We start from the raw sequence: 72089 nt of genomic DNA on the forward strand, positions 1-72089 counted from the left end.
CAGTCCTTGATGATTTTTGGGGGGCACACATCACCCTTACATTGTGAAGGTTTGAGGTGTCTGAGGATGTCAATGACATCGGCTTCGGAGATTTCGGTGAATGAGAATTTGGGCATGCTGCTTGTTTTCACATTTGGTTGTGTCTGTACATGAGGGCTTTGCTTAGGTAAGGTTTTGTAGTGGTGAGCTATCTTGTTTTGGAGGAGGTTTATTTTTTCAAACATGGCTGATTGTATGCCTGTGCACCATGCTTCGTATTTGACGATCTCGTCAGGGCATGTGGGTGGTACAGTTCTTTAGAGTGGGAGTTGGCAGCGGAGATACGGTGGTTGTAGGCTTCAGATTTAGCAATGAAAATGGCGTCTTTGTATTTTTTGGCTATGGATTTGAAGTTATCTTTTGTGGTGTAACAAGGATTGCACTGCCAGTTTTTGAGTGCCTGGCGTTTGTCTTTGCGCAGAGTCTGGAGTTCCTCTGTGAACCAGGAATTGGAGTGGAAGGATTTTTTCTCTTTTATGGTTTCCAGTGGGGCAACGGTGTTAACAGCTATAGTAATGGTGTCTTTGAATATTTCTGCAAGGATGTTAAGGTCCGTGGAGAATGGGGGCACTAGTCATGGCAGATTGAAGTGTGTGCGCTGACATTGTCCGCAGAGAGTTTTTTGGCACTTCTGGCTAAGGTCGCCTGTGCTGTGGTAGGCAATTTTGTGCATATAGAGACTGGGATGTTGAATTGGAGATAGTTGTGGTCTGTCCAAGGGAGGCTAATATTGGAAGTGATGGCTGTGTTACAATTATGGTCTATGATCCAATCTAGGATACGTCCTTTTGTGTGGGTAGGCAATGTGATTTTTTGTGAGAAGTCGTGGAGGTCTTTGGCTAGAGAGATAGCAGTTTTGTCCTTGGGGTCGTTGAATCCTAGGTTTAGGTCTCCTATAAATAGTGATTTAGTGGATTTCTTAATATTGTTTCCTAGGAGGTGATTGACATGACCTATGAAATTGGCGGTGGGGCCAGGTGGTCGGTATTTGATATGAATATTCATTGTACTGTTTGGCGAGAGTGCTAGTTTGACTGATAGAATGCCTACATTTCCGTCCTCTTGGTGGGGTATGGTTCTGATAGATAGTGTTTCTTTGTAAATAAGAGCTACCCCCCTCCTGATTTGGTGACCCTATCTTGTCTAAGGATGGCATACCCTTGCGGTAAGGCTAGCGTGATGCTTCGTTAAGCCAGGTCTCAGTGATAGCAAGTATGTCTAAGTCTTGGGCGGTTATTAAGTCATTAACTTCTAGAGCGTGGGCGTTGAGAGAGCATACATTGATTAAGGCGCACTTGTATAGCGTGGTGCACAGGTTCTTTATAGGTGTGGTAGGAGGGTCTGACTTGGGTGTGGCGGTACGTTGAGTGTAGGAGTTGCCGCTAGGAGTGACATGCATTAGCATTATGTTATGGCATTTAGGGGTGTTGGCGCTTTCTGTGTGGTGTGAGTGTAGGGGTGGCATGGTAGTGGATGGGGAGGGTGCGGGATCTGAGTCTGACCAATCTCAGGCTCAGCTTAGGCACCAGTGTGTCTGATATGTTGTGTGGAGTGTGTGCGGGCTTATGCAGGATGTTCATAGTGAGGGGACGACTGGAGGTGTTGTGGTCTTGGAGGTTGAGCTCTAGGCTAGGGAGGGTAGGTGTGGTCATTTCAATGAGTATCGCGCTTAACAGAAATGCTTAGAGGGGCAGGGAGTACATGCTGTAGGTGAGTTTGCCGTGCTGTTAGGTATATGGGCGCTTGAGGTAAGTAGGTTATTCACAGGCAGGGAGCATGTATCACAGAATGGACTGGATGCAGTTATCACAGGAATGGTAAGAATGGGCTAAATGCAATTATCAAAGGAAAGGCAGAATGGGCAAAATGCAATTAATACAGGAATGGCAAGAATGGGCTAAATGCAATTAACACAGGGAAGGCAAGAATGGGCTAAATGCAATTAACACAGAAATGGCAAGAATGGGCTAAATGCAATTAACACAGGAAAGGCAAGAATGGGCTAAATTCAATTATCTTAGGAAAGGGAGCATTTAGCACAGAGTGGACTGGATGCAGTTGTCCGATGACGCGGTGAGTGGGTTTTATGGTCAGCTTAGAGGGCAAGCGGGGGTGACTTATGGTTGTAGTCGACTAGTGCTGGACGTGGCAGTGTATATTCACGTTGCTCCGTTAGCATCGGGTACCTTTTGCATGTGAATCAGCTTGCATGCGTTGGTGCCCAGTGCAGCGTGTTCGTATGGGCAAGTATTAAGAGGATGAGTTGGGCATAGTGGGATGCGTACGCCGTCTGGCCATCCATGGACAGGCCCAGAACAGGTGCCTTGTGTGTGGTGCCTTAGGTGGTGTGCCGGCTTCCGCCTACCGGTCCACCCGATTGCGCAATAAAGGGGAGCAGCCTACTGGTGTGACGCAGAGGCTGCAATGGTCACGATCAGCCTCAGACAAAGGCGGCGGCCATCTTGGATGCGTCTCATGTGCTGTGGCGGCGAATAGCCTGATGAAATGCCAGCGATTTTGGGATGGGATGGATCCGGTGTTGTTGAGCGAGGGACATGCACCTTATTCCTTGCAAATAGTGGGGCACTTTATTCAAGCCCAGCGAAATTCTTGATGTAAGGCAACAGCTACTAGGGGCCCGCCTGGGCTTACCTAATTGATGGGCGATGCTGTGGATGTGCGTGGTACGCTACTCCTCTAGCGCACCAGAGATGCTGCGCCGTTGGTTATAGGTCATAGGATCGACTGCAAAGGGTCGAATGACGAAAGGTTTGAGTCAATAGTCTGGAAAACAAAACCACCAACCCCTGTTTTTGTGGTAAAACCACTTTTTCTACCTACATGGAAACCCAAAAATAAATATATAAATAAAAAAAATGTTAAACCTTTGGTTTTCGACCCTATTGACTCTCACCTTTTGCATTTGAGCCTTTTGTAATCGATCCTTTGACTGGACACCTGCGCCGTCCATGGCTGCTTGCTACTGATAGTGGGCCAGGACAGGTGCCTTGTGTGTGGTGCCTTAGGTGGGGTGCCGGCTTCCACCTACCGGTCCACCCGATTGGGCAATAAATTACTGGGCGTGTGGATCCAAGGCATGCATAAGGTTGCCGGAAAACTGGGGAGGCATATGCACACTAGTGAACGTCCACATTCCCGCACTAGAGATCCCTCAGAATGACCTAAAGTTGGACAGTTTCCTGAAAGCAGATGCTCATCTAAGAAGAAGAAGATCTGTGGAACTGGTATCCAGGATGAAGAGGGAAATTACTTTTCTCCCAAATCAGAAGAGGCATTCCATGCAATCCCGTACGAACATAGGCTGTTCAGCCTCACCTCAACAGTATTCACAACACTAGTCCTGCCCCACATCCATGTTGGAGTGAATGCTAAATGGTTGCAGATAACCAGATGGGAGTTATTGCAGACCATCAATACCACTATAAAAGGATTCAACGCAATCAAAGAAGACCTGAGAACAATCAGACTGATGACCCTCCAAAACAGATATGTGCTTGACATGATCACTGCGATGGATGGAGGTGTTTGTGAAAAAATCAGAGAATCATGTTGCACATTTGTACCATCACATGATGAAGAAAACGGAACCCTAAGAGAGGCCATAAGCATGCTGACAAGCCTGAAAAACCAGATGATCGATGAAAGTGACGAAGTAGACAATGACAGCTTGTTTGGAGACCTATTCTCGTGGGTCCCACAATGGATGGCAGATATATTCAAGTTTCTGGGAGCTCTACAAGCAATGGTATTGCTAGGATTCTGTGTAATCAAGATAATCATTACACAGCACCAGAAAACTGCAAAGAAAGCCATAGGGATGAAAATAATGATTGATGTCGAACTAGGATGGAAGCCCAGAGACCTGACTGATGAAGAAATAAGAGACTTTGTGAAAGCCAGTAAATTTGCTCCAGAGGGAACAAAGTTCACATATCCTAGGAAACAAAGAAGGTATGAAGGAAAATGGATCTACTGCAGCACAAATGGACAATGTCAGCTAATGACATGGAACAAAGACAAACATGTGAAAACAGCAGGGAGTTTGAAGGGAGTGATAAAAATATGGACGCCGAAGGCTCACACATTCACACCATCATGTACCAATGCAGAGGATGATGAGCAGGACACCGAAGAATCAAAAGAAATGAATGCAAAGGAGATTGCAGAAATGGTTGATGAACCGACCAGAGGGGGGAGTGTAGAGGAGGTCCCAGACATGGCCTGCACGCCTTCCCCTCATTTCGAGGTACCAGGAGCGTACTCGCCAAGGTATGTGACTTAGAGCAATGAACCTACAAAGAGCTGCAGTGGGACTCTGCCCAGTATACATCAGAAGATCCTTACCAGTTGAAGCACCCATAACCAGACAACCCTGAGTAGCAGGTTACCCTATCAGACAGCCATACCAGCCACTGATACGAAATTAGGAGTACCTACACACGGTCCACGAAGAGACCCCAAAAGCCTTAATGGAAGGCCAATGGAAATGACACAAGGGCCTGTACAGATCCAAGAATGAACAAGAGCAGCTATCGGAGATGACACGCCAGTGCGAGTAACCACGAAATTTAATGGAATAGGCACAGAGAGGAGACAATATTACAACCAAAGGCAAGAAAAGGAGCGGAATTGAAACTCAACAAAGAGCGGCTCATGCCTAGGAAATCGAGGTCAACCAGAGAAGGGGAGGAGAGCATCAGCTCACAAGACTCCAACTTCAGAGCATACCAGCCTGCCTCATGAAGGTCAAGATAAGGGGGTCTCTTGCAGGTGGCTAGGCCGACACAGAATTAAATGCACTAAAAGCTGGAAACTGAAGCAGATTCATGGGGAACAAACACGTGATCAGCCAGGCGCGAAGAAGTACCATCGCCTGATGTCATCCAGGACCCGAGGATGCCATAACTTTTCCCGATAAGAGACTACAGTTTTGAGGCCATGCTTAGCCAACTAATTGACACGTCGCCCTAAAACACTGATTGATGGAAGGTGGCCAGGGTGAAACTTGGGACACCATGCACAGGGGTGTCCATTATGCATGCTGCTAATTAAAAGTGGAAATTTATGTCTAGGGGTGTAACCTGCCCAATCAGAATGGACCAAGTTAACTGGAGTCCTATAGATATTGTAACCAATAGGATGTTGTAGTTGTAGTGACGTCTATCACGCGTGATGTAGAGGGATGGGCGTAGATGCCCACCCGATAAGAGTTATCCAATCTGCATGCCCTACTATCATATACATATATAACACCTATACTTAAGTTACCTTTAATAACCAAGTATATTGCATTGTGATTTTGTAAAGTTATACGTCAGTAATGACGATTTTTGCCTATAAGAAGTGCTGTCTGACTGAAGTTCGAGGAAGTCGGAACAAGACAGGTGATCGCACTACAGCTGATTCCCGTTTGTTTCCTTGTTTGATGTACTTGTCATTAAACAGACTTCCTTTTGCCAACCTATTGAGTCCTCGTTATTGAGTTGTGTCACAGTAAGTGAATGCTGCACCCCCTGTCCTCACATGGTGCAGCTATCTTGTCATACAAGTTCTAGTGGGTGAGTGCTGACCAATGGGCCCGTCAGCGAATTCCTCTCCTCCAGAACACACGGATCACCTGTTTAAATTGATCAGGGATCAGTGGGGCAGGGACACTCAGTACCATCTTAGAAGCACCCCCCCACCACCCCCAATACATTGTGGTTAGTTTGAACCATACTGTCGGCTACCTTAATAATGAGAGGAGGTTCAGAACATGGGCTAACATGTTCAGGGACCAGGGACAATCTAGTCAGGAACAGTGTTCGATGACCTGTTCGGAGTGATTGGACTACTTTTTTTCTTGGCCCCAATTTGCATTTAGACAATTTCCCTTTCGGTACATTGATTACTTTAGGTGGTATAATTGAGCAGCCCGGAGTAGCCAACAATATCCCATCACTTCCCACGCCTCCAGTTAAACCCCCACACTCAGAATGATCATTAGTGAGGTCAATCACTGCAGGAGCAATACCCCTGGTTCTTGAGGCAGGGGGAATGTTCTGAGAAGTACTACTGCCAAGCTCATTGTCTAGTTCAGGAGTTAATATGATCAGGCACACATTCATTATCAGAGATTACCAAAACATCAATGGCATCCTTGGCAGAGTTGGTACTTTGATGCTGTCCCTTCAATACATTCTCCACCTCCCTCCCATAATGACCAAATTGACCAAACCGAACCTCTGACCCAATGTTGTCTAATTTGATCATAAAATCCGCCAGTACTGCATTGTTGGATTTTAGCTCTGCCCAAATGTTATCATAAAGTGAGTCGAATGAACTCAACACCATGTTGAGAGCAGATACAGTAGGATGAGTCAAGGGTATACGCTTGTTGATCTCCCATAGAGTATGGTGGAGAGCTTATTAATTCTCCTGGCCCCCGGAACTGACCCCAGGGAGACTGGCAAAGGGCACCCTTGGTCGTCATCAGGTATCCTGCCAGTAAGCATATCCACAAGCAGGGTGGGTGAGTTAATATTAAGTGCCTGGCAAGGGTTTTCCATCTCACTTTCAGTAAGATTGGGGTGGTCGGCCTCTAATACTTCTTCCACTTGGTCAGCCAGTTCAATAATGCTTACGTCTGTTAAATATTTGGATCCACCAAAGTTAGGTTGTGAGGCCATAACTGAGTGGTCCAACATTGCTTTACCCTTCATGGCAGGGAAGGTTTTAATTTCAATACTAGTAGTTGCGGGTTTGACAAAATAGTGATCCTTAAACCGTTGGCCAGAAATCGGTCTAGAGCCTAGAATGGATTTAGGAGTCTGATGCGGGGCAGTAGAATTGTTTAGCACTGAGCTTGCCCACTTCCCTGTGGCCACATGCAGACCGGCCTCTTGAGAAGAGGGGGCTAAGGTCCTGGAGTTACCCCCCGCCCGAAGAAGGCTCACCACCGGATTAAGGAGAAATGGAAAAGACCCTGGTGTTTCCATGTGGCCAATTTCAAAAAGCCCTCATCAACTCTTCCTTAGCCGAGTCTTTGGCTGCCATCTGGTCTTTAATTGATAGTTCCAAGCCGGCACCACTCCGCAGCCCAGACCTCATGGATTATTTCCTTATAGACACCAAACAGATCAAGCATTCGTACGTGCTCAGTATCAGTAGGAAAGATGATATATGATATATGACAAGCTCCCAGACCCAGTTGGATAAGTCAAGCCAATTCCTAGATCAAAGAGAAAGGTCTAGATCAGACCCCACAGTCCCTAGGAGTGGCGCTAATAATAGCATCCTACCTGGTTGGGAGCCGATTATAGAAGTTTTTAGTGAACAGCAGTGAACAGCTGTAAACAGCAGGAAATGCAGATGCCCTTATCTCCGCAGGGACACCCAGGACACCCCTTGTTAATTTGCATACTTATGTAACGTTGGGTCTCACCTTAAGTTACTAGGGCAATCCAGACGTGGACCCCTTGCTCACTATTCTTAGAGAGACACAGCTCCAGCCTATTGATGAGGTCCAACCAGACCGAAACACATGTCTGAGGTTGCTGTTGGTACTCTTGTTCAGAGGAGAATTGCCTAGCATTTTGGTGCTGGACTGCCCCAGGGCAGGACAAAGACTGATATGTTTGGGATATTTCTTCTCTGTGAAAGGAAGTGAGCTAAAGACTCTGGGTAAGTCTCTCATAACCAGGACTAATGTCTGGCAGAGGGTCTCCCAGGACCCCCCGTGTTAATTTGCTTATCTCCGCAGTGAGCTTATTATTATTATTATTACTCTTAACCTACCTCTCCTCTGCGTGCTAGCTAATATGTTTCCCTCGCCTCTAACCTGTTTGATATTCCGGTATAGGTACATTGCAGCATTTCGATTTTTATAAAATTACATTTTTCACACCAGTAGACAATATGTGACATTCTCTAGAGTGTTCTTGAAAGGCATTCTGGATGGCAGCCTGAACATGATACTGTTTGTACTGTAATGCAATGTAATGTGTAATGTGAAGTGGCCTTGTATACTGCCTTTCTGCCATTTTGATGGCTTTGCTACATGCAGACATCCAAGAAAGATGAGTTGCAAAAGGTTGCTTGCTAGTGGTTAAGTGGGAGAGATAGTCAAAAAATCTAGGTGTTGATAGGTAAAAACTGGAAGCACCCCAATCTTGAGTGATGCTGAGTAGGGTGATGACACCTGGGTATGCATTTATTAATAGCAGTGGTAGTAATCGATTTATTTTGGTATCCAAGACCATAGAATCCACATTTTAAAGCACAGTTCATCACATTAAAAACAGTACAAAATCAATATCATACCTACTAACGTTACCGCAATTGAGAATAAATACAAATTCATACAACATTGTATAACCAATATTTGAAAAAGCCATCTTCGTCTCAGGGTATTGTATAGAGAACAACATATTACACCATGCAGGAAATCGTCTTGCTCAGTTTGGCATATTGTGCATCTATCGTTGTCACCCCCGAAACCATTCTCTATGACAGTCACCAATGGAAGAACACCAAATCTGGCTTTCAGGTTGAGGGCTTTTGCTTACCTGTTTTATGGATACTGTAGGTATCTTTCCAGGCCAACCTGGGATTTAAGTGGCAAATACGTTACCGTTATGCCAGTAGTTTCTATCTTCAACAACTTTCTTTGACAGTACCAATCTTTGTATTACTGTATGTTATAAGCATTGGGGACTGCATTCCCTAAATTTAAGATCACAGCTGGTAGGCCTAATCCCAATTTTGCATTTAGCTCATTAAAATACTTTGCGCCCCCCACCCAAATCTGGTAAAATTCAGTATTAACTTCTTAATCTGTTTCCGCATCATCCTTTTTCATCCATTCGGACTCCCAAGTAATCATCCGTTGATATCTTCTTGACTAGAATTAGGGGTCGATGGGGAAGCGTATGAGGATAAGACCCATATGAAGTTAAAAAGTGTTGGTGGTACAACTATACATGAACATCAATTTCATCTGTCTGATACAGTCCTACACATCCATGCTATGTGTAAATATTTGGCAAACCCCAAGGTAATTACTGTGATGGAAGTAGACATACACAAAGCCAAAGCTTTGCAAGTCTTGATACATAATCCTGATAATGCCAAACTAAAGCTCCTTCAGTCATCTTGGCTTTTGAATCACCAGAAATGTCTTACATATAAACATGCTTCTAGCCATCGTTTTCCTCCTCACAAAAGAGGCTTTCCTCAAACGTATCTCTCAAGAGCGCCCTCATCTAAATACAGGAACTCAATATTGCGTTTTCGCTTGCATGTTTGGGAAACCAGAGATCTCCAATGCACGCGTAAACTAATTCATCCCACTCAAAATATTTGTTGGTTCTGTCAATCCAGCGAGTCTCCTGAAACTTTGGCTCATTTGGTCACACAATGTACTAATTTAAACTGGCTAAGACAATTACATTTCCATAAGTACTGGTCAGGTTTTGCCATGCTCGAACCAAATGTTTGTTGGCATCATATCTTTGGCTCAACCATTTTGGGAATTCAAATAGCTACCATAAACTTTTTAACTGCACTGAAATTGGATCAGGAAGAAATATCTGACTCACAGTTTTTCAAGTATTCAGGCCAGTGATTCACGTGAGAGCACTAACAATGGACTGATTCCGTGATTAATGTTTTGAAACTCCACAGCTATTGAATATGTATGTCTTTACGTATATGTTTTTTTATGATGTTAATTATGGCTGTTTTTATGTGTTAAGTTATGAATTGTCTTGTGGTATATTGAAAAGTTGTAAAAAATCAACTGAATCAATAAAAAAAAAAAAAAGAAAAAAGCCAAAGCTCCTGCAGCAGTTTATTCATTTTATTTATTTGCATTTATCAAGCGCACTTGCAGCCCATGAGGCATCGAGGCGCTGTTACAGAGGATAAGCAGACTTAAGGTTACAGTCGGGTGCCCAATGGGTTCATGATTACACAGTAGCGAACAAATATGCAGGAATTTGCTAATACCGATTCGTAATAGATATTCTGTTTAGACAAAGAGTCTAGTTTTGATAGCCCTACGGAAGGCTAGGTTTGATTCAATCAGTCTTAGGTGAGGTGGCAGTGCGTTCCAGTGCGTGACTGCTTGGGTGGGGAAGCTGGAGCCTCCAGCGCGCACCTTTTGTGTAATAGGCATGACAATCGTGTTGACATAGCATGATTTTAGGGGTCTGGTGGCCGTGTGCCTGGTGATTCTGTTGGTCAGGTAGGGAGGGGCGAGATTGTGGAGGCATATGTGGGTGAGGGCAAGAGTTTTAAAGATATATATTCCATGATTTATGAAGAAGGGCTTCAGGTCCCTATAGGCTGTGCAATAAGAACATGAACTGTTGCATTGACTATTTTACTTTTATATATGACCAACAAAGATCCAAATCTGCAGCATTCCAACTCTTTTTAAAATATGCTAAGGGTAAAGTTCAAAGGCCAAAGCTAATACAAAGAGATCGGCAAAAATGAGGGTGAATATGATCAAGATATTTATCAAAGCCAATATTAATTTTGCATAACCAATATTCACGGGGGAGTGAAGTCTTTACACATTTATCACTTAACAGGACCACACCAAAATATTGTTTGCACTTTTGATTTATGCCTTGGAATTGTAGTTTATGCAAGTTGCATTGTGCCAACATACTCAAAGGTGCAAGTCACTGAGTATTAACGCGCCTGCACCAAGCAAGGTTGATGCTACCATCTCTTGCCAGAACGTCTAGAATTGACTGAGAGAACTTGGGTTAGAGGGGGGAACCCAAATTATTATCCAAAGTAACATTGGGGGTCATTCCGAGGTTGGAGGTAAGGAATTACCGGCACTGGTAAGGGTGCCGATGCCGGTAATCCCTTACCTCCGTATTCCGAGGTCCCTTTGCGAGTCCTTCCTTACCTCCTGCTTTTAGCAGGAGTAAAGTACGGGACCCGCAAAGGTACTTCGGAGGTAATTACGGTACCGTAATTTACGATGCCGTAATTACCTTCCTCCCCATTCCCATTGAGCCCTATGGGGCAGAAATGGGGAAGGGCAAAAGGTGAATGGGGAATTACCGGTCCCTCCAACCCTGGAATGGACCGGTAATTACTCCATTCGCCATGCCGGATTTGGGATGGTTTCGGAGGGAACCATGGAGCTAATTACTCCATGGTTAGCTCCAAACCCGGAATGAGGATTGACTTTAAGAAAAGCTAATTTTCTATCTCTTTTATGTCGAGTTCTTCTCTGAATAATGTGTTTAGCATATTCTAAGGGAGAGCACATTTATTTTCAATGATAATTTAATTGGATTGGAGTGTCCTCATAATTCAGCACCAAGGTTTGCCGGTAGCCATGCGTGTAGATTCAAAATCTTAAAGGAAGGGCTAAATGCACCATTCCCTTGAATATATGCTCATTGAATGAGCACATTACAGGGCCTTTCTAATGTCAGATTCAGCTGATCCTTCCACGTGCATCTACTTTCAAATCTAATACCGTAGTAGCAATATTTAAAAGCGTGCACAATGGACGTGCCCTCAAAGTTGACTAGCACATTGGGTCCTTACTTCCTCTGTGTATGAAATACCATTTATTTGGTTTTATTCTGGTTTATTTCCAGGCCATTACAAAGGCAAAAGTCATTGAATAGCCTACATTGTTCTCTCAATCCTTTCTGTGGTTTTGAAATCAAAACCTCATTGCCTGTGAATGGGAGCCACATTGTAGGTGTATAGATTTTGCATTAATTACAGCATTGATAAATAACCTGAAGAGCAGTGGTACCTGTACCTGAACCTGTGGCATAATCCATTTTGAACAGGGAACATACCTGTAATCTCACCAGAAGGAGGACTCTGCAGACAACCTCCTCATTATTACTATTATAGAGGATTACAATTGTTTCAAAAGTGATTCCGGAATAGCTACATTGTTAAGCCAATCCCATAACAAAATGTGGGTAACACAGATCAACGAATAATACAAATAAAATCATCTTTCTTGCCACTGCATATTTTGAGATAAATTAGGATAATCCGAAAAAAACACTGGACAACCGTGCTGAGCCAACGCTGGAACCCAGGCTGTATGTGATGTATGGTGTGTGTAACCTCTACTTAGTCATTCAAGCTGCCCAGTAAAACTCTGTCGTATTATTCACCAGATGCATCCAACAGCAATATCAGTCTGTAATAACATTTCTGTCCCCAGTGTGCCCGCTCCCCATGGCTGCCATGGAAAGGGAAAACGGACTCTGTTTTCTTTTCCCCGGCAGCCATTTTTTAAAACATTTTTTTTTTTCTGTTCGGAAACGGTGCAGCGTTTCAGAACAGAAAAAGATTGTTATTAGTACCCTAGTCTTGCAGGCTGGGGTACTAATAGCAATAAACACCTCGCCACTGGGCCATTACCGAGTGATGTAATGCGCCGGGCCTTCGTTAAGGCCCTCGCTTCGCTCAGGCCTGTAACTAAGGGCCCCGTGGCATTACCAGGCTCAGTAATGGCCTGCGGCTTGAGGCTTATTGCTTAAATATGTATCGGGAGCTGTACTTCATTAAGATGCATGTGTTTCCACTTAACATCTTCTATTCCCTTCATTTCTAAGAGCTGTTCTTCGTGCACCTCTTTACACCCTTGTGGTGTTTGCAAGGTCATTAAGGGAGTATTCTAAAGCAACAGGCTGATGATCCCTCTCTACTCAATCTAGTACAACAAGGTTATCCACATTAGACCAGTCATTTGCATTTATCAGAATGTAATCAATGTGAAAGTGCTTAACACCAGGCAAATATATTACAGCTGCTTGTCATTCCCACATTGCCATCCCATTGCATCCACGTAGTTCTAGATAAAAAAGCCCTCTTGTCATATAAAGAGCACACTTTGTATTTGTTTTAGGGGGGTTTAGCTACTAGGTCATGGACATCCCACGCTGGGTCCTCCTCTGCCATAATTTCAGTCAATTGGATAAGAGGTTTTAAAATGAAAATTAAAGTCACCCAGGAGAATAATGCAAACCTCCTGTTTGTGCATTCCCCTTCATAGCTCAATTTGTTCTTTCACCAAATTCATTGGTCCAGGGCCATTTTTGTTACTAGTCAGCAGCAGTAATTACTTTGAACTGATGGATTGGTGTGGTATTTGGGGGTGGAGTCTTGCATCATGTGCATGCTTTTTTCTTTTGTGGGGGGGAATTTCTGTCTATTTGCACAGAGAAAGGGTTTGACACTGGGCCTCATTATGACCCAGGCGCTAAGTGTTTAACGGCGCCGTAAAAGGCTGCAGCGCCGTTAAACACTTAGCGCCTAATTACGAGGTCCCTTTACGGGACCAGACCTTAACGGCTGGTTTTACCAGCTGTTAAAGTAGGGACCCGCAAAGGGACCTTGGTGCTAATTACGGTGCCGCAATTTGCGGTACCGTAATTAGCGCCTTCCCCATTCCCATTGAACCCTATGGGGCAAAAATGGGAATGGGGAAGGGCCATGGCGGCATGGGGAATTACCGCCCCACCAACCTCGGAATGGGGTGGTAATTCCCCATTCCGCCATGGCGGACTCCGGCATGGACCATGGTGCTAAAAGCACCATGGTTTAGCGCCGGAGTCCTAATGAGGCCCACTGTGTGAGTCCAGTTTAGAACTCAATCAAAATCCAAGTTTCTAGTACCTTTTATTTTGCTAACTGAGCATAGGATGAAGACCTTGTAGATGCATAAGCTTTCAAATTCCCAGATACTCCTTTATCAGTTAGTTCTCACGTGATAAAAAAGAGCGAGGAAAACAATACTAGCTGAGAAAAGGACAGTGTAATCCGTTTACGAAAGGCAGAGAGTCCGTAGGTAGTAGAGTGGCAGGATACCCAAGCAAAAGGCAGAGAGAGGGTGATGTGCTAGCGTGCGGAAGTCAGTAAAGACGGAAGGGGGAGAAAGGATAGAAGAAAGTAGCAGTGATAGTCCACCAAGGAAACAGAGTTGAATAAAGAAAATACCGAGAGACCTTTGAATAGAAGGAGAGGCACTGAGGAAAGGTGGACTGACTGAAGACAAAGTCGATACCGAAATGGAAAACTAAGAGGAAATCAGGTAGATAAACACAGAGCAACCAAGCAATGGGAGAAGGAGAAACTGTGCGAGACACAGCGTTGGCAAGTGAAAGGACGGATACACGCGCTGCAGAAGGGGCGTGGCACTGAGATATACCTACGGCAGTCATATTGGTGGTAGGCTAGAATGCACCACCGGTTCCTCCCTAGGTATACCTCATGTTTCCAGGCTTGCCATAATTTCCAGGGGCGAAGCCTGACACCATTGTTCTGCATCAGTGCTTTTTGCTAAGCTCTGAAACCGCAAAGTGCTGCTGACCCAAAGAAAACTAGCTGCCGACGATGATCCCGAGTACTGCTGCAGGAGCCCTCCAGACATCCTCTCTTTTTTCCCCACGACTGTGGTGCAGGAACCAGGGCCTGCTTGGCTGCAGCACGACAAAATCCAGCTGGACTCCTTTCTTCAAACCAAAGGTACTTTTTAAGGCTTGGGGGTACTTACCTTCCCGCCTTTAGTCATTTGGTCTCACTTGAGACTCTCACCTACTTAACCTTTTGAGTTGATTTCAACTCCCCTTGCACAGGCTTAACAGCTTGTGTGCCTACCAGTGATTTTCCTGAATTCTCTAACTTTGTGCAAGACTTTTATCCAAGAAGTGCATCAGAATCATAGACTTTGGGCCTCATTACACGGAAGGCGGTGAACCATGGCGCTATTAGCTATTAGCGCCATGGTTCATGCCGGTAAAATACCGGCACCGCCTTGGTGGAAAGGCGAATTACCGCCCCATTCCAAGGTTGGCCGGGCGGTAATTCCCCCTTCCACCATTGCCCTTCCCCATTCCCATTTTTGCCCCATAGGGCTCTATGGGAATGGGGAAGTCGCTAATTATGGTACAGCAAATTGCGGTACCGTAATTAGCTCCACTGGTCCCTTTGCGGGTTGGTTTTTAACGCCTGCAAAAAGCAGGCGATAAATTCCCCAACCCGCAAAGGGACTTCGTAGTAAGGCTGTAAGGATTTACCGGTACCGGTAAAATACCGGTACCGGTAAACCCTTACCGCCTACCGTGTAATGAGGCCCTTTGTCTGAATGACTTTGGCTGTCCTGGCTCCCTAAAGGTACTCTTCTAAATCCATTGACTTTGAAATTGCTTGTCCCTCATAGGTTATAGCTTGTTGTATAGTGTTACTCGCTGGGATAGGCTTACATAAAATTCTTTGGAGGGTTCAGTTGTCCTCACATATTCAGAGGAACGGTTCTCACATTTTTGCTTCCCTTAACCCTTCCTTTCTACAACTCAAAATGTACAAAAAGTATTGGTGTGATATATAAATGCAAATACTATACTTGTGATTGAAGTCACCTCAGGGTTAAGGAAAGGTGAATGAAGCATAGCCAACGATTATCCACTAGCTTGACTAATTCTGAAAAGTAATATCAAAATGTTCCTGAATTGTTATAATCGATTGCCTTTTTAAAGAATGCTTATTTAAAATTGTTGTTAAATAAATAAATAACTATTTATAATTGAAACCTTGAGTGTAAGTTTTACTTGGCTAATTGTATTTACAGATTTCAATTGTACAGCTCTACAGCTCACATTTACCCCTCTTGAGATAGGCCTGGCTGCTCAGTCACAATACTAACTTGTGTAGTACAGACCTATACCAAAAGGTGGGTTACCTAATACCAAGCAGATAAGTTGTGTGTAGTCTCACCCAGTGTGACTGCGCCAATACCCGTCAGTTAACTGTGTCACTCTCATGCTCATTGCCTTACTCTGCACCCACCTTGCCACCCTCTTGCCGTTATGCAGGACCTCGGATTTTGCGCTCTGATGCAAATGAACTCACTATGAGAGTTCAGCACATGTGTGCCCTATTGGGTATTCGCACTCTAATGCTTTGATGTACTCCAGCCAACATGCGACCCCAATGCATGTGAGTTGTGTTGTGCCCCATGGTCGCCTACTGACCACATTTGAACTGTGTTGTGCCTTATGGTCGCCTACTGACCACATTTGAACTGTGTTGTGCCTTATGGTCACCTACTGACCACATTTGAACTGTGTTGTGCCTTATGGTCGCCTACTGACCACATTTGAACTGTGTTGTGCCTTATGGTCGCCTACTGACCACATTTGAACTGTGTTGTGCCTTATGGTCACCTACTGACCACATTTGAACTGTGTTGTGCCTTATGGTCGCCTACTGACCACATTTGAACTGTGTTGTGCCTTATGGTCGCCTCCAGACCGCATCTGATTTGCTGTGTGCCTACCTTATGTCACCAATGCCACATACTCGCCAATCTCCTGCAAGCCGCCCCTGCTATAGCATGCTATCCTGCCTCATCGCAATCATGTTCCCCTTTTGTGTCATGCAAAGTAACATACCCTGCAATGGCAATAGCTACACATCCCATAAAAATGGTCTAACCAGGCCGGCCTGCCCAAGACATTACCCTATCATATGCCCCACACCATTCTTGCCTACCACTCCTGCCTTCCTCCCAGTCTCACAATCCGCCTCTCCGAACCATTACCACACATACTTTTCTGATGTCCCGGCTACCAAGCACCTAGATACCTCCAAGCGGAACCCTACCAATATAAGTACTTCAAGTCCCACCTTTGGCCCCAGTATCTCCACAACTGCTGACCTTACTGTCTCTCGAACCACCACCCTCACCCCTATTGATCGGAACAAGAGACTTGGTGCCAGAACCCACCATAAGACTAGCATACCCCTAGCTAAGCGACCCAATAAGACTATCAATCACACTGCAATACCTAGCAATTCCACCCTTTCCATTCCTAAAGGAGCTCTTCTAAATGTTAGATCACTAGTCGCCCATTCCATAGAAGTAGCCGACATTATTCTAACTAACAACTTGGACTTCCTTGCTGTTACCGAAACCTGGTTGCATGATGCTGCAGGTCCATCTCTCACCCTAGCTATACCGGACAACTATACCATCCTCAGAGCAGATAGACCCAACGCACAAGGAGGCGGTGTAGCTATCATTTTCAAGTCCTCGCTTAATATTAGACTAGCCTCGTCTCCTCCACTTAAATCATGTGAACATCTCACATTCAAATTACAAACGTCCCCTAAGAGCACTATTACGATGCATTTAATTTACAGACCCCCGGGCCCACCAGGCTCATTTGAGGAAGACATCACCTCACTAGTTGCCGAAAGCTCCAAACTTTCAGCACAAATGATTATACTTGGAGACTTCAATCTTGGGTTTAATGACCCCCTCGACACCCCAGCCACTGCCCTGGCCACAGCATTAGAGGAGCATGGCCTCCAACAATTCTGCTCCAAACCTACCCACTCGAAGGGTAGAATCCTCGATTGGGTAACCGCCCTTAACTGCAACATTACCATGAAGGATCCCATACAGCTCGTATGGACTAATCATCATTTCCTCCCATTTGACATTAACACTAGTAACCTAGTGCATAACAAACCTGTTACTGCACCAGCCTGTCTAACTAGGAAAAAGAGTAACATCACAGCGGAAGCCTTAATACCCTTGGTGACCCCTATTCTGAACGCACTACCAGCCACAACTGACCTGAACCAACTGGTCAACGTCTATAATGATTCCATGGCCAAAGCAGTTGACACTATTGCCCCACTAAAAATGCGCAAAGGGAAACCAAAAGCGCACCTGAATACATGGTACACCCCAGAACTTAAACTCCTCCGGCAACAAAAAAGTAAACTTGAAGCACTATGGAAATCAGCGCCCTCAGCAATTAACAAAACGAATCTCACTAATATCTCCACTCTCTACAAAAATGAGATTATACGCGCAAAGAAAGAATCGCTCAACTCCAAGATCGCGCAGGCAAGTTCCAGCTCAAAGGAGCTCTTTAACATCCTAAAGGAATTAGAAAACCCCATTCCTCCCACGGATAGCTGCACTAAAGATAAACCATGGTGCACAGGGATCCAGAATGCCCTTGTTAACAAAATGTCAGGGCTCCAGTCTAAAATTGACAATAAACAACAACAACTCACTTATGATTCGACTTCCAGCCCCACCCCTCCCCCCCCTACAGCCACCAGCCCAGGGTTTACCTTCAAAAAGGTATCCATACCCGAAGTACAAAAAATTATAGCATCATTGAAACCCTCGAACTGCAAGGGGGACAGCTGTCCCGCACAGATCATAAAAGATGCTGCAAGGGATCTCTCCCCGTTCATTACAAAATGAATAAACCTGTCATTCTCTGATAACTCGGTACCCAGCAATCTGAAACAATCCTGGGTCCTACCACTACTAAAAAAAACTACCCTCGACCCAGATATACCCACGAATTACAGACCCATCACCACTGTCCCATTCTTACTAAAAATTCTTGATAGAGTGGCCTATCTACAAATCCAGGATTACCTCGAGACTAACCATTTACTAGGAATTCGCCAGTCCGGCTTTCGTCCACTACACGGGACAGAAACGGCCCTGGTTGATCTCAAGTGCCAGATAGACGACCTCAAAGATAAAGGTAAAGCTGGCATCCTTCTTCTTCTTGACCTATCCGCTGCCTTTGATCTGGTTGATCACAAAATCCTGTGCAACCATCTGTCATCGGCAGTACACTTCTCCCACTCCGCAATTTCATGGATCCAATCCTTCCTGGACAATAGGACCATGCGGGTCTTCTCACCCCTAGCAGCTGCCGACCCTATCCCTATTACTTGTGGTGTCCCACAAGGATCTTGTGTATCACCTACTTTGTATAACATTTTTACAAAGCCCCTATTCGACAAGTTGGACCATCTGGGTGTCACCTACACCAACTACGCAGATGACACCCAGATACTCCTCACCTTATCCGGCAACTATAATTCGGACGCCATTTGGATCAATGAAGTCTTCTCCATCATTCAGGCATGGATGGCCACACATGGCCTCTGCCTGAATGATGACAAGACTGAACTGCTCCTTGTCGGCTCACCCAACACCATTCGGAAACTTAGTCCCAGCTACACTAGCTTTACCATTGACGGCAACACCATCCCTATCGCCAAGAGTGTAAAAACCCTTGGTTTTTACCTCGACACGAATACTAATCTAGCCAAACAAATTAATATGACTGCCTCAGCCATGGCCTACACGGGCAAACTAATCAGGGCCTGTAGACCGCTGATTTCCCCTAACAACTGCCTCACCTTAGCCAGAGCACTTATACAATCTAAACTAGATTACTGCAATAGTCTCTATGTAGGTGCCAACAAAACGGTAATTAATAAATTGCAAGTTCTACAAAATAATGCACTCCGTGCCGCCCTGAATATTCCCAGAAGAGAACATATTTCGGCTACCAGAATTGCATGCAAATGGCTCTCCATCCAACAAAAAATAGATCTAAAAACCATCTGCCTCACCTATAAAGCACTCAACGGCCTTGCCCCTCCCTATCTCACTAACAAATTTACACTAAGACAGAACACTAGAATCACTAGATCCTCTAATACACTACAACTGACTGTGCCCAAATTCTCCCTCAAAAGAGCTGGTGGTTCCAGCTTCCCAGCTCTGGCTTCACAACTTTGGAATACCATTCCACTGGATATCAAATCTACACCCACCTTCCAGCCTTTCAGAACTAAGGTCATCACCTGGTTACTCAACAATTAACCTACCATGATTGAATGCATACCCTCTGCAAGAATGTATTTTGCACTATGTCAGAATATTATTGTCTATGCACTAATTGCTATCTTGTCAAGTATACCTTTGCTTCATCACTGTACAATTGTGCCCTACCTTGCCTGTAACTCGAAGCTTAAGCGCCCATATACCCTTGGGTCAGGTGCACTATACAAATTAATAAACAAACAAACAAACAAACAAACAATAATTCTTACCTAACAATGACCATTTCAAATCCTCTTTTCTGGCTTAAGTTCAAACAGTGCTTATTAATGCTTATAACAGCTTATCGCCTGGCAACTTAATTTGCCAATCTAAAGATTTTGAATATACCACCATCTTTCATATTCATCCACACCCATGCAAATGTTACTCAAGTATTTAGCACTCCACAAGAGAGGGTGGGAATCCTGCTGTACACTGTTCTACTCCCTAGGGACCAAATATAGTATAGAATATGATTACTCAATATGTGGCCAGCCAGATGCATTGGATTGCATCTCCCATTATCTTTATCTCCGCAATTTGAATGATGAAGACTCATGGGATTTATAGTCCAAAACATCTGGAGTGTCAAATATTGAATAGCTATGGCATTGCATATTTCCTGTACTGACAATGAGGGAATGACACCAGTGATTGTTCTTTACTGAAAATATGCACATACAAGCAGTTGAGCAAGAAAGAACCATGTGCATTTGAACATTATCAGGAGGTGCTACAGAAATTAATTCTCAGAGTCCTCCTGAGATCAGGACAATTGTGACTCCATGGCCTGGTGATCCAGAGTAGGAGAGCTTGGTGGTGGCAACACAGACACTACTTGGAACAAAGAGTGCAAAGGGGATTGGAATACTATTCCATTGTATTTCTAGTGCAGACGGCCTAAGGACTTTAAACGCTTTCCCTGAGCAGAAAGGGTGTGAACCAATTTGTGAGGAAAATCCCTTTCAAATGATGTCTTAATGGAAGTTTTTTCGCCTGTTTTTCTAGAAGAGACTGGATCTCAACCCTCGATTTACTTTACGCATATCATCATGTACTTTTGAATTAAGGGGAAAAGAGAAAGAGAAAGAGAGATTGACAGCTAGAGGAAGAAAGAAAGAGGGAAAGAGCAAGTGAGTGATACAGAGAGTGATGAAAACACTCAAACAGAATGGGAGCCTCAAAATTAGGCTGACAGAGATAACAGTTTGTTTCCACTTCTCTGCAGAATATATCCAAATGGAGAGCCCATATGACACATCAAACAAACACATTCACATACTCCAGCCAAAGTATGGGAAGCAGTCAAAGAAGGTCACTAGACTGATAGCCATATATACAGGCAGAAATGATACACACATCTTTTGGGGGCTATATTTAGGCTGGTGCTGTTACCGTACTTGATGGCAAAATTCACACAAGACAGACATGCATGTCTGGCTGTGGTGGACACACATCTGAAGCATTCATTAACACCAGCCTTCGTGGAAATCATGACCACATCAAACAATCCTGCAGTATAACCAATATGAACAACTGGTGCCACTCCGTCACTGACAATCTGCAAGCTCTCAGCCTGTCAAAATTGATCTCACTCCTGACCCACATTGCAGGACGCATCTTAGATGAACTCTTCAGCACATCTGGCCAAATCTCCATCCTCCAGCCTCACCCTCTCATCTTGACTGACCATGCTATCCTTTTCTCACTTCAATATTATCCCCACTCGCCACCACTTCCACCATCCAATCCATGAACTACTCCAGCCTCCATCCCTCTTTGGAATAATATCACTGTCAATCCAGACCTTTCCAATTCCGTACTACATACACTTCCAGATCTCTCTCACAAGGAACGACCCCTCCATCGATCTGTTTGACCTATGGCTCTGCAAAGCGATGACCCCTCTCAAATCATCCTGACGTCCCTCCCGCAATCGACCCCCCAGCAAAAGTGGTACCCCCCTCCCTCCAATCACTCAAAACACTCACTAATAAAAATGAGAATTGTTTTTTTATAACACGTTTAATACTGAAGAGGTTTCTAAGCGCGTACCAGGTTCGAACCAATGTTTCTCTGCGTCGATTTGCTTCCAAGATGAGCACATTGCTGCTGACCTACACTACCTGTATACCGTCTACTATACTTGATATGAAATCAAGAAAGCAACACAAAAAAAAACATTCTGGAAAGAGAATCTCCAACTCCAAAAATCCCTGCAATCAACTCCACAAAATCCTAGGGGAAGTCAATTCCCCCAGCTGCCTAACCCCCCATCAGAAAACTCAGAGGCCCTCTGTGATGAACGCTCCATACACCTCTACTATGTTGCACTTGAAAGACACCAAACCATTACCACAAAATTAGCTCATATCCTGCTTTTAACATCTGGACCCTCCACAACCCTTACTCACCCTCCCGAGTTACTTTCACTTCTTTATCCCCACTTTCCCAGGCTGATTTCAGCAACCTACTAGCACTTAGCTGTCCATCGAGCATGCCTGAAGAGCCTTGCCCACCGCCCCTTCTAAAAAGATTCTTACATCCACTTGTGCTAGCAGCGTAGCATGCTCCATTGAAAATAACTCGCTCACATCATGCATATTCCCAGAGGTCTTCAACACCTCTCACATAAAACTGATTCTCAAAAAACCCAGCCTCAACCCACTCTCCCCTTCAAGCTACCGCTCAATCTCCAATGCTAGCTTTACTGCCACACTAATTGACTGTGTGGCATACAGGCATCTCAGCCTTTTCACAGAAGCCAATTGTCTCCTCAACCCAGCCCAATCAGGGTATTCAGCTTTCTGTGGAACCGAATCTTCGATGGTCTCTTTCTTGGACAACCTAAAAAAAACTTCTGACTCAGAAGGATGTGCTGCACTCTTCCTCCTGGATCTATCCATGACATTTGAAACAATCAACCACACAATACTGAGGAACAGGCTCCTCACTCTAGGCATCAAGGATTCTGCCATTAATTGGATCACCTCCTTTACCTCTCATAAATCATTCTCCGTCCCCCTTTCTCCTCCACCCCAACCCACTCACAAAAGGGGTGCTGCAAGGAGTCTCCCTCTCACCTCTGCTTTTCAACCTCTACCTAAGCCCACTGCCAGCTCTTATCTGCTCGCACAACCTTACCTGCTAAAACTACATCGACCATACACAGAACATTTTCAAAATCCCCAAGATTGAAGCCCACTTGCCGCCTCCACCTCCGTCAAAAATCTCCATGGAGACCTATCCCTCTGCAAGCACATCAACTGTGTATCCATAACCTGCCACTTCCACCTATTCATCCTAAAACTATTTTTTCCTTACCTCTCTTACCCTCAAAGAGTCTCAGTATTACTGGCCAATTATCATCTCCCGCCTGGACTACGCCAACTCCCTCTATCGTGGCGTCCCGGCAAGCCAGCTCATGAAACTTCAACGTATCCAAAATGCAGCAGCTAGACTGCTTCTGGCCATCTTGTTGAGAGAACACATCACCCTTGCTCTCAGAATTCTACACTTGCCCTCCCTTAGCATAAGAGCAACCTTTACAGCCATGTGCATCACACATCAAGCCTTCCATAATATGGGACCCTAGTTCCTTCAGTCCTAAATTATCCACCACCAGCCCCCAGAAACCTCTGATCGGGCTCAGCTCTCTCCTGGCTACTCTACCTCACCATTCCACTAAAGTTGGTGGCTCAGCTTTCACTATTCTAGCACCCACCATCTGGAACACTCTTCATCTGCACATCCGCTGCACCGAAAACCATCTCTCCCTTCAAAAAGCTGGCTGAATTATCCTGTAAACCCCCCAAAAATCTTAAAATGTGCAGTATATGATTATTCTCGCCAGGCGGTGCAATTTGCATTTGTTGCATCACCGACCTCCAAAATCTTGATTGTGCAGCTGTTTCATGGCTGCGCAGACCACACACACCATCATACACGTATCAGGACCCTGCCTCCCCTCAAGCACCGCTAGTATTATCACAGGATTGATGAATGACTGTACCAGGTCTTTATGGAAAACAGTAAAACCGCAACAATAGCAGTCAAGTGGTGTTATAGAACCTCGACCACTGCAACCGTACAGATTGGGATGCACTGTGCGGAATGCACGGGATGTCAGGCCTCCATGGATATAACCCGAAGCAGCAGGCCAGGTGGTTGTCCCCTATTCAACACCACAGGGGTTATATAGAACCATTTCAGCATCGCTCCTGAAGGAATGGGGTAGATGGGCAGGTATTTTGCCATATATACCATAGAATGGCCAGCATTGGTAAACGCACCTCCTTAAAATGATCAGTAAGCATTTGACATCAGGGTAGACTCGCCACCCGACCCACCTAGAAGAATCTGGAGTCACAACCCATGCACCTACTCTGGCGAATAGTTGGAGCATAGATTGTCGCTGCTGCTAACCGTTTTTATCACAGCCACAACAACCGTCAGAAGAAGCCAAACAACTAATGTGGTTGTGCTGTTCACTTAAACTCTCCACTGACCTACACCATACTCTGCCTCAATACCTCTGACAGTAGTGCTGCAGAGACCTGTGATAAACATGCTGTACACATTGCGATTCTCTAGCACTGATGCCTCCCTGACTCCTCTCAGGACCCATCCACATGCCTTTCAGCATCGGTTGCTTCTCTACCGCAGCTTGTCCATCCCTGCTCAGTCCTTTTCGGCCAAACGCGCACACGCATCATAATTATGCTCCATGACCTGCAACATTCTGGACTTCAGTCCTGTGAGGGCATTCCCTCTAACAGCACATTGAAACTATTATAATGGTAACATTGGCCCTATACCAATAACAAGTACAATACAATGCAATATTGAACATACCACAACCATAAACACCAGCCAAAAAATGGGAAGGCAGTTCTCATAAAGCAGCAGACCGATAGCTATGCAGGCAGGCGTAATTTATAGATCCATTTTTGGGGGTCTATATTTAGGGTGGTCCTGGTACCAAACTAAATGGCAGGGTACCAGGAAAACACAAGTGCTAGGTTGTGCTGGGCGCCTTAAATCTGAAGCATTCCTTGAAAGTCTTCATTTGTATTTGTATTTGTTATGTTTATATAGCGTTTCATCCAAAGCGCTTTACATTATAACAACAGAAGGTTGTAGGCCAAAGGATCGAATCAAAAGGATCTAAATACAATAGAGTCGAATCAACCGAAAACAAAAGGCTCCATTTTTTTTTGGGGGGGAGGGGGTTCCGCCTTAACCCCTGTTTTAGGTGTCATAATCCCTTTTTTTTCCTATACGGAAACCCAAACAAAAATATACCTTTAAAAAAATAAATTCGACCATTTTCTTTTAGGTCCTATTGACTCGACCCTATTGCATTCAACCCTTTTGCATTGGATCCTTTGACCGGACACCACAACAGAATACATAGAACATTGGAACATTATAACATTATAACAGAAGAAGCAATTTACAATGAATCAAACCAATAAAAACAGTAAGTAGAGCAATTTATCTGTGAGAGGGAAGGGGAGGGGAGTGGAAGGGAAGGAGGAGGGGAGAAACAGAAGGGATATAAGGTTGAAGTGAGGGAGGATAAGGGGAGGGGGGAGAGAGGAGAGGATCATAGGGAAGATTTGAGGGAAGGGGAGAGGATGAGAGGTGGGGAAGGTTTCAAGGCAGGGAATGGAGAAGGAGAGATTTCAGGGAAGTGCGAAAGGAGGAAAAGGTAGGTATAGAGCGGATTGAGAGAGGTAAGGAGTTCCAGTGGAGTGGGGCTAGGAGCTGAAAGAAGCAGAAACAAGAGGAGGCACATGGGGGAGGGGGAACGGTCACAAGGAAGTGTTCAGCTGAGCGAGGGAACGGGAGGGATTATAGAAAGAGAGCAGAGAGGAGAGATAAGGGGGAGCCAGGTCATGGAGAGATTTAAAGACTAGACAGAGAAAATGAAATTTAAGTTGGGAGAGAAAGGGAAGCCAGCCAAGGGAGGAGAGCGAAGAAGAAATGGAGTCATGCGGGGCAAGGAGACAGAGGGTACGGATAGCTGAGTGGTAGATATATTTAAAGGGAACAATATGAGAGGCAGGTAGTCCAAAGAGTAGGCAGGAGCAGTAGAAGAGGCGAGAGAAGATAAGGAAGGAGATTAATAGTTTTGTTGCATGGAAGGTAAGAGAGGAGCGGACCTTGCGAATATTGAAGAGGTGGTAGCGACAGGCACGAGAGGTAAGAGAAATATGGTGGGTAAAGGAGAGGGAAGAGTCAAAGTGAATGCCTAGATTGAGAGTGTGGGCAGATATAGGAAGATTGGAGGGGGGAAAGTGAATGAAAGGTGGAGGAGAGGTAGGGGGAAGAGTATTGGAGGGAAATAACAAGACTTCAGTCTTATCAGTATTGAGAGACAGAAAGCGGGATGAAATCCAGTTTTTAATGGCAGCAAGACAGGAAGAGTTTAAGGTGGAGGTCAGAGGAGAAGGAAGAGAAAGAGAGGAAGAGTTGGGTGTCATCAGCATAGAAACGGTGAGAGATACCGAATGAAGAGATAACTGGGGCAAGGAGAGAGGTGAAGAAAGAGAATAGGAAAGGGCTAAGAACCGAATCTTGGGGTACACCGTATTCCAAGGGGAGGGGAGGCGAGGAACAGCCACCACAGGAGACAGCAAATGAGCAGGAGGAGAGATAAGAGGAGAGCCAGTTAAGAGCAGAGCCTTTGAAACTGAAGGAAGAAAGAGTGTTGAGAAGTAGGGGGTGATCAACAGTATCAAAATCAGCAGATAGGTCAAGGAGAATAAGGACAGAGGATTGCTTAGAGTATCGAGCGGAAAGGAGGGAGTTAAGGATGTAAGTGAGGGCAGTTTAGGGAGAGTGTTTAGGTCTGAAACCAGTTTGAGAGGGGGGTAGGAGAGAAAGATTAGTGGCAAAGGCTGAGAGCTGGGAGTAAGCAAGGCGTTCAAATAGTTTAGAGAGGAATGGGAGAAGAGAGATTGGACGGAAGTTAGAGGTAAGAAGGGGATCAGCAGAAGGTTTCTTTAAAATAGGGATGATGGTGGCATGCCTAAATATAGAGGGTAAAGTGGCTGAGGAAATGCAGGAGTTGAAGAAAGAAGTTAATTTTGGAATACGAAGAGGGTAGATCTTGGGGATAAGAAGGGAGGGGAGAGGATCAGTAGGGGAAGACGAAGGATGGGCTTTGGACAGGAGGAGGGAGATATCAGAATGGGAGACAGGCGAGAAGTCAGACATGCATGTTGAAGGGGAATAGGGATGGGGGAAGGGGGGAGCAGGAGGAGCAGTTAACATTTTGACAAAGAGAAAGTCAGAAGAAGAAAGGGTAGAAGAGGCTGAAGGGTCAGGAGTAGGTGGGGAGAGAAGACAAGAGAGGGTTTGGAAAATATGGCGAGGGTGAGGGGCTTGAGAGTGTAGAAGGTTAGAGTAGTATGAACGTTTAGCAGAGGCAAGGCATGAGTCATAAAGAGAATGGTAGGAGAAATATGCTGTTTGGTTGGATGGTGAGGGGAATTTGAGCCAGATTCGCTCAAGACGTCGAAGGAGACGACGCATGGAGAGAAGTTGAGGAGAGAGCCAAGGTTGAGAGGGTTTACGGGTAGGACGGAAAGAGGAGAGGGGGTAGAGTAAATCAAGAGTGGAGGAGATAGAGGAGGAGAGAGTAGATAGTGCTTCACTGGGTGGAAGGGAAGAGAAATCAGAGAGTGGGGGAAGAGAGGAAGAACAAGTGTTGAAAAAAAGAGAGAGGGATTAAAGTCGCAAAGGTCCCATCGAGAAAAGATAGTAGAGGAGGGTAAAGCAGAAGGTGAAAGGGGACAGGAAGTAAGGGAGAAGGAGAGTAATGCATGGTCAGAGAGATAGATAGGTAGTGTAGAGACGGTAGAAGAGGCAGGTTGAGTTCAAGATCAGGTCAAGAGTGGAGCCAGAAGAGTGAGTAGGAGAGAAAGGGAGAGGGGAAAGGAGATAGGAATCAAGGAGAGAGAAAAGGGGGGAGGATTGAGGGGAATAGGGAGGTGCAGATTAAAGTTGCCTAGTACAGTTAGAGGAGAGGGTGAGGGGCAAATAAGAGAGAGGAGGTGATCAAGGTCATCGAAGAAGGAGGAAAGGGGGCCAGGAGGCCGATAGATGATTAGAAAGGAGATGGGGTGAGGGGAAGAAAGGGATTTGTATAGATATCCAAAGGAAGGGAAAATAGGAAGGGGGGGTGAGGAGACAGAGGAAAGATATTTAGGGTGGAAGAGAAGGCCAAAGCCACCTCCACAACCAGAAGGGCGAGAGATGTGAGAGAAGGATGAAGAGGAGGTGGTGAGGGAAGCAGGGACAGTAGAGTTGTGAAGGGGGATCCAGGTTTCGGTTAGACATAGGAAATGAAGGCTGAGACGAAAGAACATGTCCAGGACAGCAGCGGTCTTGTTGCAAAGGGATCTGGCATTCCAGAGAGCAATATTGATGAGGCTGGGGGGATGAACAATAGGGGGGTAGATAAGATTAGGACAGTAAGAGGGGGTAGGTGTGGAGTGGGAGGAGTGGGGAAGGGGATTGAGGAGGGGGATGGACATGAGGAAGAGGGGGGTGGAGAGTAGGAGAGGAAGGGGGTAGGGGAGAGAGGGGTAGAAGGGGGGAGCGATGAGTACGGTAATACGCATAACAGAGGGGAGGAGAGTGGTTAGAAGAATATGGAATAAAAGGGGGAAAGGGTGAGAAGAGGAGCTTGAGAAGGCACAGCAGAGATCTTAGAGGGTGTAAGGGGCTAGGCAGATGAGGATTCAAGGGGAAGTGTGGCTGTCTTGGGTTGTGGCTTAGGGTGTTAGTTGTGCAGGGGCACTGGCAGATGCACTGTATACAGAGGATGAAACCAGCAGTATTATGAATGGTTTAGCAGGAGCAGGGGTGGCACAGAAGAAATGATCCTCAGGCAGGGGTAGTTCCCTTGGGTTAGCCAGGGGGCTTCACAAGTGGAACAGACTGGAACTAAGCAGGAGAAGAGGCTAGAGGTGATAGTCTGGAAAGGGGAGTAGATGCAGTCAGCGGTTGCAGAAGGAGGTCTAGAGCTCAGTGTGGAGAAGGGCAGGAGGGGGAGATTGCAATGCAGGCAGAGGAGGGTCCGGAGGTGTTCGTGGGGAGTAGTGCAAGCCAATAGGGTAGCAAACATCCACTGGACTGGACCCGCCAAGCAGAAGCCACACACTCCCCGTGCTAGCTAAACCAGCTGATTAGAACCAGGACCAGAGGTACTTTGCATGCTAGGTGAGATCAGGGGGCAGGTAAAGCTGTTTTCTGATGGTCAAGTTAGGTAGAAGGAGGATGGGGGAGCAGGAAGAGGAAGACCTTATGGTGACAGGAGGGCCTGATGGGGACCGTAGGGAGTGGGGAGGAAGCCAAGTTCCAGAAGGTGCCAAGTTCCAGAGGTGCGGAGGAAGAAGCAGGAGGAGGGGTCCTTAATGCCAGTAGGAAGATCTGATGAGGAATGTCCCGCAGAGCTGCAGCAGCCACTCATCAATAGTGAAGTCAGGCAAGAGGAGGAGTAGGCAGGAGGAAGTCCTCAAAGTTGTCAGGAGAGCTCGATGGAGGCAAGGGAGTGGGGGGAAGATGTGGTCGTCGAGGTCCGCTGGAGTGGACAGCCAGGAAGGCAGCGGAGAGCTGTTAAGCAGAAGCAACATTGGACCATACACAGGAACTTGGAAGGGGCACCTGGGAGACGCTGGCAGAGGCTCTGTTTACAGGGCCAGCAGGGTGCTGCAGTCACTCACAGGTGGAAGAGCAGAATGTGGAATAGATCAGGAGGCAGAGGCCCCCTTACCCGCAGTTGAAGGGTCCGTAAAGTCAGAGGCTGAGGCCGAGAGCCGTTGGCAGAGGCACCGTGTCTCACACACGAGGGAAGCCGGAGTCGAATGCAGAGGTCCCGCTCCCCATGAGCAGCGATGGCGGGCTGGGGAGAGCTGCAGTCAGAGGCCCCATGCCTCATCCAATGGACACAGGGGCAGAATGCAGAGGCCCCGCTCCCCGTGAGCAGCGATGGTGGGCTGGAGAGAGTTGCCGTCAGAGGCCCCGCGCGTCATCTGATGGACACTGGGGTAGAATGTAGAGGCCCAGCTCCCCGTGAGTGGCAAAGGCGGGCTGCGGAGAGTTACTGCCAGAGGCCCCGTGCCTCATCCGATGGACGCCAGTGGAGTTGCTGCCAGAGGCCCCGCACCTCATCCGATGGACGCCAGTGACTGGGGTAGAATATAGAGGCCCCGCTCCCCGTGAGCGGTTAAGGCGGGCTGGGGAGAGTTGCTGCCAGAGGCCCCGTACCTCATCCGATGGACGCCGGTGACTGGGGTAGAGGCCCCACTCCCCGTGAGCAGCGATGGCGGGCAGGAGAGAGCCACTGTCAGAGGCCCCGCGCCTCACCTGTTGGGTGAAGCGCGGGGCCTCTGTTGTTGTTATGCTTTTCATGGAAAGTGCCTTGCGGGCATGAGACAATGAAAACAAGTGGAAATATATGAAGAAATAAATGATCAATCAAAACAATAAAAAACAAAGAAAACACACTGCTGTTCATAATGTAATATTACATTGGGCATCAAACACCCACAATCAAATAGGGCCATGCCAGTACTCAGTGGAAGAATCGGAACAGAGCAAAAAACACACATAATCTGTCCAAAGTGAACCCTATGGGCCCAATTCATGGAATTGTTTGCACGATTCAAAGTGACTTTCCACTGGTGAAACGGACTTTGCAGTTCCAACAAACACCCTGATTCATGGAACAGTGCAAAGTGTCTTTTTGCCACGAAATGTCTCTTTGCACATCAAAAAGCCCGGTGCGAGTCAAGGGCGGTGCTTCGTTTTGAACTTACGCTGTTGTGCTGCTGTGGCTCTGGTCTGGACCATAGACCATCGGTGTGGAGTGTGAGCTACAGCTACAGCTTTCTTTCTTTCATTCAACTGGGCAATTTTTGAAAACTTGAGCTTGCGCTTGCAGGACAGAAAAGGAGCCTTTCGCCTTTAAGGGCCTTCCGAGCGACAAGCCACGCCCCCTGGAGCCAGGAAGTAAAACGAAGCTCCCTGAGCCCTTGCGGCGTGAAGCCCGGTGCGAGTCAAGGGCGGTGCTTCGTTTTGAACTTACGCTGTTGTGCTGCTGTGGCTCTGGTCTGGACCATAGACCATCAGTGTGGAGTGTGAGCTACAGCTACAGCTTTCTTTCTTTCATTCAACTGGGCAATTTTTGAAAACTTGAGCTTGCGCTTGCAGGACAGAAAAGGAGCCTTTCGCCTTTAAGGGCCTTCCGAGCGACAAGCCACGCCCCCTGGAGCCAGGAAGTAAAACGAAGCGCCCTGAGCCCTTGCGGCGTGAAGCCCGGTGCGAGTCAAGGGCGGTGCTTCGTTTTGAACTTACGCTGTTGTGCTGCTGTGGCTCTGGTCTGGACCATAGACCATCGGTGTGGAGTGTGAGCTACAGCTACAGCTTTCTTTCTTTCATTCAACTGGGCAATTTTTGAAAACTTGAGCTTGCGCTTGCAGGACAGAAAAGGAGCCTTTCGCCTTTAAGGGCCTTCCGAGCGACAAGCCACGCCCCCTGGAGCCAGGAAGTAAAACGAAGCGCCCTGAGCCCTTGCGGCGTGAAGCCCGGTGCGAGTCAAGGGCGGTGCTTCGTTTTGAACTTACGCTGTTGTGCTGCTGTTTGGCTCTGGAGGGCCTGGAAGGCAGCTGAAAGCAACGTCGTGAAGCCCGGCAGAAAAGACTGATTCTGCCCAGTCCGCCTTTGTACGCCTCCGAACAGTTGAGCGTCCGAGACATCTGAGGCTGACTATAGAGTGCGAAGGGTGCGGACCAGATGGAACTATCCCCAGGCGAAGAGACATTAGGCATGGGAGTACACACGCGAAACCGGCTACGGAAACAAATTCCTAAAAAGGAGCAAGGTAAGATAAACGCACTCCACCCCATGCCAAACACGTTGCCCCAAAAAGCAGAGCTGCGCGCTTTTGATCGCCCAGTGGAAACATCTTCAGAGACTCTGAATGATGGTTTACCTAGCATGGCGCAAACTGCATCTCCAGTCAGTTTATTATTGCCATCTTCTATTACATTACCACCGTCAACGGCAGCCGTGATAGCTGAGGCTGCAGTTGTAGCAGAGGCAGGAGTGGGAGGAGAGGGAGTGGAAGCTGAAGCGGAAGCAGGAGCCGACATCCTGCCTGTAGCGGCGTACCCTGAGGCGAACAACAAAACTCACTACGCCTATATAGGCACTAACTCTGAAATGGCCCATCAGCAAAGTACAAACTTTAATGTGCAATGCTCCCGGCGTCCGGCATTAACGGTCCTATATCTGCAGAACGTCAAAAAGAGCACACTGAACATAGCAAGATCGATCGTTTAGTGCGCCCGCCTGCTCTCCCTAAAATTGTACAAATCGAGCTGCCAGAACATCCTCTAACAGTATACCTAGACGTCTCTGAGATCTTCTCATTTGATATCACTGATGCAGATCTATTGGCAATGCGATCTCCATCAATTGGAAGCCTAAAATCTCCCAAAAAACAAATCAGCTACATGCAATCTGAGGACACATCAAATAACACAGAGGCGCTGCATGGTCACTCTAGTATACGAGAGTTTCAAAAAACAGCAAAACCTTTTGACCAGAGGCCTCATATTCAAAAAGATGCTTCTCAAATGCATATAATTACGCATGTAACAACATGCACTCCGGATAAAGCAGATGGACGCACATCCAACGACGCAGATAACAACGCTGCACCTGCTGCTTGGACAAGGATTGGAAACAAACTGCCCAAGTTAAAATCACAGTTGACACCCAACGTGAATACATCCACGTCCTTCGACATTGCCGCGCGGGAAGCACGGCTAACTGCCCGTCTCAAATCAGATTTTAATCTAATGCGTGAGCGCCTAAATGAAAGCTTTTCATTCAATAATGCCAATGAACAAACACCTGGTTGTATGGCAAGCACTCTGCGTAAAGTAGTAAAACATACTTCTGAAAAAAAAACACCATCTTCACCATATCTTGATGCTGTAGTAAACCACTTGAATCTGGATGCACCTGCTGCCCATCAACAAAACAATCGACAGACAAGAATGGAATGCAAAAAACATGATGAACATAACGTAAATCAGGCAGAAAACAACTCGATTGAAAACGGGACATTGGATCAAAATGAAACTAAAGGTCCCGAAAATCACATGAACTGCAAAGAAAACATTTCCATCGCAGCCGGAATTCAGATCCATAACAATGTCCTAGCGGCCACTTCAATAGCACTAATGCCATTCATGAAATTATATGAGTCAATAAAAGAATCCGTACAGGACCAAAATGCCATTCTAGCAGGGTTAAACAACAAACTGTTGACTTTAGAAAAGGGAAATGAACATCTAAGCAATCGTTTGGACCTTGAGGCCGCGTCGACCCACCAATGGCACTCACGTCTAAATGAAATCACACGACGGGAGGCACACGAAAAATCAGATCTTGCCGAAGCCTTAGTAGAGTGCACCAAGTGGCTTAGACATAATGTTACAGTTCAACCACTCATCAACCTAATGAGAGAGCCTACAGTAGGCAATCTGAGGTATACTGATCATGAGAAGAAGTCTAAACAACAAGGGAGTCATGATCACCCACGTAAGCAACAAATCGATCTAGAGGAAAAGCTCACAGATACTGCGACTAGTGGTGACAAAATGGCAAATAAGAACGAGGAAAGCAACCAATTCGTGAAAGCAATGCCCCCAAGTGCTGGATCCGGCTTTAAAGCAAACAATATAACGGGCTCTGCTACTGCGATTGAGGCACAAAGAAGATCCACCACACGAAAAGAAGCTGCTGAGGTGACAGTTGGAGCAAACCAGAATGAAATGCCCCCTATATCACTGATCACACTGGTGAACCAAGCAGCACCAACAGAGAAGAAAATCTCTTTTGACATTTTCTCAGGCACAGCAAAAACTATACAAACAGCAAAACTAGCAGAGAAATTGAAAACAACTCAATCCATTACCCTGAAAACTCAAAAGAGAGGTTCGGCTACAAAACGCCCGCGAATAAACGAGGCAAAAAAATTTATAAGAAACTTGAACACACCGCCGCGACCAGTGATACAAAAAACTAATGTCGTGCCAAAAATGAACGACGCGCATGAAACTGTCAGGCCGGGTGCTGCCAACTGCACAAACAACAAAGAACCTCCCATCAAACGCAGACGAAACGACATCAGTCCGTCGGTAGATCGGTCTATAGAAGAGGAAATTGAACTTTGTGATCTATCAACTTACTCTGTCGACGATGAACAAGAAACCGATGATGTCCTTAAGATACATGACCCGTCAGAAAGAGAACGGATCACTTTAATACCATCTAGTAGAGAAGAAAGAGATACACATTCAGAGCGCTATCCTTTGGGCCCAGCTGGGCGAAGGCCAAAAGAAGTTGAAAAACGGCGAGAAATTTTCGGAATGAACAAGACAGAAACAAACAGACGATCCCAAAGTTCACCTGTAAAATCTTTACTGAAACTAAACCCGAAATATACAAAGGCCCAAACTAAAAATCTAAATCTATCCGGCACACAACGCAGAAGCGACAAACTGATCCACCACACAGGTTGTCTGGATAAACTGGAGCTCGAAAATATTCTAGAGGAAAAAAACGAAATAAACCTCAACAGAACAAATGTGATGAAGCTGTTGCACAGTATACCTGCCTTGAGGAATATCCGATCTGACGATATCAATATCGTTGAATATAAAAATGAATCCAGATCAGATTGGGTAATCCTGCATATGCAATCCAAAACAGTGGCGCGCCCAATTCTAGACGCAAAAAAAGATCTACTGTTCTATGGATTTAATCTAACCACAGCAATCGATTCTCCAGTTTTAAACAAATCGACACAGGGAAAAGGCCAAGACAAAAAGACACTTACTACAAAAAGAGAGGACCCGAGAAGCCAATTCAAACAACATTTATCTCAGGCCTCCGAAACAAATAGACGAGAAAATAACACATAGGATCACGGAGGGTCCAGACAAGTGACCCAATTACTAACAACTTGGAACACCAGAGGATTTGCTCACCTATTTCGGGAAGGAAGAGAGCAAGACATCAGAAGCCTGTTTATTTGTTTCCAGGAAACATGGCTTAGAAAGACACCCTCCTGCGACGGATACACAACATACTTAAACGAAGCAGGCAAAAACACATTGGGAAGGCCTTTCTCCGGCCTTCTTGCCATGATAAAAAATTCATCAGGATGGAAAGTAATCGACATCCAAAATCCAAATTTATTTGTTCAAGCAATTACGCTTGAAGCATCGCCCCATACCATACACGGACTAAAAGGAAAACAACATCTGCTGCTGGTAAATACTTACTGGAATCCCGCAATGATTACAGATGATGACTACTTGAGGTCAATAACCACCCAAATAGATAACTGCTATCCAGCATTTGTCGCACCATTTATACTAATCTGCGGAGATCTAAACTTTTCTTGGTTTAAAACATCCAATCAATCTAATATGGATACTACACAAGCGATCCCATCTGAAAGGTCGGATCGGAGTACGAAATGGACACATGAAATATCAGCTCGTAACTGTGTATTGCTGAATGGGAGTACAAAAGGAGATATCCCTGCTGCAGCAACATGGCAACGAGGTGGTCTATCTAAAAACCTTAGACTACATATGGGCATCTGATAACCTGCATGCCCTGATTTCTGATTTACAAGTAAGGCAAGTGCCCAATAGCGATCATAACCCACTTATTCTATCATGGTTTACGGGCTCAATAACAACGTCACAATGTTACCTTACGCAATTGGATATTAACTCCTCCCTAAACCGCTTAAGAATAACAAATAAGCAAATCGACAAAATAACCTTAGCCTTTATGGAGGCATGCACCACAAACTTACACACAGAATATACTCCTTTCCTGGACCCGCACAGAAACACATACAAGAAAACGACGAGAGACCACACCCATCCATTTAGTCCAGCACTAAGTGATGCAAAGAAGCTACTTGCCAGTGACTTAAAAAAACTAAAATCTATCGGAGGGATACATCTACCTCAACATTTAGCTACCAGGCGTCAAAAATATCGAAACTGGCTGAAATCCTTCAAAATCACTCGAAGACAGGAACAAGCAGAACTAATGCTGCGTCTCCTAATTCAAAAAGACAGTTCCAATATATGGAAAATAATAAATAATGGTTGTTTGATTCAACCAAATTATCTAGCAAACGGCGTGAATGCATCCTCCTGGATAACTCATTATGGTATAGTATTTAACAACAGTGGCGATGTTAAAACATCAAATTTAAAAACAGATCAATATATCTGGGATGTACGAGAATCACTCGAGAACATCTCACACGCAATTCAGAGGCTAAAATCATCACGTGCTGCCGGCCCTGATGGAGTATCCAACATCATGCTCAAAACTAACAAAGCAAGCTGGTCAAATTTCATCAAGGTGCTATTTGACCAGATTGCCCGAACATCCAAAATCCCTTGCTCATGGACGAAAGCAATAATCGTTCCAGTGTTCAAAAGAGGAAATAAAGACGATCCTGCAAACTATCGCCCCATAGCTCTGCTTGACACTATGGGGAAGATATTTGCCACATTCCTCCAAGAAAAAATTGAAAGGTGGGCAAAACTGAACAAAATCCATGATGAACGACAAACCGGATTCACCAAAGGAGTCGGAGTGGAACTCAATTTAGTACTATTAAATCTGGCTAAACTAAATGCAATAAAACAGAAAAAAAGGTTGTATTTAGCGTTTATTGATCTAAAACAGGCCTTTGATTGCATAAATCGGAACCTGTTGTGGCACAAACTAAAAAAATGGGGATGTCCCAACGAACTACTAGCCCCACTAGTGGCACTACACACCAAAACCAGTATCCGCGTGCGTCTAAATGCAGAAGGAGAACTAACTGATGAAATAAAAACCACACAGGGGGTGAAGCAAGGATGCCCACTAGCAGCCACTCTGTTTAAACTTTTCATCTCAGATCTACCCGAAGCTTTTGCTCAAACGAGATGCTTTCCCCCAAAAATCAACGGCACACATGTAACACATATAATCTATGCAGACGATATAGTGTTGCTTGATTGCACCGAAATAGGCCTACAACGATCACTAACAGCTTTGCAGGCCTATCTAACAGAAAACCATCTAAGGATAAATGCAAATAAAACGCAAGTGATGGTCTTTGGATCAGGAAATAACTTAAGAAAACCGAGGTTTAACTGGCACATCGATAAAGAAATATTAGCCAGAACAGAAGCCATCCGATATCTGGGTGTTTCCTTCAATGGATCAATCAGAGTGGAGCTGGATAAACGAAATCACCCAGCGGATGAAAATGTTTGCCCTACAAGGTCGGAAATTACATTTAAATTACGGGAAATTTTCACTCCAACCCGTAATGACTTTTTACTTACAGAAAGTGATCCCAGCAATATGTTTTGGTAGTGAAACAGGGTGGAATATCAGAGCAAGCCTATGGGCACAAATTGAAGGTTGCTTCTGGCGCAAAGTCCTCCAACTACCACAATGTGTCTCAATGGTGGCTGTGAGACATGAACTTGGCCTTGACTCCTTGCACTCTACCCTACAATGGAAATCCATACTACTGTTGAGAAAAATCAGAATGGTGCCGGTAGCAACTGCTTACACAATCTTGGCTAACAAAATAACTGACGCATCTGCATCTATGCTAAAAAGCTGGGAGGAAAATTTATTAAGCATCCTGGAAGAAGCAAACATAAAAATGCCTCTGGTGCTACAGATGCCAAAACAGGCAAAAACAAAATTCATGCAATCCAAGTGGATTAAAAATGCGGAAAGGCGAGCAACACTATCCACTGGACTAGACCTTGGACCGTGTGAACAGGAAAGAGGAAACCTACCGAAATACCTATCCAAGTTTCCCTCTCAATATCATCGGAATCAATTTTTAAGGCTTCGCCTTAACTTGTTCAACACCAAGCTATATAAAAGAAGAATAAAAGATCCCATGACTACTGACGCAAATTGTCGCTTCTGTAAGCAGGAACCTGAATCTATCAAACACCTCATAATCGAGTGTACACAAATTACTGAACAGCGGACCCTCCATCTCGAACGTTATGCCCCTAAAAACGGCAATATGGAAGAATGGTGGTCATATCTGATAATGTACAACTAACCTGCAACGTGATTAACTTTATGGACATGATACTGACATAAACTATTAGAAATCATTAGCTCGCCAACAACATGGTTTAATTTCAGACGAGCCAATATGCCCACGCTTGCCTAATTCAAGGGAAAAATGGAATAACACCATGACGAAGAAATGTACAACTAACCTGCAACGTGATTAACTTTATGGACATGATACTGACATAAACTATTAGAAATCATTAGCTCGCCAACAACATGGTTTAATTTCAGACGAGCCAATATGCCCACGCTTGCCTAATTCAAGGGAAAAATGGAATAACACCATGACGTGGGCTGGGGATTGTAACTGAATTGAATGTGACAAAAAAGTTTGTTTTTCTTTACAAAACTAAAGTCAATAATAAAAAATAAAAAAATAAAAAAAAAGACACTTTGCACATAAAAAAGACACTTTGCACTGTTTGTGTCTGCAGTGCAAAGTCACTTTTCATCAGTGAAAGTCATTTTGCACTGTGCAAGAAATTCCATGAACCAGGCCCTATATGTACTTTTCTCTGTAGGCAGCAGGCCATGTACAAACATAATAGACATAAGACCTCGAAAACATATTACACAGCTCACTAGCCCCCACTTGCAAAGGGGCTGAATGTGCAAGCAGCAGTTTGTTTGTTTATTTATTTATAAAGCGCACCAGACCCAAGGGTATTAGGGCGCAGAAGAAGGAAAAGAGTATTGTTCAGCTTAGGTTACATTGCTGTGGGTTGCAGTACAACATATTAATAAACAGTGCTGGCCCATATCATACAAATGAGCAAAAGGTAGCAGAGAACAGTGTACAGTAAACACGAAGTGGCGTTATAGGTATGGTGTAGGGTTATAAGAGGTTGCTGAAAAGTGTAAGGGGACCATGGGAGGGGTAGCCTTCAACAGGGGGTGGGCATGGTTTGAGTGGAAGGATGAGCAACTTCAGGAAGTCTATAAAAGACAGGGAAAAGAAAGTAACGACACCCTGGAGTTGTATTATTCTTTAATGGTAAAATGTCAAACAACTGAATGCCCTTTGAATAAAGAACGTTTCTGGACAGAAGACTGGCATTGGTGTATTGCAAAACGAAACATACATGCATTGGTTGCTGACTTGCGACGTAAGGCCAGAGATCAAAGCAAGCTCATGGAAGCGTCAAGGGGCATGTAATGTGCATTGGGCAGAGGTCTGTATTTTGGAAAGAGAGACGTGTGTACATTGGTAGGCAACCCAGCCAGGGTGGACGCAGGTTGAAGTAAGCAGTAGCAGGCGAGTCATGATGTACAGAGATGCCATCAAACTTGGAAGGGTTTTTGAAAAGAGTTGGCCAAGAAGGGGCCATGGGTAGTTGTCCCAATGACTTCTCCACAGCCCATCACTGTGTATTCTGCCTCCATGTGCAGTACCAGCGTAGTATGTATTATTGAACATTTAGTAGAACAAGTTTAATATTTTTTATCAAATAATGAAATATCGTTAGCACCCCGGAAGGGGGCGCTGGCTAATCAGGATGCTTGCAAGATGTGCTGTATTGTATGATATGATATGATATGATAGTTTATTTATATAGCGCCTATACACAATGTGTTTCAAAGTGCTTCAAGGCAAGGAAGGGAACAAGGGAAAATACAACAACATTCTTACAGGCCATGAACAGTAAGGATGTGAAATTAACTATCGTACTCGGCCTGACAACATTTCAGATAGTGCAAGTGCTAAGACATAGATAAGGAAGGGAGGGCGACAGTGGGAAGGAAAAGGAAACAGACAGACAACTACCGTACTAGGCCTGATGACATTTCTGGTAGAGCTGGAGGAAAAAAAAAGGTGAGGGAGAGGGGTGCAGAATGGGAGGGGAGGAACAAAACAAGTGACTATCGTACTAGGCCTGACAACATTTCAGATAGTGCTGGAGGGAGGGGGGGCAACAGTAAGGGGATAGGGGAGCGACAGACGAGGTTGCTATCATAGTAGGTCCAGGGACAATTCTGATATAGTAAGTGCATAGAAGAAAGTAAGGCGAGGAGGGGAGGAGATAGGAAAAGGGAGGGGAGAGGGTAGGGGTATGGTACAACCCTGCGTTCCCTGCGTTAGCCAGCACTCCCTTCCCTCGCTTGCTCCCCCTTCACCCTCGGCTCTTAGCACCTGTGTAGTTCCCTACAAGGGTGCTAATGCTGTTTTAAAAAAAAATTATATATATATATATATATATTAAAATGTACCTTTGCTGCACTGCCTGCCGACGCACAGATACCACTTTGCTTGCGCCCTTAAGTTGGACATCGTGCTGTTAACAGCAGGGTCCGCCAGCCTCTTTGGGGCATATCGCCTCAGTATTCATCTCACTCTCTGAATTTTGCAGTATACTACATTCCTGCTCCCACAATCCCCCATATTTTTCTGCAGCATTTTCCCCATTCTCTGCCTATTCTATAGGCACACATGAAGCCTTTAGTGAATCCTGGAGATCCAAAATCTACTATGACAGGAATAAATATTGCAAGCAAGAAAGCCCAACACAGCTGAAACATTGTCATATATTGTCAGACATATTTGTGAAATTGCCACAACACTGGAATGGTCAGCCCTGGAGAGAGTATCACTAAATCATAATGGCATCTGATGGCATCACTTGACCTTTGTTAATTCTTGTGCTCTCCAATGATATCACAGAAAGTGACGCCAAATGCTATGTATCTAAATGTCCAGCTGCTATTAAATATTTTATAAAAAATAATTATTGAATACTCGATGTTGACATTGATATTAATATTATATTTTTTTTTGTTGTAATTTCTAGTTTAGTTTACAACAAAACAATCTTTTTATTACATATATCCTTTGCTTCACAATTCGTCATGTTGCTGCTTGTTATGGTCAGCCCAAAACCTCATCAGATTTCTGAAAGTATGAAGTCCATATAATTTATCACTGCACACGTCAGCCGTGTATTTGTTCCAGTGGTTAAATAGCTCCACCACTGTTCTAAGTTGTTGTCTATTGGAGCATAACTTGCGAGATGTAGTGTTTTTTGGACGTTGGTAGCTGGGCATTCAATTATCAGATGTTTGGCTGATTCCACTGCATTGTTGCAGTATCTGCATTGATTATCAGTGGTGTCAGGGTCGCGCCTCATCATTAGAGCTGCTTTTGTCTTGTAGAGGTTGAAGCGCAATCTCATGAATTGATTGCGATGATGTCCTGAAGGGAATTTACATAAGTACTTAGGGGTTTTGCAAGGCCGTGCAACAACGTTCCCAGATCTTGAATAGATGTCAACTTTTTTCGCTTTTTGTCATTCTGAATCCAATTCCAGCGTCTCAATTTTATTTTGGCTCTTTGTGGCATTTTTATGACAAGCTCTTCCATCAGATCTGCAGATCTCATGATCGCGAACAGTTTTTTTTCCCACACGCTTATTAAATCCGACGTGTTGGTGTTGCAGCTTTTTTGTAGGATTTTGTATGGGTCAGCTACTGAAACCATTCTCATTTTCCGCCATGCCGAGATGGACTTCCACAGCACTGTACCGTATAATGACTCTATGCCCAGTTCATAACGGATCACTGTTGTTGAGAGGTTCTGTGGTAGTCATAGCACTTTTCGCCAAGATTTGCCCTCTAACTTACACCAGATGTCTGCAAGTATGTTCCATCCACCTTCACTGCCGAACGTTATGGCCGGTACGACTTTTTATAAGTAGAAGGAGAGTAACGGTTTTAACGTGAATTTGCCATATGCAGCATGAAGTTTCAGTCCTTGTAAGGCGAACATTGTTATTCGCGTTAACAAGTCTTGGGTCCAGTTCCATTCACGTATTGAGACGTTGAATTGCACTCCTAGATATCGGATAGAATTTGTATCATCTATTTTTTCATTGTTTAAGAACCAGCTGAAGTTTTTTTTACTTTTTGGCATCCACTGATGATTGACATGATCTTTGATTTCTTTGTGTTTATTTGTAGGTCGTTATTATTGCAGTACTTTTGAAGTGCATCTAACTATCGTTGCAGCCCAATTTGTGTGGTATCTAGCAGGACTATGTCGTCAGCATATATGACCCAGGAAACATGATGGTTATTTATCTTTGGGGGGAATGTCCTTGGCTCCATTATAGCGATGGGTAAGTCCGATATGAAAAGTTTAAACAAGAGAGCTGCCAGTGGGCAGCCTTGTTTTACTCCCCTCTTTGTGAAGATTACATCAGATAGGCCCCCTTTTGCGTTCAGTCTTACACGGAAGGAAGTGTTAGAGTGTAGTGCCATGATAGGTTGCAGTATCTCCAGAGAGCATGCCCATGATAGTAATTTTCTCCATAGTTTCTGGCGGTTGATGGAATCGAAGGCTTGTTTCAAGTCTATAAAGGCAAGGAACACATTTTTGCCGCTCTTCATGGCTTCTAGTTTTATGGTGTTTAAGATGATTAGGTTCACTTCTACGCCGACCCCCTTAGTGAATCCTGTTTGGCGTTTGTCGATTACCTTTGCCTGCTCAGCCCAGAGCGCTAGTTTCTCTTGGAGAAACGCAGCAAATACTTTTCCTATTGTTTCGAGAAGCGTGATGGGACGATAATTCATCGGATCGTTGCGGTCGTCCTTTTTGAAAATGGGCACGACTATTGCCGCACTCCAGGATTCAGGTAAAGTCTTGCTCGCTGCGATCCTCTCGAACAATGTGGAGATGAACTTTGTCCATAGAGAGCTATATGTTTTCAACATTACGTTGGAGATGCCATCTGGACCTGCAGCTCTAGAGTTGTTTAATTTTTTAATGGCACATTTGATGTCTTCCGGTGTTTCAACAATGAGCCAGTTGCAGGTGTTTCCAATCTCTGGTATTGTGCATGCAGTACTCTGTGCATCGAAGATGGCTGTATAATAGGAGACCCATCTTGCATCGTTTACCCCATTTGCCATGTCATAGGCTGCTTTTACAGAGCCGGTGTTGATTATTTCCCATAGCAGTCTCGTGTCTTTTCGCATGATGAGCTGCAACATGGTTTCCGCTTGCTCCTGGGCACGCTTGATATTAAATGATTTTAACCAATTTCTATAATGGAGCCGTCGCTTTTTCATTTGGGTGGCATTTTCTTTGCCTTTGCCTTTTTTTATCTTTGTTTTATCGCTGTGCAATTGTTTCTTTGCTAAGCAAAGGATTGCACTAAAGGAGTGTCTATTGGATATTTGATGTGTCCTTTGATTTGAGGTTTCCACTCTGAACTGCATCAGGAGCGGGCTGTAATTGATGTTTGAAGCCAGTGTGGGAATTGTCACGTATTTTTCAGTAAACGTGTTCAGTTGTTTGGTATTGATTCTCAACCTTGATCCTGAGTGGTTTGTTGTTATGGGTTCCGTGTATTTGGCTTCAGGACTCGGCATCACCATCTCATACCACGTCATCACTAATGCATCATGATCGCTTGTTGTTTTTTCTGTTGTCAAATGAGTGATTTTGCTTTTTAGATTTCTAGACACCCAAATATAATCAAGTGTTTTGGAACTGGATCCACGGTGCCATGTGGGTGCAGCTGGGATAACTCCATTTGTGCATCCATTTAACATAGAGCAGTTTCTTATCGTCATCTCCTTCATCCAGCAAACACCTCTGTCTAATGATTGAGTGCTTATCAGAGTATTTGTTTTATAGAGTGGACTTTGCTCCTTGAACCAATTATAGTTTAGATCACCACAAATAATAATTATTGGATCATTGTAGGTGATTAGACATTCATCTATTAAAGCAGTGACAGTCACTATTAGTTTGTTTTGGGGAATCATCGCTGGATTCCAATACACGTTGATTATTAGCAAGTAACACCCAGGACCCTCGTTGGACATAGGGAGTTTTACCGTTGTTGCTTGAGTAAACAAGTTCGGATTTACGGCCTTTACAATGGTCCAGTTTAGGTTGTTTTTAATCATCGTGATAAGCCCAGCAAACGGTCGACCGAGCTCGTTCTTGCCAGCTGAATTAAACAGTACTGTATATCCATCGCTTGTTGGTTTATGCCTGAGCCAACTTTCTTGTAGACATATAAGCGTGCATTCGTCTAATTGTGGCCATTTCTCTTTGACTAGGTGGGCGAAGCCTCTTGTGTTCCAGGATGCCAAGCGGTGGATGAAGATCTTTCCAGGGGTCTTGTCCTTGTGATCGCCTCTCTACTGCCCTTGGGAGTTCCATCATGAATTTGAAGAGTCTGTTTGGGCAGACGCAGGTGAGACTCTTAACTGATCTCGTAGATCTGCACATTTTTGAACGTCGCTCTGTTGAACGAGCAAGCTTGAGTTTGAGCATCTTTGATGAGATGAACCTTCTTCTAAGAACTGTACATGGAAACCAAAGAACAACAAGTCTTCTTTGGTGTCAAAAAGTTGCCTAGCAATTAGTTTTGACTTGAGAGGAAGGGTGACCCAGTCTAATCTTGCCTCCGACATATATTCAACAACTGCAATGTCATCAGATTCGATTGTACGTAGTATAGGTATGCTATGTAGGAGCTTCATTATGTTTCGATGATTTAAGTTCACATCATTCTGTTCATTTAGAATGTTCTCAAGTTGTAATTTCCAACTGTGGGTCTTTACAGATTTGACAAATTGCTGAGAACTTGTTTTGTTTTGTCCTTCGCATTTGGCTTTTTGAGCCATGTCTGTTTTGGATTTGGATTTACAAGTGAGGATTGTTTATAGCTCCCCTTGATTCCTTTTCGGCAATTTTCTGTACTTGCTGCCTTAGCGGTCTTGGCCGGAGGTAGGCTTTTGATGGTTTTGTTCCTCATCTCTGCATTTAATAGGGGCACATTTTCTGACTTCTCTCCAGCTTTCATATCAATCGACATAGCCACATTTTCTTTTCTGTTTTTTTTGTCCCAGTTCATCTTTGTTGAATCATCGTTGTCATCATCAACAGAATAGGTCAATAAATCGCAGAGATCGATCGAAAGTTTGCTCTCTGCGTCTTCTTCCTCGCTTTGCTGTTCCCTCATTCTCTTGGTATATTTTATTTATATCGGGCTCATACACAAGTGTTTCAGAGTGTGACAAGGCAAGGGAGGGGAACAGGGGAGAACAAAATAGGGCTGCACCGAATAGCATATTTAGTGTTCAGCCGAATACCTAATAGTTTTTCAACTATTCGGCCGAAGCCGAATATGAAGCCGAATAGTTGCTTTATTTAATAAATCATGTTCCAAAGTTCAAAAAACACACTTATTGAAAACACAAATAAAGCACCATTTTAAATGCATTCTATACTTATTTCTCTTCATAGTAATTAATGTAGCATCTTTACTTAAAGTATAAAAGCTAAAAATAATGAAGGTTTAACCAAGATGAAGGGACTAAATGTACAGAAGATTGTTGCATATTCAGTGCCAGTTAAAGGAGGCTTCAGAAATGCAAAAAGAACTTCCTTTGTGAATCAGATGCATTGCATTCGCTATCCAGTTCCAAAGTCGAGGTGGTTGAGTTTCGAAACTTCTTCGCAGCTCACATAGAAATGTATAAAATGGTTCATGTCGGCTCATGCAGGACACAAGTCAAGAGGAAATCTGAAATGCGTGAACTCCATCTCACAACTATTCGCCCCACCCAACAAAACAACGATCTTACTAGGCCCAGTGACATTGACAATGTACAAGTGTATTGGAGAGGGCGAGGGGAAAAGTGCATGGAAGGGGGGTGAAGTGGAAAGTGCGGAGCAAAGGAGAAACAGATAAATAACAATAAATAAATAATAAAAGCAACAAACAGTGGTAGTACAGCCAGCAAGTTGCAAGTACTGGGTATAAGGCAGCAGACAGGATAGGTCTGCTAAATCCAGGAAGAAAAAGGGGCGAGGGACTGTATGGGCACAGATACCGACCACAGTGTAAGGGGTGGCCCGGAGGCACTGCGGGAGGCTGACAGGGTGATCAGGTACCTGGGCACGGAGGACAGAGGGTTGCCAGGTGCATGGTGCCAAGAGAGAACAGATCAGCAGGGGAGAGGAGGAGCAAAGGCAGAAGCAAAGAGGAAGGTCTTGTGGTGCTTCCGGAACCAGAGAAGGTTCTCCTCAAGAACCTCCTCAAGTTCTGGAGGAGGTTCTCCTCAAGAACCTCCTCCTCGAGACGCCTGCGATACATATAGCAGCCAGGCAGACTCATAATTCGGACCCTTATGATTGTGCTGCTTTCCTAACACCCTGTCATTCACGGATGACAACAAATGGCTGTGTGCGTATGCCAACCCACTCCCACTGGCACCAACAGCAAAGCGGCGGCGCAACTTGTGATGGCACAATAAGTGCTAGGTTTTGTAATAGAAATCCTTGCTTCGCTTTCTGGTTCTTGCACCTTCCTTTATTATGCTTCTTTTGATTTGGAAAACTATGTGGTTCCATCAGCCTTAGGTTGCTCGATATTGCTCAAGTGGATGCCACTGAGAGGTGTAGTTACGTGATCTCACTTCCTGTTATGTCACTTACTGTTATGTCACTTCCCTTCCTCTCCTTCCCCCAGAAGCTCACTGTCTCCCGAGCCCTGGTTCTCTCGAAGCTGGACTACTGTAACAGCCTCTATCTTAATCTGCCTGCCTCCACTCTCTGCCCTCTGCAACTCATCCAGAACAGAACTGCGAGACTTGTCCTTGGCCTCAAGCCCAGGGACCGTATCTCTCCAGGACTGAAATCTCTACACTGGCTCCCAGTGGCTGCGAGGATAAAGTTCAAAACCCTCTGCATTGTCCACAAGGCCTTCTGGGGCCTGGGTCCTAAATACCTTCAACTCTCTCTTCCCAAATATCTTCCTTCCCGAGCCCTTCGCTCATCCGCCTCCAATTCCCTCAGGGTTAGCCGCTTCTCGAAGCAACGAGCTGGGGGTAGATCTCTCTCCGCGGCAGGGGCCTCCCTCTGGAACAGCCTTCCTGCCTCCCTGAAACTTGAGGAGAACCATCTCCGGTTCCGGAAGCACCTCAAAACCTTCCTCTTTGCTTCTGCTTTCTCTCTCCCTCTCCCCTGCTGAACAGCTAATTTAATTCCTCACTGAAACTGCACTGATCCTGCAAATGGACCACTCTAAATGGCCTCGGCCCTGGGCCCCGCCACTCTCCACTTGCACTGATGCCCTGGAACCCCTTTGCACTGCGGGACTGTCTCTGTATCCCTACAGCCCCCCCCTCCCCCAGCACTTGTTCTGCACTTACCTCACACTTGCCACCAGCTGGCCCTATTTATTTATTTATTACATTACGCCACTTACCTTGTACTGCACTTCCCCCCCTCCCCTTCCCCTTGCACTTTTCCCCCTCCCCCACCCCTGCACTTGCGCGATCTGAATGACACCTGGCCTAGTAAGATCGTTGTCTGTCTCCCCTTGTCCCCCCCTCCCTGCCTCGTCGAGCCTTGAAACACGTGTATAGGCGCGTTACAAATACCATATCATATCATATCATAGGCGGGCACCAGAGCGTGCAGTGTCATTTCCTCAACTCACATGAATCGGTAAATTCAAAGAAGAGATGTGATGGTCAACTGTCAGGATAGTTTATGACATTGAGCCTTATTGAGATAGCATGCTATTATACCATTCACTTTGCTGTCAATGTTTGGAGAGAACTGAAATATTTAGATTTAAAATATTTATTATAATTTTTTTTAACAACTTTATTTATTTCGGTTACAGCATTACAAGCAGGATATCCACAATGGAGCGACTCCCTTCATTAGTGACATACATGAAATGTGTTCATTTCCTCCCCTCAGCGGACCCCATTGCGGTCTCCCCCATGTCTGCAGTGTTCTGGAAGTCTGGGGTCCTTCAGGGCTCCATGGCCCTAAAAAGTTTGTTACCAGCCGCGGTTGAAAAGTCAGCTCTGGGAAATTGCTGTGGTAGTCCAACACTGGAGCCCAGCATTCAGTGAAGCGTTGGAGGGCCCCCTCTTTCGCTGATGTGACTTTCTCAGCCACTAGTATTTAATTTAAGATGTAAAAGATTGTGCTTAATCTTTGTAAATCCACCCATGTATTGTCACCGGTTACTGTTCATGTACTCGGATGAACATCCTGGTCAGAATGTCACTCAAAATCACCCCATTTCAAGAAAATCACTGTTCCTGTCAACTCCCATTTGACGCTCATTGCTTCCCGTCAAATCTGATTTCCTATCTACTGTATGTTATTTTGTGATCCAAAACACATTGTTTCTTCCTGTATATAAATAAGAAATCACAAATTAAAAAAAGATTAATGCATTTATTGGCTGATGCAGTGAAGGAGTTCTATTGTGGGTGTACAGCAATGCAAATTATTGTTCACACAATTTAATTAGAAGATTAATCGTCTCAGATGAACAATATGCTTGAATACATAATCGAGGCCCTCTTTGCAGTCAGTTCAGAGGATTTCGTTGTACAAAGCTCTCCACAGGTCAGTGGCAGTGGGTGGCTACAATGATTAAAAGTAAAACAAAGCCTGGCAGATGGGAGCTTTTCTCGGTGGGGCGCTGAATCACTTTGTCAGAGTGATGGGAAGGGGTACAGCGTTGCTCTGAAGTTTAGCACATGCGCGTTTAATGCCATTACCGGCTCCCTGCGCGGGGCACAGCATTTTGTCATTAGCCTTGCTCCTGCCATGTTCAAAAGACAGACACATGGCATCAGCAAAACGGTTGTTTGGAAACCAAAACCGTCCCTCTTTTCAATGGAGAACATGTGCTTCCTACACCCTATCCTTGCAGTCCTAAGAGAAAATGGAGAATACAAAATCAGATACATGTGATTAAATTAAATGATGTTTTGTCATCAAAATCAGTACAATGAGTTGTGCAAATTCACATGCCAGTTGATCAATGTCGATTTAGCAACGCAGAATTATAAAGAAGTTATGTTTGTCGGAGCAGCTTATTATGCAGTTAAAAGAATGTACATATATTATAACATAACAGACATAATCACAACATCTTTTAGATGCAGTAGACATGGCAGTGGTTTATTTCTGTTAACATTAAACCTGCAAAGAAATGCATTCATCTACAAGCTATTTTTATGTGTATTTTTTTTAATTTATAGAGAGCTTTCCTCAAAGCGCTGGACATAATTGCCAAAAAACGGTACAAAAAATCTGAGCTGATAACAACTGGTGGGAAACAGTAGAATAGAAATATGACGTAGAACAGAGTGAGGCAAGGAGATGAGCTTTAAGCACAGAGCGGAGGATGTGAAGAGAATGGGAGGAACGAATATCAGGAGGTAGGGCATTCCAAAGTTTGGGAGCTAGGAGAGAGAATGAGCAGAACCGAGAAGGGGTGCTCCGAGTCTTACGGACAATAAGAAGGTGAAGATGCAGTGAGCGAATGGGGCGGGAGGGTGAGTAAGGTGAAATGAGAGAGGCACGATAAGAAGGGCCAGGACCATGATGACATTTCAAAACAACGCAAGGAAAGTGCATAATAAAACGAGGAGGGAAATGGAGAGAAGGGAAAGAGTAACAGAAGATGGAGGCGGAAGAGAGAACAGAAGAAGAACAGCAGAGTTGCAGACAGAGCAAAGGAGAGTACAGTAAGAAAAAAGTAGCCCATAAACGGGGCAGAGCAGTAGTCCAAGAGGGAGGAGATTGAGGAAGTGATAAGAGGTTATGCAGCATACGAGGATGCATAAGAGCAAATGTTGCGAGTATTAAAGAGAAGACAGTGGCAGGTGCGGGCAATTAAGAAGATGTGCATGTAGAAGGAAAGAGAACAATACAACATGACTCCAAGATTGCACAAAGGAGGAAGAAAATGGTAGAAGCAAAGGAAGGAAGAACAGACTCAGGGAAGGGCAGAGTGTCTAAGGGGAAGCAGGTGGACATAAAATAATCTATTTTTTTAAGGACTGAAAAGGTGAGTTAGCATCGTGTACGGCAGGGAGGCAAGAAGATGCAGAGTCATGGAGGGAGTCAGGGAACATAGCAAAAGAAAAGATCTGGGTGTCATCAGCATAACAGCTTGAAAGAATCAATGAGAGAAAACAAGGGTAGCTTAGATATAGAAAATAGGAAAGGGCCAAATACAGAGTTTAACAAGTATGACCAACCCTCGACACAGACAAGGAGCGATTAGGATAGGTAGGAGGCAAACCACTGTTTATTGGTTGGCAGAGAATGAAAGGAGTGAGGCATGAGTGGAGCAATGATATATTATGGAAGAATTGAACATTGACTGTTAGTCTGATTTCATCTGACGGATTCCAGGTCTGATGGATCATTATTATTTTTTTTATTATTATTTATTTGTTTCTGGTTATTTTAACCTTACATACTTTAAAATACTTAAAACATTCACATAAATAATGATTAATTCATAGTGAAAAATATAAAACCACCTCCAAACCAGCTGTACACATATAACAAATATAAAAGAAAAACAGGGAAACATGAAGGCAATGTTGATCCAAAACCTCCAATGGGTGAGTACTTTCCATGGCAGACGTCATTATCCCTTAGTCCACAAAGATCTTGCTTATTTCAGGTTCATTCCCCAATTTACACACATTGTCTAAAAAGCTGTCTACCACCAATTGGAGCGGTTTATCTTTCCTATGCAGCATTTTCCACCATAATTGATTTAGGTTAACATAACTAGCGTTGGCAACAAATCTACTAAAATACTCAATCCGATTTCTTCTCAGAGCAGAGCAATCTAACATTAAGTGTTCCAGAGTTTCGTTTGCTCCCAGTACATTGCAGAATCTGCATATTTGCAAAAGCCCCATCTCAGCCCTACGGGCGCATAGGACTTCACGGGTTAGAAGTACATTAACTCTAAAACGCATGTACTTGTGTCTAGCATTTAAGTCTGGGAACAAAATTAGATAACGTTCCACACTCCCCAGTTTTTTAGAATAGGAGACCATATGTTTATATAGGCAGGTTGTCCCAACGTTACTGGTCGAGATATCCCAGTCCCACCATTCCAGAAATGTTTTAACTTTCACTGGATTGAAGATTAAAAGATCAAGTGTAAGACCCAGAGTTTCCAGGTAGTTCGAACATTCCTGTTTCAGATCTGATGTATAGGTAGAAGCAATATAGCCCGTACGAATACCTGAACCCAAAAGATCATAGGGAGTGTCCCTCAGTGTTGTGACCAATTTCTCAAAGAGAGAAAGCTTCTGCCATATATTTTTTCTGCATAAAATAGAGGTTAAACCCATTTCATAGTGGAGTATAGCCACAGGTATACACTTAGGTAAGCAAGTAAAGAAAGCCCTTAAGAAACGTGCCTCATACTTAACCAGTTCATCCATAATCTATATATGAAATAGCTCCACTCCATAGCAAAACTGTGGAAGGAGATTTTGTGTATAAAAGCGCAGAGCTGGTAAAATGGAAAACTTTCCATATTTGCTGTGAAAAAAAATATTTGGACAATTAGTAATGCACTTTTCCCATTCAAATACTCTCTATAATGTGATTTCTGTTGGTTGGTAAAAACAGGATAGCCAAGATACCGTAATTGCGGTTTTAGCATATGGTTTAGAAACCAGGAGAAATGTTTTACATATGGTCTTACATGTAAACAAACGATTACTGTTTTACTCTCGTTTATTGTTAAGTGATTACGTTCCGTGTAATTACGAAATTTACACAGCAGACGCTGAAGGCCAATAGGTGTATGATCGAATAACGTAAAATTATCTGCATATGCAGTCCATCTGATTCTAACACCTTCAACAACAGGGGGTACAAAGACATCATCTTCCAACACCTCTTTGGCGTCCAAGACATAAAGATAAAAAATTGTGGGTGCGAAGGCGCATCAATTGAAATAGAGAGACAGCCCTGATTATTTAAATGTACATGCAAATTGGACCCCAGGTGTAGAGTTATAAGGATAGAGAGCAGGGTTTGAGTCATTCCCAGATGATTTAATTTGCACCACAATAAAGATCTATCCACCTTATTAAAAGCCATTGACAAATCAAAGGAGGCTATATATATGGGTGCCGCCTCCTTCTTCCAAGCTTTACCCTGCATGATGTTCATCAATAGGCCCCCAGCATCCGTCCCCACATTTTTCCTAAACCCAAATTGAAATCTGAAGAGATTATTACAGTTTGGTGTCCAGTCAAAGGATCGAAAATAAAGGATCGAATGACCTTTTGATCGACAGTCAAAGGATTTGAAAAAAAAGGGTCGAATTTTTTAAAATTTATTTATATATTTTTTTTAGTTTGGGTTGGTAAAAAAAATGTTTTTAATAAGGAAAACGGGGGGTTGGAGGGGCAACCCCCCCCCCAAAAAAAAGAAAAAGAAAAAATTCAACCCTTTTTATTGGTCCTTTGACTGTCGCTCAAAAGGCATTCAATCCTTTAGTTTTCGACCCTATAACTGGCAACCTTACAGTTTTTCATCCAGCACTGTATATGGCTCAAAATTATCCCTGAAAATGTTTTGGAATTTGCATCCAATAGGGCGATTGGCCTGTAGTTCAACGGACAGGACCGATCACCCTTCTTGTATAGAGGAACCACATACGAGGTATGCCAAGACAAAGGGATAGCACGGGTCATAAGAAAGTCTTTAAACAGTATGTACAATATTTTAGACCTCAATTGTTTATTATGTTTGAAAATAACATTTGCGAGGCCATTAGGCGGCCCTAGACATAGATGCCCTGTCTATCAGTGCTACAATATCCTCCTGCAGTATTTTGACCTTCCATTCGATCTCACGTAGGCGGTCCACGGAGGACTGGTCACTTAAACCAGATTGATAGAGGTTCCCAAAGTGACCAATCCACTGTTGCTTGGAAATAGTTGTAGAAAGGGCCACATTGCTAAAGAACAGTTTCACATTCACTGCAGACCAAAAAGACCTAGAGGGGTTATCTTTCATAGCACAGAGAATATTTCCACCATCTGTCTGAAACATTCTAGCTCTTTGTTCCTTTATCTTATTTTTCCATCGGTTGCTGATCTTTTGTTTAAATGCCATTTTCTCCTTCCACGGGCGGTCACTTTTAGCTAGTGATCTTAATTCCGGGGATCTCTTATTTTTGTATGTTCTAATGAGCGCATCATAGCTGTGTTGATATTTATGCCTGGCCCTATGCTGCTTAAGAGCAGTTGTAGAGTGCGTAATTACATTACCAACATAGTGAGTAAAGACTTCCTTGGTGTATAAGGTATTTTTTTTTCCCATAGCTAGTGGTGTTGAAATCTGAAAGGAAAACAAAATTTGTTTTCTCCACATTATCTCTATGCCAGACAATCCTGTCTTTTGCCAAATTTGTTTGTACATTTCCAGGACAGCTATGACTAGCAGCAGTGCCCCAAGATCCAGTTATATTCAAATGTAGAATCTTATGGTCACTACATTCAACCCGTAAGAGCTTAAATGCCTTAATTCTTGCTAAAAGTGCTTCAGGTACAAAAATATGATCAATGGCAATGGTTTGGTCCCCTCTAAACCAAGTGGTGTATTCCTCTTTTCTTAAGAGTCCTCTAACGGTAGAAAGACCCCAGGATCCTAAAAAGAGCACCCATTGAATACCATGGAGTTCCTTCTTACCAGTATAGACTGCAGCTTTCCCCCCGACCATTCTCTGATTACAGGTTGTATCGGTGGGGATTATTACGTTAAAATCTCCCACAATTAGAATTAACATATTCCCGGATATGTCTTGACACTCCAACATATACTCCCCCAATTTTACTAGTTCTTCCTCAATATTTAATTTCAAACTCCAGTAGATGTTAACAATCAGAAGATTACATTGGCCAATAGTCACATCACTTTTAAGCCGCATCAAGAATATCGAGCACCCTCATTGACAAGAACCTACGCACACTGCTATGGGGTGGGAAACAATCCAGGATCGCCCTTGACATGCTCCAGAGATCATTATGGGAGGGAGGCATCGGTTTACCCTGCATACACACCTACTACCTAGCGACACAGATAGGAGTGTTAAATGACTGGATGCACTCAGATCCCACACTGCCACACACCCGTATCGAACTGGAGAGCATGGCCCCGCTAACACCGCTGCAAATCCTGTATGCCCCCCACGACCAACTCCCAGAGCTGCCCAAAATGACCCACCATATCTGTCGCGCCTGGCGAGATGCACACAAACTAGTCGGCTGGAAAGGACAGCCAACACTATCACAACCCATATGGCACAATGCGCTCCTCCCGGAAATAGTGAAAATGGGCTCCTTTGGTCACTGGAATACACACACTAGCACATGTGATACAAGGGGGTCACCTACTGGGCTTTGAGACCTTCCGAGAACAGTTCGACCTGGCACCCATGGACCGGTTTCGGCATGCGCAGCTGACCCACGCCATCCGTACCCAATTCCCTGACACGACAATCATACCCCCTGCTCCCCCATCGAGACCAATATCCTTCCGCAACGCATCTCCTCTGAGGTCATCTCCACTCTCTACCAGGCCCTTAACTCCTTCGGGGCTACACGGCTAGACGGGCTCAAAACAAAGTGGGAAAGGGATGTAGGTCACCTGCAACCTGAAGATTGGGTTGATGCATTAATGTCTCCCAGAGAAATTGGTATAGAATCCAAGCTTAGGCTAATACAGTTGAGAATCCTTCATCGCTCATACCACTCACGTGCTGTAATGGCCAGATGGGGCAGACTAGAAGACGGGACATGCGTTCGATACAAAAACGCACCTGCCACCTTCTACCATATGATATGGGACTGTCGGGTGTTACGGGCCTTCTGGGAGGACTGTATTAGTACAATCTGTGCCGCCCTGGCGACACCAAACCCCAGGGATCCCAAAATGGTACTTTTAGGCATCTGGGGTGAAGTAGACCTGTCAAAATATGAGAAAATGTTTCTGGCAAATGCGTTGGGGGCAGGCAAAAGACTTATTGCAGCTAACTGGGGATCTGCCGACCCACTGTGCCTGAACCGTTGGAGTAACGAGCTGGACAGGTGCGCAGCTTCAGAGCGCTGGATTTATAATGCATGGTGCTGCCCCAGTAAATTCGAAAAAATATGGGGTAAATGGCTAGATGCCCACTGAGATCCGCTAGTGGGGGTGGATCAATATCACTGTTTGCATTGGTTGCCTGTTTTGTCTTATTACTGTCTTACGGTCCTTGGCCCTGTGGGCCCCTTCTAGCTGTTATTAATGCTGTGCTACCTTCATCCTATGTATGCCGATGATCCAGGATTGTTTCTCTATGTTGTGTTGTTCAAACTCAATAAACAGAGTTATAAAAAAAAACGAATATTGAGCACCAATCTGAATCCGTAATCTTTTTATAAACATGGGGCCCATATTATTTGCGACTGCTGTAAGTAAACCTCCATAGGGGCGCCCTATCGGGACCTTTTTTAGCTAGAGTGGAGTTCACAATAAAACCATCCAGAATATGTTAGAAAGTGAACCACGTCTCCTGTAAGCATACAATCGAACAACTGATGAGTGAGGAAAGTACAAATATCAGGTGCGTTCCTCAAGAACCAATTACCCTGAGAATTCCAGCTTACAAAAGACAAGTTAGTTAAGCTATTAACTATTGGGTTTCCAACCCTGAAGTTGCTAGATGGAATCCCGCAAAGTTAATGCTAACCATCTAAGATTGGGCTCAACAAAACCGCTGCCAGCAGCAGTTGCAGATTTCTGGAGCGGGGTATCGACATTATTGTGCCTTCCAGCTTGAGTATTAGATCCAGTATCCATTCCCACCTTCTCGATGTCATACCCAAATTTATGTAATGACCCACTTTCTTTCAAGACTTCTTCTGCAATTGTACGAGAGAAAAAGACAACCCTTACAAAGTCAAATCTGGTGGGATGAACAAAATCAATTAATTTAATATCAGCTGTGGTAATTAGGGATAAACTGTGAATTTCCCCAAAAAGTGCCAAAACAGTTGGTCTGTTTAAGGACAGGGAACTGCCATTATTAAAAAGGTAGTGTAGCAGTAAGCTAGGTGAGTCAGGGGACCGACCAAAAGGATTAAAATGTATCCCTTCAGTCCACATACCTTCGTGAGCATTCTGAGGCACTTGTTGTCCCTGTGCTGCACTGTTCCTGCAGCCTCCAATCTGTGGATTGCTACCCAAATGAGCACCAGTTAAGTCAATCTTCTTAGCCATCAAACAAACAGTTTTATTGCCTCGTTTAATCCTGTATGCACCTGACTTACTACAGTGGATGGTTCCACTGTTGGAGAAGGTAAATTACCATGCTCGTCCAATATCAGTTTTATCACCTTTCTTATCACACACTCCATTATTGGGCCCCCTTCTAAATTGTTCACATCAGCTGCCTTGAGAGCCTCAACTACAGAGTGGGCAGAGACTGGGTTATCCAGATCGCCCTCCTTAGGGAGTACATTCAAAGACCTGTTTCGACCTGGCCCACTCTCACCGCTGCCCGAAGCCATACTCAACCTAGGAGAGATCTGTGGGAGAATGCCAGAATTAGCAGGTCCACCTACCCTCCAAAATTAGTGGGCAACTGTCCAGTTTCACCCTGAAGGGCCACCTCTGTCCCTGGTGGTAAGGTCTTAAAGTTTCCCCGAAGGTCCTCTACCATGGGTGCAGTGCCTTCTTTTAATTCTTGTGTAGCCAATAAGTTAGAATATTCGATAGATCCACAGTAATCTTTCTATTTTGTTTTGTGAAGAAGTTTAGTAAACTTCCCTGAATGGATGGTACTGGTTGCAAAACACAAGCATTGTTACCAGGGAGACCTCTATTCGGGCCCTTAGAGCCTTTATTTTCCATCCGACCAGAGCAAAGGAGCAGGAGCTCACAGTGTCCCCCTTGAGAAGGAGAAGCAGGAGCTTCCCTTCATCAAAGTAAGCACCTTGAGGCTGCACACAGCATCCGTGCTGCGTGCCTGCAATATTTCACCAAAGCACTGTAATTGTGCCCGACGCCAGCCGCAATCTGCAAATTGCGAAATTAGCAGAACTCGACTGCTAATTCCACCGAAAAGCACCTCGTTCACTGTGCCTCCCTATCGGGCTGCACATGGGCATCTGTTCCAAGATGGACGCCGAGGGAATCTAGGCTCCATCCACTGCCTCCTCCCCACCCTGCATCGCACCACCAGCCACTGCCATTGGCCGCCGACGCTCATATATCAGCCAATAGCACGCCGGGAGGCGCGAGCCGGCCATCTATGCCTGACTCTGCCTACTGCCAGGGACCCTGCTCACCAAAATCACGGACATTCCTGAGCAACGGCAGCACAAGGCACTGTGTCAGGTAAACTCTAACTACTTACTGCTGGCACACAAGAAATCTCTGTATGTGCAATACCGTGTCCACCCATGCTGCAAACCCTCAGCCCATAGCCACTATCAATGACAGTCCCCAGCCCTCTAACTGCACTAATGTGGTGCCCTGTCGCATCTATCATATGCCCAAGTGTTATTTGAATACTCATCTAGCCCCACCATTTTATTGAATGCCATTTGAATGTTCATCCAGCCGTATGACGTTATTGAATGCCATTTAAATGATTATCTAGCCCCACCATTTTATTGAATGCCATTTGAATGTTCATCCAGCCCTATGACTTTATTGAATGCCATTTAAATGCTTATCTAGCCCCACCATCTTATTGAATGCCACTTGAATGCTTTCTTACCCCATCACTTTATTAACTGCCTTTGGATGCTCATCTAGACTAGACCTGCTACTTGTATGCTCATCTAGCATATGCTCACCTGCTACCTTGATGCAGTCTAACCCTATCACTTGAACGCTATCTTGGTGTGAGACTAGCCCACTTGACCCCAGTACTGGAACATCACTTCTAGCAACCGCTACTCCGATGAGGGACTAGCCCTGCTATCTGAACGATATCTTGATGCAAGAATACTCACATTTGGCCCTGCTACTGGAATGTCGCATCTAGCAACGTGGAATTAACCTAACCTGCTGTATCGCGTGAATATCGCATCTAGCATACACGCGCACGGCCAACCTCCAACGATCTTTCCAGATACCCACCCTCCACCTCAGCCCCCTCAAACTTTACAATGCTCCTTAGCAAGAACCAAACGGCCACCTTACTATACCTCCTCACACTCTTATTACTCTTATTATACCTCACCATCTCCACTGTTACTTTAACAATGCTCCCTGCAGAAAACACACCCTGCTCGACCTCGGAAAGAAACATCAGGCTTCGAGCCAGATTACCCCGCATCTTTGAGCCCAGTTACCAGGACAAGCTCATAAGATCTACCTTAAGACACCCTAAAACATGCCCTAAGCTTAACTACACACTGCAATAGCCCCACTCAACCCAAAATCATCCCGATAACTGTCCAGGACACACCCAACACAGCCCTAATCAACGCTAAATCACTAGTAGCCCACGCCACAGAAATAGCAGACACCCTATCCACCAACAACCTCGACCTCCTAGCGATTACCGAATCCTGGCTGCATGAAGCAGCAGGCCCAGCACTCTCAATAGCCATCCCTGAAAACTACCAAATAATCAGAATGGACAGACCCATCAACAGAGGAGGCGGTCTGGCCATCATAGCCAAGACTGATCTTGAGCTAAGACTAAACTTCTCTCAAATCCTGCAAACTCCTCACAGCCAAATTGCCCATCTCCAACTGCCGTACCCTAACCATCTACCTGATTTATAGGCCACCTGGCCCCATTGGCTCTTTCGAAGCAGATTTATCCAGCCTCTTCGCTAACAACACAAAGGAAACCTCCCAAATACTATTATTAGGCCTCTGAATCTTGGTCTCAATGATCCTGATGACAAACCAGCACAAGCCATAGCCAATATGCTTGCTGAACACGGCCTAATCCAAAAAGTGCTCACCCCCACCCACAACAAAGGTAGGACCTTGGACTGGACCGCCACACTGAACTGCGATACCTCCATCTCCAAAACTACCCCTCAACACTGGACAGACCACCACCTCATCGACTTCACACTCTCACTCCATAAAGAAGTCAGTGGGGAAAAAATCATGGCACCACCACTGCCCAATAGAGCAAAAAAAAAACATAACGCCTGACAACCTCCTACCACTACTGCTGCCAACCCTTAATGCTCTCCCTGACAACCTACACCCAGAGTGCCTAGTAGAAAGCTACAACAATGCCATGAAGACAGGACTAGACACTATTGCCCCCCTAAAAATGCAAAAGAGCAAACAACAAGCCCACCTCAACGCATGGTTCACCCCCCATCTGAAAGAACTAAGAATGCAAAAAAGGAAACTAGAAACCCAATGGCACAATACCCCCAGAGAAGAGAACAAACTACAGCTTAAACAATGCGCAAACAACTACAAAAAAGAAATCCTACTCACCAAAAAAAACCTTTTCAATGAAAGAATCAAAAACTCCAGCTCCAATACCAGGGAACTATTTGCAATCCTAAGAGAACTGGAATCCCCATACCCCCACCAGATAATATAACCAAAGACAAACAATGGTGCACCAGCATCCAAAACGCCCTAAACAACAAAATCAAAACTCTCCAAACAAAAATCACTCTAAAAAGACTCCAAAACCACTAACGACTCACCACCTAGCATCCCAGCTAAAATAAAACCCACCAGGCCAAAATCTCTTCAGATTCTCTAAAATTTCCATACCAGAAACAGAAAGGGTCATCGCCTCTCTCAAACCCTCCAATTGCAAAGATGACAACTGCCCACCCCAGATAATAAAGGACGCAGCCAGGGACTTAGCTCCCTTTATAACCAAACTGATCAATGCATCCTTCTCCTCCAACACCATACCAAGCAACCTCAAACGATCCTGGGTTCTGCCGCTCCTCAAGAAGCAAACCCTAGACCCCGCTATCCCCACCAACTACAAGCCCATTACCACGGTGCCATTCCTGCTAAAGATAATAGACAGAGTAGCATACTTACAAATCCAGCAATATCTTGAAACCAACAAACTCTTAGGTGCCCGCCAATCCGGATTCAGACCGCAACACATCACAGAAACCGCCTTAATCGACCTTAAAACCCAAATTAATGAGATTAACTACAAAGGAAAGACCACCATGCTTCTCCTCCTCGATCTGTCGGCGGCCTTCGACCTGGTAGATCACACAATCCTGTGCGAACACCTGGCCTCGGCTGCCCACTTCTCAAAAGAGGCCATAGCCTGGATCCAACCATTTCTGGACAATCGTACCGTGAGAGTCTTCTCCTCACTAGCCTCAGCAGACCCCATCAAAATAACCTGCGGTGTCCCCCAAGGATCCTGCGTCTCCCCCACCCTCTACAATATCTTTACCAAGCCCTTATTTGACAAGCTGGACAAACTGGGTGTCTCATACACTAACTATACAGATGACACCCAGATTCTCATACCCCTTTCGGGCAACTTCGACTCAGATATGGCCTTGGTAATCAAAATATACCTCATCATACAGGCATGGATGGCCACACACGGCCTATGCCTGAATGATGAGAAAACCGAAATACTGCTCCTCGGATCCAACATCAACCTAAAAAAACTCTGCCCAGACTACAAGGCCTTCAACATAGATGGCAACACTATCACAGTCGCCAAAACAGTGAACACTCTAGGCTTTCACCTTGACTCAGCCATGTCACTAAAAAAACAAGTGAACTCTCTAGCATCCTCTACCGCTTACACGTGTAAGCTTATCAGGGCAAGTAGAGCATAACTCTCCCAAGCTAGCTGCATTACCATCGCCAATTCCCTAATACTATCCAGACTCGATTATTGTAATGCCATGTATCTAGGAGCCAACAAATACATAACAGACAAGTTCCAAACTCTGCAAAATAACACAATTAGGAAGTAACACATATCCAACAAAAGAAGAGAACACAAATGGCTCAACATCCGCGACTGCATCTCACTCAAAACAGCATCACTCACCTTTAAATGCTTAAACAACGCTGCCCCTCCATACCTGGAAACCAGAATAGTAGAAAGAACCTCCACCAGACCCACCAGGATGACCAACGCTTACTACCTACAGGTACCCAAATTCAGACAGCAAAAAATGGGCGGTAGCAAATTCCCTGTCATGGCAGCCCAACACTGGAATGCTCTCCCTCTCAACATCAGAACTGACCAATCGTATTACAGTTTTAGGTGAAACACCCTCACCTGGTTACGCTCCAACGATCCCCATGACTGAACAGTGCCTCTGCATCCCTAGCCAACCTCACTGTATATATGTACATAGACTGACCTGCTGAAATGTATAATACTGTATGTATACTTGTATATAGGTCTACTTAACAGACCCTGTAAAAAAGGCAATGCTCTGCTGACCATTCAACTGTTTCCTATCCTGTAACCAAGTCTTTATGTATACTTACTCTTCTGTTCTCTGTTGCGCCGTTACCTCTAGGTTCTGCGCGCCATATCAAATAAATAAACAAACAAATAAAGTGTCAGTCAAGTACCCTCTGACCCTCTATATGCAACCACATTCACCCCCTCCAATTCATCAATAGTTTCAGTTTCTGATGATACTCTATCTCTCAAATGCCTATGGAAAAAGTTCCTGGCTACAATATAAAATTTCAATTTCTGTCCAGCAGCTTTCCTCTTTTTTTGTGGTGATAGTTTTTTTTTCTATTGTTTTTGGAATTATTCTGTTTGGCCAGCTTCTGACAGCCAACTCCAGTTTTTTCCAGTTTAGTGATATAATCCCCTATTGACCCGTTGGGGGCTTCTGCATCCTTAGTAGGAACTATCTCCTATCAACATCAAAACACTCATCAGACCCAGATGAGGATGCCGAGCGTTCAGAACTGGGATCCTATGTTGACCCCTGAGGTACAAATTTTGGAGCAGTAGGATCAAGAAGCTTCATGTTAGCCAAACCACAGTTTACATCAGGGCAATTCTGCCTTTCTACTGCGGCGATCGGTTGTTTCAAGAGGATAGTATGTAGAGTTAGTTCACTTAGGACTAAGCCATTAAAGGACTCTTCTTGCACTAGGCCCCCCGAATTACACAGTCCCTGTGGTTGAGCCGAACAGCTCCCAAACTGCCTCTCACCCTAGGGGATACTGGGAGAGTGCCAAGAGGGAGCTGTCGATTGCTATATCACCATGCCTATCCTCATTGTGAATCATGTCAGAAATTGCCTGTGGATCGCACACGCTTCAGGTCTCTTAATCACTTTGCATGAATCGATTAAGTGAATCGATTCATCAGCCATCCCCCCAACTTCATTCTTGGCTGCCTGAGAGGGAGGAGAAGAGGGAGAAGGAGAAGGGGGAAGCGGCATGGTACAAGCCATTTTTAAGGTTCCCTTAACGGGAGTAAAAATTAGAGGGGCAGAAAGGATGTCCTCGTAGGGCCTACCCACTGGCTTGGGAACACTCCTAGTCAGTGGCGGAGTCCTGTTGTATGTATAAATCTCCCTCTTATTTTTCCTCCTAACGTATAAGGACTCAAACCAATATGTCTCAATCAATCACAAGGAGACCAGGCAAATTGGGGTAATAATAACTAACTCCGTTGTACTAGCTACCCAAATATCCCATTACTCACCAGCCACCTGCGACCACGCTGAACAGCCCAACAGCACTTACAAGGCTTTTCCAGGTGCGCGCGCAGGTGCGCGTGCACGTTGCTCTTGAAGGCTGCTGCGAAAAAGCTGGGCGTGGCCACAGGGGCGGGCGCAAAACTGCAGGGAAAGAGAAAGAAAGAACAACGTAAGAAAGCATAAAATTACGCAGTAGCACAGCAGTGAATGCCTTCAAGCTCACAAGAGGCAAAAGACACAGTTCGGGAAGTGAGCAAGCTCCACAAAGGGAGCAAAGTCCACAAAGTGAGAAAAGCCCATAAAGTGAGTGAAGATCCTAACACTCAATAAACTTCAGGCAATAGTTACTTTGTTCCCAAGTTGTTTCGCCTGAAAGCGCGAAAACTGCTTCCTCTTGCCGACTGAGGTCTTCCAAGAAAGATTTGCGGCAAACAGCAAGGACCAGCCTTCCGCGCTGGAAAATGCAGGGGGAGGCAGCACGAATCAGGAGGCCGCAGTAAGGCAGACCAACAACACTTACAAGGCACTTATGATAAATTAAGTACAGTATTGCTCTAGACAATTTGCTGCAAGATAGAGCCAAAATCTGCCCAAGGACGTCATGCTTTCAAATCTGGACACAAGTGCAGAGAATTGCAATATTCCCAAAAATATATGGACAGGTTGCAGTTAAATGTTGTTTAGCCTGCCTGTACCTTTAGCAACCATATCTAAATCATTATTGATCCTGCTATTAATGGACCAGTCCATTCCAAAGGTCCATGACCACTTTGGTTTGGAATACAAGCACCAAAGGTAATGTTTTGGTCTCAATGTGCTTCACCAGTGCAGAGCACCTTGATTCCCAGGGCCCATGTCTGAACATACTCCTTGCATATCTCGATATTTACAATAAGTGCTGGGCTATGGATATGAAGCTTATGGAAGGCTTGAGAATATTGTTATATATCGTCCATCTTTAAATTAAGTACATTATTTGTCCCCTATGTCGTGCTAGGTAAAGGCAGAATTTACTACGTAAAGGCCATTATTCTCCAGTATTCTCCACATTGCTATTCAAATCATGGAACAAGCAGCTAGACTCAAATGTGTACCCAATGTTGGCTTCTCATCAGAGTGGGCATCAGAGGAGAGTCGGTGGCCAGCGAGGCACCACTCCCACTAATGGTGCATCTCCAGGTTCACCAGTGTTCAGGAATGTCAGCTGGGGTTGTCTGACTATATCAGTGCAGTATTGCAACACATAATCAGCAGTAGTGCACAGAGAAGCACTGATACAGTGTGTGGGGTGCATGGAACAGAGGGGTTGAGTCACAGACAGAAGGTGATTCTAGTGAATATCCAGGCTCACCATTGTCCTCCATGCTGCAGAGATTTAACAAATGAAAAAGAAATCGGGTCTGGCTGGAGCTCTCCCTTAGAATACATGGAACTAGAAATAAATAGTGGATTTGATCATTTGGAAGCACACATTTTCAAAGTTCGAAACAAAATTGCTGGACTTGTATGCAAATATTTTGCAACTTATTTCAGGAGTAACTATGCTTTTAAAATGAGGCATTTAGAAAAGGTGTAGGATTTAGGTAATACTGTTCTTCTGCTTCTAGAGATTCCAGAGGACAAGAAGGCATGTAAATACCATGTGATTCTTAATAGAGATGATCAATCATGTTATTTTATGCCATGACAACTGACGAAGCTGCAGATTTAGATACAGAGATCCCATCAGGATTTAACCTTATAATCTAGATCTTGGTTAACTGTCTGACCTACTAGACATGGACTAAATAGCATCACTTTGAGAGTGTAGAGACAAGCTATTCATTCCAATGGGTTGAAACCGGTCAGACATCTGTGTATTTCCTGGGGGGTAACCAATGGAAACTGGGGCAATGAGATTAGTTCACTACAAGAAAGCACAGCAATTATGTTTGTAGGAAAGTTAACAGTTATCCGGATCTAGATGTCAGTGTTTCATTGACCCAGGCAACTAGGCATTACTGATCAGAAATAAAAGCCTTTGCAGGAAATTCAGAGCAAGAGTTTTAGGGTAATAAAGTGGAGGCTGAAGAGATACAATGGGGGTGGGGTTGTGAGAAAGTGGAGGTGGATCTTATCATGTGGAGGCTGGCAGGATGGTTGATTAGCCAATCACAGATATGGCAGAGAAGGAGGAAATTAGGTGTAGCCTGTGCCCACCTTGAGCCATACTGGGCAGGGCTACATGTTTGTCCCCAGAGCGAAGAATAGAAATAAGGACACATACACCATAGTGTGAGCAATACAATGTTGTATTTAGTGTATGTGTATAGAGGTTGTGGTTAGTGTATTGACATAGCTTGGCTGAACCACCCAGCTCCACTATGGTGCTAGATAGCATCTGGAAGAAAGAAAAGAACCTGACTTCCCTGCCTCAGAAGTGGGCTGGGCAGGGGAGAAAGGATTCCAAAAGAAAAGGCAGTTAAAAAGGGAGGGGGTGGGCTAGACTGAGTGAGCTCAACACTCAAGTCCCAGACCATGTTAGTGGGGTTGTCTCAGTGATGTAAGAGTCACCTACTCCAGGCTGCATGTGTGGGGCAGTCCAAATCCCACCTCGAGGCCAGGCGAGGCAGGCCTTAAACACAGTCCTTCTGGACGTGCATGTCAGGTGCAGTTGGGTGGTAGCTGAAGGCCTCCCACCCTGTTGCGTGGGGCAGTAAAGAACAGTCCTGGAAGGCAGCCCGGATGATGAGACGAGCAACCAGTAAATTCTTCTCCACCCTCTTGGGTGGAATGGTGAAGAGAGCATGTCAGTGGACTGGTGAAGCGGGGAACACCAGCACCCTTGCTGAAGCTCCGGGAAAAGAGTGGCCCACTCAGATGCAAACGAAGAAGGGGGAGGAGCCGCAGAGCCATGAAAGTGCAATGGGCGCTGCATTGATGATGGTGGTCTCCCATTAGCAATGGGGACACCGCCTGATGAGTTGAAGCAACTCGGGTGCAGAGGCGGTCGTGAATGATCCCCTAGGGCACTGGACCACCCAAGAAGAGAAAAAAAGACCATGAGCATGGAAGTGACATCGGCGTCCCCCCAGGGCATGGAACCAGCCATGAAGATGTGATTGGGACAGAAAACCATCCAAAACCATCAACTTTCGGCTGGGTGCCAGTGAGATTTTCTGGCTGCACATTGTGGACGGGGCACCCGAGAAGAAAAGTCTGTGTCATGGAGACAGCGCAGCCCCTATTTTCATCAGTGGGTAGACCTCCAATCATCACTAGAGACAGGCCCTTCGGGTATTGAAAAGGGGTGGCTGACTGCTGCAGTCACCCAAAGGTATTCTAATATGTTGGATATGTTGTGTGTTCTGTTTGTAAACGCATGTTTATATGTATGCAGACAGGTTTAAGAATATAACCTAATAGTTATTAGATATAGATCAGTTGAGGGATGTATATCATGTTAGGTATAGTGTCACATATGTAAGGTGTGAACAAGCGGTTTAGAGGTTCCAAACCTACGATGATGTTTATACCGTCCTGGCATGAGGTTGGTAAGGCAAGCGACAGCCTGCAGAAGACACCTAGAGGGAGGGACCACCATGTGGGGACATCTCATGGCCGCTGTCTACAGTGGGTGGTACCAGGTATAGGTCATGGGTTAGGTCCATCATATCCACCCTATGGTTCCCCCTCTGACTGCGCTAAGGAAGGGTTGGCTGACGTGGCAGATCCCTTTGGAAATTGCTCACGCCAGGGGAACATAGACAAGGATTAGTGTTAGTGGGGAAGGGTTAGGAATGTTTAATACGAAATAGCATGTTTGTGTTTTTATAAATAAAGAGGGGTCCCCGTTTGGATCCCTAAAATATCCACCTTGGTGTCTCTGCCTTACGAAGGGAAAGTGTTAGAACTCATGGCAAAGCTCATCTCCTATTTGATAACGATTTATTTTGCAGGTTGCGCTGTGCATCTTCCTTCCCAGCAGGTCTGGCGACTGTGGGTGGTTTAGTGCCGAGGGGAATGCCCTTGGCTTGGGGTGAGGGAGATACACACCCTTGCCCTGGGCCATGGATGGAAAATAGGGGCTACACAGGCACATGCTATCTATCTTTTACTTCATTAGTAGGGTATCTAATCTATTGGGCTGCTTGTTACAGACTCAAAAAATGACAGAAAACATTTGTAACTGTAGATGTGGAAAACAGATGTGAAAATCTATAATAAGCCCGGAGGAAGAGAAACGAATAATCATAGGTATTCAATGGACTAAATCTATTTCTTCAATGTTCTTGGCGACTGAAAAGAGAGACTTAGAATTGGAATACAAATAGCTTTCATATGTGTGTAGGAGACCTGGATTTAATGAATGTGATGGCATGCAATTGTGTTGACAGCCATGGTTCAAGATTGTTATATACTCTATGCGGTCGTTCTTTAGTCGGCATAGCTTTGGCCCAAAGTACTAATGTCTGTCTCTCAAAATAAAATGTTGATAGGAAAGCAGGTGGGCGGTGGGCAGTATCAGCAGAATTTCACATGCATTTCAGTTTTTTTAGTATATAGGTCGATTCAGGATGATTCAACATGCTTTAAGAAACTACCGGGGATTTTGGAACAATGCAGAGAGCTTGCAAGCATGGCAGAGGACTATAACATACAATACGACTCCTTTGATGGCCAAAACCTTACGGAGAATGTGAAGAGAACACCGAATGTTTGTGCCATGGATACGCAATTTATCACAGAGTTAGCGCTTCAGCGATTTAAGAATCCGATTGCACGGAACTACAACTTTTTCTCTCCCAAATAGTAATAGTCATCGATGTTACTCTATTTTATAACAGCGAGTGTTTAGTATTCAGTTCAGTTAGTATGTTAGACATTTCTCTGACTATTTTATAATGCCAGATATATGTTTTAAATCTTAAAGCATGATTGTGGAGAGTAGACCTGGAAAACATTTCTAATAATGAGCCAGAGGTAATGCACTCATCTTTTTAGTGTCACTACTGGCGTAAATGGGACTGATCATCTCCTGGTGAACTCACGGAAGGTCTTTGGTCTCTCCATTTTGTGATTGAATCAGGAGCCTCACATTTCAGGACTATCAACAGATCTGTTTGGGGAGTTTGTCCAACCAGTCAAGGTCTCCTCAGGCTGATATATTGAATTTGTCCAGCCAGACAGAGCCTTCGAATATTCTAAAGGAAGTTTGACACCCCCTTAATAAGGCACAGCCCACTGCCAGTTTATTTGTGAGATTGTCTATGCTGTGAGGGGAGCAGTACACAGGGCACCCTCACACTTGGATGGGGCTTGTAAGTATTTTGTAGCTGTAGTTTGAGTAGTATGAAGGAATGCAAGCTCTGTGGTGATTGTGTCATTTCTATGAGTTTATTGTGTCTTTGTAGTCAATTTCTGTGATCCATAGTTTTAGTGTTTGGTTAGTGCATGACAGTTGTGCTAGCTGCCACCTTTTCCTCTTGCAAGATTCCTCAAGTGTGCTCCCTCATGAAATAATAAAGAGGTTGCCTACACCTAATCCTAAAAAACCACAAACAACTAATAGTAAACAATGTTCCTATCTGTTTGGCATGTTGTAGCATTTGTATTCTGTATAGTATCGTAGTATTGTTTTATCAGTATGGTATTGTTGTACTGTAGTGTGTTGGTTTTAGTACTAGTTTCAGGGGTGGTATTGTTAACTTGGGTTTGTGCTCTCGTTCTCATAGACTACTTTGACTTCATACTTGTGGGCTATCGGATGTGCACAAGGTTCTAAGTTTTGCCATTTGTCGTGCTTTTCATGGCTCACATGTGATACTGGGAAAGGGAAGAACGCCTCGGGGGAGAGGAGCTGTGTTTTTCCTTGCAGAATGAGGAGGATTAACCATGACAGATATGAAGGAAGATGCATCATGCTGTTTGTTGGTGCTTGTTAGCAGGCATGGGCCATATACCTTTTCTGATTCTCTTAGTCTTTGGGGGAGGCAGAGGCATTCAGGGAGGCCCCAAGGGTAGGGCAAGGGTAAGGACCATCAGTAGAGTTCCCGGTGACAAGTAGCATAGATTCTGGGGTGGCAGGGATGCAGGGGTTGTAGAACCTCTTGTAATGAATCTAGAGATTCTGGCAGGATCTCATGTGGACACCCACAGAAAGGTAGAAGAGGCATGGCGTAATGTGAACACCCTCAGAGAGGTGGTGGAGGCGGTGGAAGCAGGGCGGACATCCCCACAGAGGCAACATAGGCAGTGGAGGGGCAGGAAGTAATGTGTTGCATCCACTGTTTTAATGAGACAGACACTAAACGGTTTGGTCACGGCCGCCCAGAATCACCACTTCTTACACAGAGCTGAGTCTGACAAGTTTGTCTCTCCCACATTCTTCCCTTGAGCTTTCTTGTCCCCACCCACTCCTCCTTCTAGGTGTCAACCAAATGGCATGTGTCTTGGCCACTCACTTCAAGAGTAGGGCACTAAGTTGTGAGTCACTGAAGTGAAGGAGGTCCAGAAACTCAGGTAAATTTTCTGTAAGTATATAATAATATAAAAGGAGGCCCTTCTGTCCAAGATGGATCTTCTCCCTGAACATGTTGTGGGCCTTATATGCCTACTGCCTGAGAATATTTGTAGGTTCAAGCTTCCTAAGGTAACCCAATAACATGTTGTTCTTAGACTGACCACATGTATCACAACTAGATTAACACATACAGTTTTCAATGTAGCAAAGACCATAACATTGTATTGAACACAGTTAACTGTCCCACAATGTGTTTGTTTATTACAGTTGTCTTTCATACTCTCTGAAAATGTATTACCTATTAGAGGTCATCATGACCATATATGGTAACCTATGAAACCTATAATACAGAAGTGTGTATAAGTACATCTGTTGCACCTACCAGAAGGATATTTATAGCACACCTCCCTCCCCTTATATCAGGAAGGCACAGAAACAAACCCCAGCCCACATTAGGCCTTTTGGCTATACTGTCTTTATTCCATGTGCGGCCATCAATTAGAACTACTGCATCATCTAATACCTTGTCCACTCTTAATGGACCCTGGAATTTGCTCTAACACTTAAAAACTACAACAGGTCATTGAACCCAGGCCTGTTTGCCATTCTCCACTCGCCTGAGCCTGGCATAAAAAACTTACTATGTAAACTCTTTGTAGCTTCATTTTTAAACCTTACTCATTCTCTCCAGTACTCTTCATCCCATGCTATAAACCACATCCTCCTTAAACATAGAGGACAAACATGAGTGGTAGCGTTGCTTCTCATTAGTACTTTGTATGGGTTCAAACCTGTGGTTGCATGGGGAAATAGTCTGTATGTCATCTTCCCAACTCCTCCCAGCATGAATGGACATGCAAACTCCTTCCATTAGAGTCATGTTGAACCTCTCTACTATACCATTTGTGGAGGGATGAAAAAGAGCTGTCTTGTGGTGTTCCATCACCATAGTTTAAACACAATTCTATATTATTATAGAGATGAATTGAATTCAATTTTCTGTCAAGTTTTTGAGGGGGATGCCTTCTCTCTGAATTGCACTCTGCCCTGGAGTGTGCCTCAAGGACAGACTTTACCTCTACCCATTTAGAACACAAGTCTACTAGGATTATCACATATTTCTTTAATCCACGTTTGGATGACAATGGACCCAAAATATCTGGTGCTATGCATTTCCATGGGAATTTGGGCAACTCTATCAGTTTGAGGGGTTAGACATGCGTTCTAAGAACTTTGACAGATGCTGAACACACAGTGCAACTCTTAATCATTTCTTCCACCTCTTTGTCTAAGTCCAGTAAATGTATTCTTACTCCTACGGGAAGAATAATTCAACCAGCTCTCAATATGTGCACACATTGTATCCCTAGTGTTTCTCTTACTTTGTGGAATGATACTAAGCCCATGTTGGGTCTCCATACTGACCATTTGTTTAGTACTAGCTCTCTGACTTTACTAAGTTCATGGTCTTCTCTAAGGCAAATATCCCCTTCCTCTTGTGAAATTGATTCTCTGCATACCCAGAATACATCCTCAACTGATTCCTCTATGAATTCATCACACATGTCCGCTGAATTCCTGGAGAAATAGTGAGCAATGACATTATTTTTTCCAAGTCGAGTATCAAAATCATGGCCCTGTATGGACGTCGCCCAATTAATTATGCATCTGGAAACACCATCAAACTCTTTTGATGGGAAAACTGCAACCAAAGGTTTATGGTCAGAAATGATGGATAACGTCCCGCCACCATAAGAATGATATGCTAAAGCTTCCTTTTTGATGACAGAATACCTATCTTTAGCATCCTTCAGAGATATCAAAGCAAAGGCGACAGCGTTGTCACCTTCCTTGTCAAATTGCATGAGGACGGCACCCAAACCAGTTCCACTGGTATCTGTCATCACAAACATGTTTTAGAAGTATCAAAAGGTGAAGGAAATGGGGCATTAGAAATTGCTAGCTTGGTTTCACGAAATTCTGCGCCACACTCTCTGGTCCTCTCAAAATAAGTACATCCTTTTTTGCATAGAGATCAAATGTTTATGCACTTATCTGAAATGTTCTTCACAAACTTAGTGGAGGATTCAACCACCTCTAAAAATGACATTTGTACCTGCCTGCTGCAGCAAAGACGCTGCCTTCCACTCAGCTGCTCGTTTGGAAAAATAAGCATCAACAGCTGTTTTAATTGGATCTAACTGCTCATTTGAATTTTTACAGGGCTGAGCTTGTTGTGAATACAAAATTAAGGGCACAGAAGCAGAGATCAGCACAGGCTTCTCTAGACCACACTGTGCATTGTTTTCATCGCCTTGTTCAGCTGTATCTGCCTCTAACACTGTAATTAGTTCATTCAGAGGGGAATGTCTACTGGGAGGAGACAAAGGTTTTTCCACTTGTTTAGTCCCAACTTGGTTTTGACTGGGCTGAATAATCAACCCTAATTGTTCACCAGGTTTGTGAATTGGTTTTGTTAAATCGATCATGGCAGTGTCAGAATGAAGGTGACTGCCTTTACTTATTTTATTCCTCGGTTGATACGGTTTAGTTACCAAATGTCTTGCTTTGCCTTTGACTCGCGGATGTTTGCTGAAGACGTCATATGTCGCTTTTTGGGGCTGTTGCGACTTCGAAGTTTGATCATTTTCAACACTTATCCATTACGAATGAAGGTCAACTCTGGGTGGGCTGTTACTTTCAATTGGGAGAATGATTTGATCGATTACAGGTACAGGTTGACCTGGTATTGTAATTACTGATGATGGAATCGTCATACTTGGAGTGGCTGTGTGCTCCTCATTTTCGGTTGTTATCTCTTGTGAGGCAAACAATCTTTGATGAGGATGACTTTTCATCCAAATGGTTATTTGATCAATTTTTTCTGATTGTTGGTTAATTTTCAATTCAAGTGTTTCAAAAAGTTTGAGTAATGATTGAATTGTGGAATTAACTGCCACTAGGGTAATTTCTAACAAACCATTGTTGGCCGTTATTATTTGTGGTTCTCTGGAAGAGGCTCGATGTCTAGGAGTAGGAAGAATATATGAGGCTGCAAGGGAAATGGATGAGTCCATTGAGCAGCGTTTACGATCATCCGTTGATGCGGAAAACGGGGAGGAAGTCGGACCA

Source organism: Ambystoma mexicanum, chromosome 5q (assembly GCF_040938575.1).
Source record: "Ambystoma mexicanum isolate Mex_15411 chromosome 5q, UKY_AmexF1_1, whole genome shotgun sequence".
Classification (NCBI taxonomy): Eukaryota; Metazoa; Chordata; class Amphibia; order Caudata; family Ambystomatidae; genus Ambystoma; species Ambystoma mexicanum.